This window comes from Oncorhynchus nerka, linkage group LG4 (assembly GCF_034236695.1).
Source record: "Oncorhynchus nerka isolate Pitt River linkage group LG4, Oner_Uvic_2.0, whole genome shotgun sequence".
NCBI lineage: Eukaryota > Metazoa > Chordata > Actinopteri > Salmoniformes > Salmonidae > Oncorhynchus > Oncorhynchus nerka.
Window position 1 is genome coordinate 56914351 of NC_088399.1, and position 70875 is coordinate 56985225.

General features: G+C 42.4%; 5 protein-coding genes and 3 non-coding genes across 10 annotated transcripts; 5 read left to right on the forward strand and 3 right to left on the reverse strand.

The window, feature by feature from the left end:
* The first annotated feature begins 5618 nt into the window (after positions 1-5618).
* LOC115125594 (small ribosomal subunit protein uS7) lies at positions 5619-9105 on the forward strand. The gene is made up of 6 exons (XM_029655112.2): positions 5619-5724; positions 6775-6884; positions 7167-7376; positions 8274-8402; positions 8756-8854; positions 8999-9105. Coding segments are annotated over exons 1-6 (618 nt in total). The 5' UTR covers positions 5619-5723; the 3' UTR covers positions 9068-9105.
* On the forward strand, positions 6948-7079 carry LOC115125597 (small nucleolar RNA SNORA3/SNORA45 family). The gene has a single exon (XR_003863003.1). It is a non-coding gene; the product is annotated as a small nucleolar RNA SNORA3/SNORA45 family (small nucleolar RNA).
* Positions 7534-7660, forward strand: LOC115125595 (small nucleolar RNA SNORA65). Its single transcript, XR_003863001.1, has one exon. It is a non-coding gene; the product is annotated as a small nucleolar RNA SNORA65 (small nucleolar RNA).
* LOC115125596 (small nucleolar RNA SNORA3/SNORA45 family) lies at positions 8533-8663 on the forward strand. Its single transcript, XR_003863002.1, has one exon. It is a non-coding gene; the product is annotated as a small nucleolar RNA SNORA3/SNORA45 family (small nucleolar RNA).
* Positions 9106-24140: 15035 nt separating the features above from the next.
* Positions 24141-48608, reverse strand: LOC115128241 (putative hydrolase DDAH2). Of its 2 annotated transcripts, none has more exons than XM_029657920.2 (6): positions 46309-48608; positions 29462-30116; positions 29031-29219; positions 28097-28216; positions 25335-25478; positions 24141-24992 (listed from the first exon to the last, which is right to left on the reverse strand). In XM_029657920.2, exons 2-6 carry the CDS (start codon positions 29768-29770, stop codon positions 24876-24878), a joined length of 879 nt encoding a protein of 292 aa, XP_029513780.1. In that variant the 5' UTR covers positions 29771-30116; positions 46309-48608; the 3' UTR covers positions 24141-24875. The 2 variants fall into 2 exon arrangements, with proteins under 2 accessions (XP_029513780.1, XP_029513779.1); XM_029657919.2 differs by lacking the exon at positions 46309-48608 and adding an exon at positions 31359-31636.
* Positions 33180-35428, forward strand: LOC115128242 (prostate stem cell antigen-like). Its single transcript, XM_029657921.2, has 3 exons — positions 33180-33569; positions 33864-33983; positions 34842-35428. Exons 1-3 carry the CDS (start codon positions 33518-33520, stop codon positions 35051-35053), a joined length of 384 nt encoding a protein of 127 aa, XP_029513781.1. The 5' UTR covers positions 33180-33517; the 3' UTR covers positions 35054-35428.
* LOC115128243 (chloride intracellular channel protein 1-like) lies at positions 46305-55288 on the reverse strand. Of its 2 annotated transcripts, none has more exons than XM_029657923.2 (7): positions 54912-55288; positions 54525-54603; positions 53456-53565; positions 52440-52565; positions 52014-52120; positions 49414-49595; positions 46305-48779 (listed from the first exon to the last, which is right to left on the reverse strand). In XM_029657923.2, exons 2-7 carry the CDS (start codon positions 54564-54566, stop codon positions 48618-48620), a joined length of 729 nt encoding a protein of 242 aa, XP_029513783.1. In that variant the 5' UTR covers positions 54567-54603; positions 54912-55288; the 3' UTR covers positions 46305-48617. The 2 variants fall into 2 exon arrangements, with proteins under 2 accessions (XP_029513783.1, XP_029513784.1); XM_029657924.2 differs by lacking the exon at positions 54912-55288 and adding an exon at positions 54820-54891 and having other exon boundaries at positions 46309-48779.
* Positions 55289-56333: 1045 nt separating this feature from the next.
* LOC115128244 (ly-6/neurotoxin-like protein 1) lies at positions 56334-58471 on the reverse strand. The gene is made up of 3 exons (XM_029657925.2): positions 58288-58471; positions 57431-57541; positions 56334-56848 (listed from the first exon to the last, which is right to left on the reverse strand). The coding sequence occupies exons 1-3, from the start codon at positions 58340-58342 to the stop codon at positions 56640-56642; spliced, it is 375 nt and encodes a 124-aa protein (XP_029513785.1). The 5' UTR covers positions 58343-58471; the 3' UTR covers positions 56334-56639.
* Positions 58472-70875: the final 12404 nt, after the last annotated feature.

Consider the following 70875-nt stretch of genomic DNA (forward strand, 5'->3'; position numbering starts at 1 on the left):
TCACCTCTACCCAGTGGAACATTAATATCAATTATATCTTGTTTCAAAGCTCTTTTACATAACTGGTCTACAATTTAATTCCCTTCCAAAGCCCGAATGTGCTGGGACCCAGCAGAATCTCACTACTACGCCCATTCTCTCAATTCTCCATAATAACATGAATACCTCCAATAGTAGGTCACTCCTATTAGATTTACCCGTTGAAAAACTATTCAATACAGACAGAGAATCTGAGCATACTATAATTCTAACAGGTTGTACATCCTCCACCCACTGGAGGGCAACTATTATCGCCAACATTTCAACTGAGTATACTGACAGTTCATCTGTTAGTCTTCTACATATCTGCACATCAGATTCGGGAATGTAAACACCTGCTCCTGTGCGCCCACTATCCGGGTCCTTGGATCCATCTGTGAAAAGCAGTCAAAAAGCATAAAAATTTCTACCGATGTAATTGTCAACCAGTTTCTCTATATCACTGACATCTGATCAATCTTTCCTTTTCTCTACCAAGGTTAGATCAACAACAGGATCTGGGAGTAACCATGGAGGAACATCTCCTATCACCACAGAAGGGCCAACCTCCAACTCCCTAAAACCATTCTCATCAGCAAGCTTCCCAACTGTCCAACCAAAACCACTGCCTTGTCTACTAGTATATTCCCAATAGTAATCTAGAACAGTAGCAGTGGGATGCTCAACCTCACAGCCTTTCAACTAGAGGTCGACTGATTATGATTTTTCAACGCCGATACCGATACCGATTATTGGAGGGCCAAAAAGGCTGGTACCGATTAATCAGCCGATTAAAAAAAAATCTATTTGTAATAATGACAATTACAACAATACTGAATTAACACTTATTTTAACTTAATATAATACACAAATTAAATCAATTTAACCTCAAGTAGATAATGAAACATGTTCAATTTGGTTTAAATAATGCAAAAACAAAGTGTTGGAGAAGAACGTAAAAGTGCAATATGTGCTATGTGAGAAAGCTAATGTTTCAGTTCCTTGCTCAGAACATGAGAACATATGAAAGCTGGTGGTTCCTTTTAACATGAGTCTTCAATATTCCCAGGTAAGAAGTTTTAGGTTGTAGTTATTATAGGACTATTTCCCTCTATACCATTTATATTTCATTAACCTTTGACTATTGGATGTTCTTATAGGTGTAACGGATGTGAAATAGCTAGCTAGTTAGCGGTGGTGCGCGCTAAATAGCGTTTCAATCGGTGACGTCACTTGCTCTAAGACCTTGAAGTAGTGGTTCCCCTTGCTCTGCAAGAGCCGCAGCTTTTGTGGAGCGATGGGTAACGATGCTTTGTGGGTGACTGTTGTTGATGTGTGCAGAGAGTCCCTGGTTCGCGCCCAGGTATGGGCGAGGGGGACGGTCTAACGTTATACTGTGACATAGGCACTTTAGTATTGCCACTGTAACAGTATAGCTTCCGTCCCTCTCCTCGCTCCTCCCTGGGCTCGAACCAGCAACACAAAGACAACAGCCACCACATCGAAGCAGCGTTACCCATGCAAAGCAAGGGAAACAACCACCCCAAGGCTCAGAGCAAGTGAAGTTTGAAACGCTAACTAGCCAGCCATTTCACTTCGGTCACACCAGCCTCATCTCGGGAGTTGATGGGTTTGAAGTCATAAACAGCGCAATGCTTGACGCACAACGAAAAGCTGCTGGCAAAACGCAGGAAAGTGCTGTTTGAATGAATGTTTACGCGCCTTTTACGCGCCTGCTTCTGCCGACCACCGCTCAGTAATATCATCAAGCATGTGTAGTTAACTAGTGATTATGATTGATTGTTTTTTTATAAGATAAGTTTAATGCTAGCTAGCAACTTACCTTGGCTTACTGCATTCGCGTAACAGGCAGCCTCCTTGTGGAGTGCAATGAGAGAGAGGCAGGTCGTTATTGTGTTGGACTAGTTAACTGTAACGTTGCAAGATTGGATCCCCCCAGCTGACAAGGTGAAAATCTGTCTTTCTGCCCCTGAACAAGGTAGTTAACCCACCGTTCCTAGGCCGTCATTGAAAATAAGCATGTGTTCTTAACTGACTTGCCTAGTTAAATAAAGATTAAATAAAGGTGTAAAAAAAAATAATAATAATAAATCGGCAAATCGACGCCCAAAAATACCGATTTCCGATTGTTATGAAAACTTGAAATCGGCCCTAATTAATCGACCGACCTCTACTTTCAACCCAATAAGCTAATGACCATTTTTTTTACGCCGTATATCCAAAAGCATCTCACCTGCCTCCACTAGTAAGGCACATACAGATGTTAATTTAAATGCACCAATACACATCCTTAAAGCTATATACTGGTTTCTGTCCAGCTTCTGAAGCCAAGTCTTCGCCACTGTTCCATAAACTATACACCTGTAATCAATTGTTGTCCTGATCAGAGCTCTACAAATATCCATCAACGATTGTCTGTCAGCACGCCATTCATAACCAGAGACTGAGCGCATACACTTTGTTTCAGCATTCATGACATGATCTTTCCGTGTACGGTACCAGTCAAAGACAAACCTACTCATTCAAGAGTGTGCAAAGCTGTCATCAACGCAAAGGATGGCTACTTAGAAGAATCTCAAATATATTTTTGATTTGTTTAACACTTATTTGGTTACTACATGATTCCATATGTGTTATTTCATAGTTTCTGTCTTCACGATTATTCTACAATGTAGAAAATAGTAAAAATAAAGAAAACCTTTGAATGAGTGTTCCAACTTTTGACTGGTACTGTATTTCTTAAACTCCTGACCGTTAGCAATAACGTTTCTGGTATTCCTCTGAACGATAACATAAAACCTTAACTCTAATTATCATCATACGGAGACATTCCATCATTAGTATTATTAGGAGTCAACATATCAACAATCATGAAGAGAGTAACATCTTTCACTCCTAAAAACTTTTCTGCTTCCACAATTATCTTCAATTAACAATTAACTTGGCAGTTCTTTCTACAAACGCAGTCATGTTGATAACCTTTCCAATTAAGGGTATAAAGTCAATCTGATGAACTATTAAGGTGTCCTTTTAAGCATTTGTGAGAGCAAGATTTCTGAACAGGTCTCGTATCCGTATCTGGACCAACTTAAGCAACATTTCCTACAGTAGGTCCCGTTATTCCAGGACTGACCCTATTATCTCCATCATTCTGCATAATAGTTCCACCAATCTGCTTAATAGTTCCACCCATCTGCCTAATAGTTCCACCCACCTGCTTAATAGTTCCACCAATCTGCTTAATAGTTCCACCCATCTGACTAATAGTTCCACCAATCTGCTTAATAGTTCCACCCATCTGCTTAATAGTTTTACCAATCTGCTTAATAGTTCCACCCATCTGCTTAATAGTTCCACCATCTGCTTAATTGTTCCACCCATCTGCTTAATAGTTTCACCCATCTGCTTAATAGTTCCACCCATCTGCTTAATAGTCCCACCCATCTGCTTAATAGTTCCTCCAATCTGCTTAATAGTTTCACCCATCTGCTTAATAGTTCCACCCTTCTGCCTTGCAGCCTCTGCATAAGAGACATTATGAGTGATTTTTTATATCTTTGGGTCTCTCTAAGCCTCTTTCTGAACCTGGCATCCACCAAATGCTGCACTGTGTTCCCCCCCACAATTACAACATTTAACCTTGACATTGTTCCCACATTCCCCATAATCATGTTCCACTCCACACTTGGCACATCTTTCTTTCCTTTGCACAGAACCACATGTCCCATTATTTGGTATTTAAAACACCTTAATGGAGGTGGAACAAACTCTAACAGTGAAAGCCAGGAAGCCCATTTGTACTTTCTTAAGTAAAACCTCCTCAAACATTAATAGTGACAGGCTTTCACTTCTCTGTCCCTCTTTCTTACTGAACAGCCTTTTGGCTTCAACCAATATGCCCCCTCTACATTTTATATCATCTATGGACATACAGTGCATTTAGAAAGTTGTCAGACCCCTTGACTTTTTCCACATTTTGTTACATTACAGCCTTACTCCAAAATAGATTAAATAGTTTAAAAAAACTTTTTTCCCCACATCAATTTAGACATAATACCCCATAATGACCTAGCAAAAACAGGTTTAAGTAATTTTTTTGCAAATTTATAAAACACAAAAATTGAAATATAACATTTACATAAGTATTCAGACCCTTTACTTAGTAATTTGTTGAAGCACCTTTAGCAGCAATTATAGCCCCGAGTCTAATTGGTTATGACACTACAAGCTTGGCACACCAGTATTTGGGGAGTTTCTCCCATTCTTATCTTCAGATCCTTTCAAGCTCTGTCAGGTTGGATGGTGACCGTTGCTGCACAGCTATTTTCAGGTCCAGGCTCTGGCGGGGCCACTCAAGAACATTCAGACTTGTCCCGAAGCCACCCCTGCATTGTCTTGGCTGTGTGCTTACGGTTGTTGTTCTGCTGGAAGGTGAACCTTCGCCCCAGTCTGAGGTCATGAGCGCTCTGGAGCAGGTTTTCACGAAGGATCTCTCTGTACTTTGCTCCGTTCAGCTTTCCCTCGATCCTGACTAGTCTCCCAGTCCCTGCCGCTGAAAAACATCCCCACACCATGACGCTTCCACCACTATGCTTCCCTGTAGGGATGATGCCAGGTTTTCTGCAGACGTGACGCTTGGTATTCAGGCCAAAGAGTTCAATCTTGGTTTCATCAGACCAGAGGATCTTGTTTCTCATGGTCTGAAGGACCTTTAGGTGCCTTTTGTAAAACTCCAAGCTGGCTGTCATTTCCCTTTTACTGAGGAGGAGCTTCCGTCTGGCCACTCTACCATAAAGGCCTGATTGGTGGAGTGCTGCAGAGATGGTTGTCCTTCTGGAAGGTTCTCCCATCTCCACAGAGGAACTCTGGAGTTCTTTCAGAGTGACCATCTGGTTCTTGGTCACCTCCCTGATCAAGGTCCTTCTGCCCCGATTGCTCAGTTTGGCCAGGTGGCCAGCTCAAGGAAGAGTCTTGGTTGTTCCAAACTTCTTCTATTTAAGAATGATGTGTTCACCACTGTGTTCTTGGGGACCGTCAATGCTGCAGAAACTTTTTGATACCCTTCCCCAGATCTGTGTCTCGACACAATCCTGTCGCTGAGCTCTACGGACAATTCCTTCAACTTCATCGCTTGGTTTTTGCTTTGACATGCACTATCAACTGTGGGACTTTATATAGACAGGTGTGTGCCTTTCCAAATCATGTCCAATCAATTGAATTTACCACAGGTGGACTCCAATCAAGTTGAAGAAACATCTCAAGGATGATCAATGGAAACAGGATGCACCTGAGCTCCATTTCGAGTCTCATACCAAAGGGTCTGAATACTTATGCAAATAAGCTATTTCGGTTTCTTTATTTTTAATAAATTAGCAGAAATGTATTAAAACCTGTTTTCGACTAGTCATTATGTGGTATTGTGTGTAGATTGATGAGGGAAAAATGTAATTTAATAAATGTTTTAATATGGTGTAACGTAACAAAATATGGAAAAAGTAGATGGGTCAGAATGCTTTCCGAATGCACTGTACATATCGGAGATGGGATTTCTGCCATTGAACTACAACTCCATAAAAGCAGTGCAATCCAGTTACCTCATTTCCGCCTCCCGGTATATCTGTTTGATGCGCCCTGAATAGGCCCTTTTCCGGCTTTGAGAAGTGTGGTGCAGAACGGCAAACACAAGTGAGTGGAAAAATGTTACAATTTTCAAGGCCAAAATTGCATGAAAACGCACAATGTCCAACTATCGTACGTGTAACATTGCTTGTTTGACTTTGAGTCGGAAGTAAATCAGTTTATAGTCCGAAGTCGATTTTAAATCACTCGAGTGTTTTTACCGGCCTTCAGCCGGGGCAGATGAACTTCATGCTTACACGTGCGACACTGCTAGTTGGCTTCCTATTTAGCGTCCTCCCGGGACCACTCGGAACATTGTTGCTATGCAAGATGTTCAGTTTGTTGTTAAACACATGTTTATCTCATGTTTAGCTCATAATGCCATTAGCCATAAATCGTTCGATAGTAGACTCGGGCTGACTTTAGCCTTTTGGGCCTACTGTCGTGTCTGCTCTTATTCACATTGCCTTTAAGTTTTTATCCCGACTATTTAATATAATTTAACTACTTACACCAATATTTGTGCTGTCCATGTGTAGCCCAGCCCACGTTGCTATCACTAACGTTGACTGTATAATGGATAACGTTGGCTAGCAGGTTAGCTAGCTCTTCGTGTGTTACTAACAGTGGCAGCCATTCCTTCCTGATGTTGATGGCTTTATCATGAATCATTTTCTCATGTCACCTAGCATTATGCTAACTAGTTGAGCCGTAATGTGGTAGTATCAATATCGTGATGTGGTTATTTTTACTGTTTTTGATTTCACCTTTATTTAACCAGGTAGACTAGTTGAGAACAAGTTCTCATTTACAACTGCGACCTGGTCAAGATAAAGCAAAGCAGTTCGACACAGAGTTACACAATGGAATAAACAAACATACAGTGAATAATACAAAGTCTATATACAGTGTGTACAAATAAGGTATGATAAGGGAGGAGGCAATAAATGGGGCATAGTGTCGAAGTAATTACAATTTTGTAATATCATTGATTAGTGTGGCATACCATTTTTACAAGGCCTTTGCCATGGAACCTGGGGTCAGACATTGTGGTACCATGACTCTCGTAATTAAATCCATCAATATTACCTGACTAAATCTTCTGTTTTTCATCAGTGACTTCAGAGTCGTGGGAGACTGCCCCTGCAGTGGCTGAAACGCCAGAAATCAAGCTCTTCGGGAAATGGAGCACAGACGATGTTCAGATCAATGACATCTCCCTGCAGGTAGGGCATTTCAATGTTTGATTTGTGACTAGGCACTATAAAACACAATTGTTTGTTTGTGTAAGCGAGGCTAGAGTCACGCCTTTACGACCCTCATTGTCCTGGTGTGCTAGAGTGCTCGCAGAGTAAACTTCTTTGCATATTCATTGGCTGTAGTCTCATGTGGCCCAGTCAATCACCAGCTCAGAAACATGAACATCGATGTATTCCCTGTTAACCTGGACATTGAAATGTAAGTTATTGGGAAGGGAACTAGTATTGATGCCTTTTCCGTCAACTCAGGATTACATTGCTGTGAAGGAGAAGTACGCTAAGTACCTGCCACACTCTGGAGGCCGTTATGCTGCCAAGCGTTTCCGCAAGGCCCAGTGCCCCATTGTGGAACGTCTCACCAACTCTATGATGATGCATGGCCGCAACAACGGCAAGAAGCTGATGACCTGTCGCATTGTGAAGCACGCCTTCGAGATCATCCACTTGCTGACCGGGGAGGTACGTACCTTATTCAAAAATGTTTTTGTCCCAAATATCACCGCATCCCCCTTCATAGTGCACTGCTATGGTCCTTGGTCAAAAGTAGTGCACTAAATGTGGAATAGGGTCCAATTTGAAATGCGGACTTAGCCTTGAACTCCATGCCTGTCAGCTTCCCGCCACTATGCTGGTCTGTTTCAGTGACTGAGTATAATCCAGTGGAGGCTCAGATAGACCCAGCTCTAGGAAGCAGGGCTGCCTAAACAAATGGGCAACTCTGTGCCGAAAGGCCTGGAACAAACACCACGTGAAAATTGTTCTGCTTTCTTACGTCCATGCCTACGTTACTGTTATCACCCCAATTTTACTGGTCACCTCTATGTCCCATATGTCCTGTTAGGTTCTTATTTTTCAGCGTAAATAACCCACGGACTCTAGTGAAGCTTTAACCAAGTTTAATTCTGCCCAAGGTCCTGTACAGCTGTAATCAGACAACCCAACATTTATCCCATCCAGATTTTATCTCACTTAAGACTCTCCTTCTCTCCAATCCTTACATATTCCAGGCTCTACAGCAAGATAATAGAGGGTAACCGGATACCAAACGTTTATTACTCAAGAGAATCTGTCCTCGCCACCTGACCTCAACCCCTCCATCTAATCCAGATGTCCATCTGTCTCCCCTCTATCAATATGTTGCTCTCTTGTCACAACACATTCCACAGCTTTGTCTTTCTACAGAGACCCAGTCTCTTTCACTCCTTAATATACTATGCGCCTGATCTATCATGTCTTTAATATCTCAATGTTGAATCCAAACGTACGCTCGGGGTGTCTTTGCCTGTGAGATTTGTACCCCTGGATTCCAGTACGGTTGTGGTGGTTGACTTTGTCTCCTCTGCCTTGTCCTCTCAGAACCCCCTGCAGGTGCTGGTCAATGCCATCATAAACAGCGGACCTCGTGAGGACTCCACCCGTATTGGTCGTGCTGGTACCGTTAGGAGGCAAGCTGTGGACGTGTCCCCTCTGCGTAGAGTCAACCAGGTAAAAGAGACTGCTGCCACATTCTCCTCCAACTCTGCCTGTTGCCACTTGGTTCACTGCCAAATCTAGGCTACATCACAAGTGAAGTTACAGGAATATAAAACTTGTTTGTACATTTCTCTTTTGTGCACACGAGGCTAGAGTCACGCCATTACAAACTCATTGTCCTGGTGTGCTAGAGTGCTCGTAGAGTAAACATCTTTGCCTATTCATTGGCTGTAGTCTCTTGTGGCCCAGTCAATCACCAGCTCAGATACAGAACCTCCATTTTGACTTGTTTTGGTGTAAAGATTCACAACATAGTTTATTTATATTCTGTTTATGGCTGCTCACTGTCTTGTCTCCTGTCTCAGGCGATCTGGCTACTTTGCACTGGAGCAAGAGAAGCTGCTTTCAGGAACATCAAGACTATCGCAGAGTGCCTTGCCGATGAGCTGATCAATGCAGCTAAGGTGAGACTGTTTGTTGAAGGTGTAGTCTCAATTGTGATTTCAGTACCATACAGATTTGGTTTTGTTAATCAGATTTTTCACATCTGCTGTTATGTTGGGAGGGTTTGTTCACCAGTGTTCATCAGTGTGTTTGTGTTTTGTCAGGGTTCTTCTAACTCCTACGCCATCAAGAAGAAGGACGAGTTGGAGAGGGTCGCCAAGTCCAACCGTTAAAATTGTTCCTTTCTAAAAAAATAAAATGAGGAAATACATTTGAGGACTTCCATTGTTTTTTAAAAGTTGAATGTGGTATGGTGTTTAGTAACACTTATAAAGGCCTGAATACAGGACATTTGAGGAATGAGTCAAATGTTTAAAATTCATTTATTTGATAATCTACTAAATTACTTGAATATAAATTAATGCAGCATCTTAGGTGCCTACTATTGACTGGACTACTAAAAGGTAAATGTCAGTGCTTTATCGCTAATGAGGACTTTGCAACAACACCTAAGTACTGTGACAAACGATGCCAGTTTATTTTGAGGTACTGCACTAAATATACAGTGGGGCAAAAAGTATTTAGTCAGCCACCAATTGTGCAAGTTCTCCCACTTAAAAAGATGAGGCCTGTATAATCTTCATCATAGGTACACTTGGACTATGACAGACAAAATGAGAAATCCAGAAAATCACATTTTAGGATTTATAATGAATTTATTTGCAAATTATGGTGGAAAAAAAGTATTTGGTCAATAACAAAAGTTTATCTCAATAGTTTGTCATTGCCAACAAAGGGTATATAACGGGTCAAACGTTTTCTGTAAGTCTTCACAAGGTTTTCACACACTTGCTGGTATTTTGGCCCATTCCTCCATGCAGATCTCCTCTAGAGCAGTGATGTTTTGGGGCTGTTGCTGGGGAACACGGACTTTCAACTCCCAAAGATTTTCTATGGGTTTGAGATCTGGAGACTGGCTAGGCCACTCCAGGACCTTGAAATGCTTCTTACGAAGCCACTCCTTCGTTGCCCAGGCGGTGTGTTTGGAATCATTGTCATGCTGAAAGACCCAGCCACGTTTCATCTTCAATGCCCTTGCTGATGGTAGGCTTTGGTACTTTGGTCCCAGCTCTCTGCAGGTCATTCACTAGGTCCCCCCGTGTGGTTCTGGGATTTTTGCTCACCGTTCTTGTGATCATTTTGACCCCACGGGGTGAGATCTTGCGTGGAGCCCCAGATCGAGGGAGATTATCAGTGGTCTTGTATGTCTTCCATTTCCTAATAATTGCTCCCACAGTTGATTTCTTCAGACCAAGCTGCTTACCTATTGCAGATTCAGTCTTCCCAGCCTGGTGCAGGTCTACAATTTTGTTTCTGGTGTCCTTTGACAGCTGGTCTTGGCCATAGTGGAGTTTGGAGTGTGACTGTTTGAGGTTGTGGACAGGTGTCTTTTATACAGGTAATGAGTGGAGGACAGAGGAGCCTACTAAAGAAGTTACAGGTCTGTGAGAGCCAGAAATCTTGCTTGTTTGTAGGTGACCAAATACTTATCACCATAATTTGCAAATAAATTCATGAAAAATCGTACGTCATTTTCTGGATTTTTTTTCTATTTTGTCTCATAGTTGAAGTGTACCTATGATACATTACAGGCCTCATATTTTTAAGTGTGAGAACTTGCACAATTGGTGGCTGCCTAAATACTTCTTGCCCCACAGTACAAAAGTATGTGGACACCCCTTCTGGGGCGGCAGGGTAGCCTAGTGGTTAGAGCGTTGGACTAGTAACCGGAAGGGTACAAATCTGTCGTTCTGCCCCTGAACAGGCAGTTACCCACTGTTCCTAGGCTGTCATTGAAAATAAGAATTTGTTAACTGACTTGCCTGGTTAAATAAAGGTAAAAAAAAAAAATTGGTTCAGCCATACCGGTAGCTGGCGGTGTATAAAATCGCGTGCAAGGCCACGCAATCTCCCTAGACAAACATTTGCAGTAGAATGGCCTTACTGACGCGCTCAGTGGCTTATGTGGCGCTGTCATGGGATGCCACCTTTCCAACAAGTCAGTTCATGTTTCTGCCTTGCTAGAGCTTCCCTGGTCAACTGGTGTGGTTACTGTGAAGTAGAAATGTCTGGGAGCAACAATGGCTCAGCCGTGAAGTGGTAGGCCACACAAGCTCATAGAACGGGACTGCAGAGTGTTTAAAAAAAAAATCTGTCTGTTGCAACACTCGAGAGCCTTAGATCTGCCCATTTGCCATCTGCGATGGATACTACAGCTGGCTCGGAGCCCTTCGGTCCTCGGGGTTTGCAAAACCCCTCGAGGCGACAGACCGTCTGGACCTCAGTTGTTGTCATCGGCAGCTCTATTGTAAGCAACATCTTGGTTCCCAGGGCTAAACCCCTGTTCTACCACAGGAGCACGAGAACAGGACATAACAAGGCTGCTTCTTACTGTTCTACCCAGGAACACGAGTACAGGACATAACAAGGCTGCTTCAGACTGTTACCCAGGAGAACAGGACATAACAAGGCTGCTTCTGACTGTTCTACCCAGGAGCATGAGTACAGGGACTTAAGACTGCTTCTGACTGTTCTGCGACACGCTGGTAGCTGACGCTGTCATAGTCCATGTGGGGTCAAATGACAGAAGGGCTAGCTCTGAACTTATTAAAATAGATTTAAAGAACTAATTCTAGCACTGAAAGATTTTTAAATTGTCCAATTTCAGGTCAGGTCATAAGGCTGATTCTGACTTATACTACAGGACATAACAAGGCTGCTTCTGACTGTTACCCAGGAGCACGAGTACTGGACATAACAAGGCTGATTCTGACTGTTATACCACAGGAGCACGAGTACAGGACATAACAAGGCTGCTTCTGACTGTTATACCACAGGAGCACGAGTACAGGACATAACAAGGCCGCTTCTGACTGTTACCCAGGAGCACGAGTACAGGACATAACAAGGCTGCTTCTGACTGTGTTACCCAGGAGCACGAGTACAGGACATAACAAGGCTGCTTCTGACTGTTATACCACAGGAGCACGAGTACAGGACATAACAAGGCTGCTTCTGACTGTTATACCACATGAGCACGAGTACAGGACATAACAAGGCTGATTCTGACTGTTATACCACAGGAGCACGAGTACAGGACATAACAAGGCTGCTTCTGACTGTTCTACCACATGAGCACGAGTACAGGACATAACAAGGCTGCTTCTGACTGTTACCCAGGAGCACGAGTACAGGACATAACAAGGCTGCTTCTGACTGTTATACCACAGGAGCACGAGTACAGGACATAACAAGGCTGCTTCTGACTGTTCTACCACATGAGCACGAGTACAGGACATAACAAGGCTGCTTCTGACTGTTACCCAGGAGCACGAGTACAGGACATAACAAGGCTGCTTCTGACTGTTATACCACAGGAGCACGAGTATAGGACATAACAAGGCTGATTCTGACTGTTATACCACAGGAGCACGAGTACAGGACATAAGGCTGCTTCAGACTGTTCTACACAGGAGCACGAGAACAGGACATAACAAGGCTGCTTCAGACTGTTCTACCACAGGAGCACGAGTACAGGACATAACAAGGCCGCTTCTGACTGTTCTACCACAGGAGCACGAGTACAGGACATAACAAGGCCGCTTCAGACTGTTCTACCACAGGAGCACGAGTACAGGACATAACAAGGCCGCTTCAGACTGTTCTACCACAGGAGCACGAGTACAGGACATAACAAGGCTGCTTCAGACTGTTCTACCCAGGAACACGAGTACAGGACATAACAAGGCTGCTTCTGACTGTTACCCAGGAGCACGAGTACTGGACATAACAAGGCTGATTCTGACTGTTATACCACAGGAGCACGAGTACAGGACATAACAAGGCTGCTTCAGACTGTTCTACCCAGGAACATGAGTACAGGACATAACAAGGCTGCTTCTGACTGTTCTACCACATGAGCACGAGTACAGGACATAACAAGGCTGCTTCTGACTGTTACCCAGGAGCACGAGTACAGGACATAACAAGGCTGCTTCTGACTGTTATACCACAGGAGCACGAGTATAGGACATAACAAGGCTGATTCTGACTGTTATACCACAGGAGCACGAGTACAGGACATTGCTTCAGACTGTTCTACCACAGGAGCACGAGAACAGGACATAACAAGGCTGCTTCAGACTGTTCTACCACAGGAGCACGAGTACAGGACATAACAAGGCCGCTTCAGACTGTTCTACCACAGGAGCACGAGTACAGGACATAACAAGGCTGCTTCAGACTGTTCTACAGACTGTTCTATAACAAGGCTGCACTGTTAGCACAGAGCACAGGACATAACAAGGCTGCTTCTGACTGTTATACCACAGGAGCACGAGTACAGGACATAACAAGGCCGCTTCTGACTGTTCTACCACAGGAGCACGAGTACAGGACATAACAAGGCCGCTTCAGACTGTTCTACCACAGGAGCACGAGTACAGGACATAACAAGGCTGCTTCTGACTGTTCTACCACATGAGCACGAGTACAGGACATAACAAGGCTGCTTCTGACTGTTATACCACAGGAGCACGAGTACAGGACATAAGGCTGCTTCAGACTGTTCTACCACAGGAGCACGAGTACAGGACATAACAAGGCTGCTTCAGACTGTTCTACCACAGGAGCACGAGAACAGGACATAACAAGGCACGAGTACAGGACATAACAAGGCTTTCAGACTGTTCTACCACAGGAGCACACTGACCACAGGACACGAGTACAGGACATAACAAGGCTGCTTCAGACTGTTCTACCACAGGAGCACGAGTACAGGACATAACAAGGCTGCTTCAGACTGTTCTACCACAGGAACATGAGTACAGGACATAACAAGGCTGCTTCTGACTGTTCTACCACAGAGCACGAGTACAGGACATAACAAGGCTGCTTCAGACTGTTCTACCACAGGAGCACATAACAAGAGTACAGGACATAACAAGGCTGCTTCTGACTGTTATACCACAGGAGCACGAGTATAGGACATAACAAGGCTGATTCTGACTGTTATACCACAGGAGCACGAGTACAGGACATAAGGCTGCTTCAGACTGTTCTACACAGGAGCACGAGAACAGGACATAACAAGGCTGCTTCAGACTGTTCTACCACAGGAGCACGAGTACAGGACATAACAAGGCTGCTTCTGACTGTTATACCACAGGAGCACGAGTATAGGACATAACAAGGCTGATTCTGACTGTTATACCACAGGAGCACGAGTACAGGACATAAGGCTGCTTCAGACTGTTCTACACAGGAGCACGAGAACAGGACATAACAAGGCCGCTTCAGACTGTTCTACCACAGGAGCACGAGTACAGGACATAACAAGGCCGCTTCTGACTGTTCTACCACAGGAGCAGGACATAACAAGGCCGCTTCAGACTGTTCTACCACAGGAGCAGGACATAACAAGGCCGCTTCAGACTGTTCTACCACAGGAGCACGAGTACAGGACATAACAAGGCCGACTTCAGACTGTTCTAACCACAGGAGCACGAGTACAGGACATAACAAGGCCGCTTCAGACTGTTCTACCACAGGAGCACGAGTACAGGACATAACAAGGCTGCTTCAGACTGTTCTACCCAGGAACACGAGTACAGGACATAACAAGGCTGCTTCTGACTGTTACCCAGGAGCACGAGTACTGGACATAACAAGGCTGATTCTGACTGTTATACCACAGGAGCACGAGTACAGGACATAACAGGACACTAACAAGGCTGGACTTGCTTCAGACTGTTCTACCCAGGAACATGAGTACAGGACATAACAAGGCTGCTTCTGACTGTTCTACCACAGGAGCACGAGTACAGGAACATACTGTTCTACAAGGCACGAGTACAGGACATTCTGACTGTTATACCCAGGAGCACGAGTACAGGACATAACAAGGCTGCTTCTGACTGTTATACCACAGGAGCACGAGTATAGGACATAACAAGGCTGATTCTGACTGTTATACCACAGGAGCACGAGTACAGGACATAAGGCTGCTTCAGACTGTTCTACACAGGAGCACGAGAACAGGACATAACAAGGCTGCTTCAGACTGTTCTACCACAGGAGCACGACAGGACATAACAAGGCCGCTTCAGACTGTTCTACCACATGAGCACGAGTACAGGACATAACAAGGCTGCTTCTGACTGTTACCCAGGAGCACGAGTACAGGACATAACAAGGCTGCTTCTGACTGTTATACCACAGGAGCACATAACAAGGCTGATTCTGACTGTTATACCACAGGAGCACGAGTACAGGACATAAGGCTGCTTCTGACTGTTATACCACAGGAGCACGAGTACAGGACATAACAAGGCTGCTTCAGACTGTTCTACCACAGGAGCACGAGTACAGGACATAACAAGGCTGCTTCTGTTCTACTGTAACAAGGCTGATTCTGACTGTTACCACAGGAGCACGAGTACAGGACATAACAAGGCTTCTGTTCTACCAGGAGCACGAGAGGACATAACAAGGCTGATTCAGACTGTTCTACCACAGGACAGGACATAACAAGGCCGCTTCAGACTGTTCTACCACAGGAGCACGAGTACAGGACATAACAAGGCCGCTTCAGACTGTTCTACCACAGGAGCACGAGTACAGGACATAACAAGGCTGCTTCAGACTGTTCTACCCAGGAGCACTTCAGACTGTTCTACCCAGGAACACGAGAACAGGCTGCTTCTGACTGTTCTACCCAGGAACACGAGTACAGGACACAAGGCTGCTTCTGACTGTTATACCACAGGAGCACGAGTACAGGACATAACAAGGCTGCTTCAGACTGTTCTACCCAGGAACATGAGTACAGGACATAACAAGGCTGCTTCTGACTGTTCTACCACATGAGCACGAGTACAGGACATAACAAGGCTGCTTCTGACTGTTACCCAGGAGCACGAGTACAGGACATAACAAGGCTGCTTCTGACTGTTATACCACAGGAGCACGAGTATAGGACATAACAAGGCTGATTCTGACTGTTATACCACAGGAGCACGAGTACAGGACATAAGGCTGCTTCAGACTGTTCTACACAGGAGCACGAGAACAGGACATAACAAGGCTGCTTCAGACTGTTCTACCACAGGAGCACGAGTACAGGACATAACAAGGCCGCTTCAGACTGTTCTACCACATGAGCACGAGTACAGGACATAACAAGGCTGCTTCTGACTGTTACCCAGGAGCACGAGTACAGGACATAACAAGGCTGCTTCTGACTGTTATACCACAGGAGCACGAGTATAGGACATAACAAGGCTGATTCTGACTGTTATACCACAGGAGCACGAGTACAGGACATAAGGCTGCTTCAGACTGTTCTACACAGGAGCACGAGAACAGGACATAACAAGGCTGCTTCAGACTGTTCTACCACAGGAGCACGAGTACAGGACATAACAAGGCCGCTTCTGACTGTTCTACCACAGGAGCACGAGTACAGGACATAACAAGGCCGCTTCAGACTGTTCTACCACAGGAGCACGAGTACAGGACATAACAAGGCCGCTTCAGACTGTTCTACCACAGGAGCACGAGTACAGGACATAACAAGGCCGCTTCAGACTGTTCTACCACAGGAGCACGAGTACAGGACATAACAAGGCTGCTTCAGACTGTTCTACTACCCAGGAGGAACACGAGTACAGGACACACAACAAGGCTGCTTCAGACTGTTTCTGACTGTTCTACCACATGAGCACAGGACATAACAAGGCTGCTTCTGACTGTTACCCAGGAGCACGAGTACAGGACATAACAAGGCTGCTTCTGACTGTTATACCACAGGAGCACGAGTATAGGACATAACAAGGCTGATTCTGACTGTTATACCACAGGAGCACGAGTATAGGACATAACAAGGCTGATTCTGACTGTTATACCACAGGAGCACGAGTACAGGACATAAGGCTGCTTCAGACTGTTCTACACAGGAGCACGAGAACAGGACATAACAAGGCCGCTTCTGACTGTTCTACCACAGGAGCACGAGTACAGGACATAACAAGGCCGCTTCAGACTGTTCTACCACAGGAGCACGAGTACAGGACATAACAAGGCCGCTTCAGACTGTTCTACCACAGGAGCACGAGTACAGGACATAACAAGGCTGCTTCTGACTGTGTTACCCAGGAGCACGAGTACAGGACATAACAAGGCTGCTTCTGACTGTTATACCACAGGAGCACGAGTACAGGACATAACAAGGCTGCTTCTGACTGTTATACCACATGAGCACGAGTACAGGACATAACAAGGCTGATTCTGACTGTTATACCACAGGAGCACGAGTACAGGACATAACAAGGCTGCTTCTGACTGTTCTACCACATGAGCACGAGTACAGGACATAACAAGGCTGCTTCTGACTGTTACCCAGGAGCACGAGTACAGGACATAACAAGGCTGCTTCTGACTGTTATACCACAGGAGCACGAGTACAGGACATAACAAGGCTGCTTCTGACTGTTCTACCACATGAGCACGAGTACAGGACATAACAAGGCTGCTTCTGACTGGAGCACGAGTTAACAAGGCTGCTTCTGACTGTTCTACCACAGGAGCACGAGTACAGGACATAACAAGGCTGCTTCTGACTGTTATACCACAGGAGCACGAGTATAGGACATAACAAGGCTGATTCTGACTGTTATACCACAGGAGCACGAGTACAGGACATAAGGCTGCTTCAGACTGTTCTACACAGGAGCACGAGAACAGGACATAACAAGGCCGCTTCTGACTGTTCTACCACAGGAGCACGAGTACAGGACATAACAAGGCCGCTTCAGACTGTTCTACCACAGGAGCACGAGTACAGGACATAACAAGGCCGCTTCAGACTGTTCTACCACAGGAGCACGAGTACAGGACATAACAAGGCCGCTTCAGACTGTTCTACCACAGGAGCACGAGTACAGGACATAACAAGGCTGCTTCAGACTGTTCTACCCAGGAACACGAGTACAGGACATAACAAGGCTGCTTCTGACTGTTACCCAGGAGCACGAGTACTGGACATAACAAGGCTGATTCTGACTGTTATACCACAGGAGCACGAGTACAGGACATAACAAGGCTGCTTCAGACTGTTCTACCCAGGAACATGAGTACAGGACATAACAATGCTGCTTCTGACTGTTATACCACAGGAGCACGAGTACAGGACATAAGGCTGCTTCAGACTGTTCTACACAGGAGCACGAGAACAGGACATAACAAGGCTGCTTCAGACTGTTCTACCACAGGAGCACGAGTACAGGACATAACAAGGCCGCTTCAGACTGTTCTACCACATGAGCACGAGTACAGGACATAACAAGGCTGCTTCTGACATGTTAACAAGGCTGCTTCTGACTGCCCAGGAGCACGAGTACAGGACATAACAAGGCTGCTTCTGACTGTTATACCACAGGAGCACGAGTATAGGACATAACAAGGCTGATTCTGACTGTTATACCACACAGAGCACGGAGTACAGGACATAAGGCTGCTTCAGACTGTTCTACACAGGAGCACGAGAACAGGACATAACAAGGCTGCTTCAGACTGTTCTACCACAGGAGCACGAGTACAGGACATAACAAGGCCGCTTCTGACTGTTCTACCACAGGAGCACGAGTACAGGACATAACAAGGCCGCTTCAGACTGTTCTACCACAGGAGCACGAGTACAGGACATAACAAGGCCGCTTCAGACTGTTCTACCACAGGAGCACGAGTACAGGACATAACAAGGCCGCTTCAGACTGTTCTACCACAGGAGCACGAGTACAGGACATAACAAGGCCGCTTCAGACTGTTCTACCACAGGAGCACGAGTACAGGACATAACAAGGCTGCTTCAGACTGTTCTACCCAGGAACACGAGAACAGGACATAACAAGGCTGCTTCAGACTGTTATACCACAGGAGCACGAGTACAGGACATAAGGCTGCTTCAGACTGTTCTACACAGGAGCACGAGAACAGGACATAACAAGGCTGCTTCAGACTGTTCTACCACAGGAGCACGAGTACAGGACATAACAAGGCTGCTTCAGACTGTTCTACCCAGGAACACGAGTACAGGACATAACAAGGCTGCTTCTGACTGTTCTACCACATGAGCACGAGTACAGGACATAACAAGGCTGCTTCTGACTGTTACCCAGGAGCACGAGTACAGGACATAACAAGGCTGCTTCTGACTGTTATACCACAGGAGCACGAGTATAGGACATAACAAGGCTGATTCTGACTGTTATACCACAGGAGCACGAGTATAGGACATAACAAGGCTGATTCTGACTGTTATACCACAGGAGCACGAGTACAGGACATAAGGCTGCTTCAGACTGTTCTACACAGGAGCACGAGAACAGGACATAACAAGGCTGCTTCAGACTGTTCTACCACAGGAGCACGAGTACAGGACATAACAAGGCCGCTTCTGACTGTTCTACCACAGGAGCACGAGTACAGGACATAACAAGGCTTCTTCAGACTGTTCTACCCAGGAGCACGAAAACAGGACAAAACAAAGCTGCTTCTGACTGTGTTACCCAGGAGAATGAGAACAGGACATAACAAGGCTGCTTCAGACTGTTCTACCCAGGAACACGAGTACAGGACATAACAAGGCTGCTTCAGACTGTTCTACCCAGGAGCACGAGTACAGGACATAACAAGGCTGAACTAATTCTAGCACTGAAAGATTTTTAAAAAATTGTCCAATTTCAGGTCAGGTCCATCTTTGGGCTGCGGGTGTGAAAGATTCAGCAGGCTACTGGCATTACACGCGTGGCAAAACTACTTTTATAGATAACTTTGACACCTTCTGGAAACAGACGATACTCTACAGGAATGACGGTATCCATCCAAATCATATTGGCTCCTAGACTGTCCATGAATTTCAAGGCTCAGTTAATCCCTACCGTTGTGCTGCAGTTGTCATAATGCTGCATCAAATGTACATTATCCCAGGGGTGTTGGCAGACACAATGTAAGTAACTTAATTTATGTCTCCCTAACTGCCCTGAATACCTCTGATCCTACAGCTATTGTATGCAGTAATCATGTGCCTATGAACCAGCGTCACGGCTAGCACTGAGGCGGTGCCTGATTTCCTTTCCCTAGTAGGAAGTCCACTGTGAGCAGCACACCGTGCACTATCAGCTCAAATATAAATAACATGAACAAGTCTACTTCTGATAAGCTTCCCAGTAAAGCATAAAAAACAATCAACCAACCCAGAAAAGTGTTTAAAAAATAGCCCAGAGTAACATACAAGTTAATAACTTTATGAACCTTGTTTCATTGTAACAGATGACACTCATTCTGACGATCTCTTTAAATAACTCACTTAGATCATACCTTTGATAGTGGCAGCAATACATGGTTATAACATCTACCGAAAAGATATGCCAATGGGGGCGGTGTTGCGGCCTAATATTCAGAACCACATTCCTGTAAAGCTTAGAGAGGATCTCATATTAAATACTGTTGAAATAATATGGCATCTGCCTCATCTCAAGCCTATTCTTATGGGAAGCTGCTATAGACCAAGTGCTAACAGTCAGTATCTGGATAATATGTGTGAAATGCTTGATAATGTATGTGATATCAACAACAGAGGTAAAGTGGCAAGAAAAAGTATGTGAACCCTTTGGAAATACCTGGATTTCTGCATATATTGGTCATAAAATTTGATCTGATCATCTAGGTCACAACAATAGACAAACGCAGTCTGCTTAAACGAATAACACACAAACAATTATACGCTTTCATGTCTTTATTGAACACACCGTGTAAACATTCACAGTGCAGGGTGGAAAAGTATGTGAACCCTTGGATTTAATAACTGGTTGACCCTCCTTTGGCAGCAATAACCTCAACCAAACGTTTTCTGTAGTTGCGGATCAGACCTGCACAACTGTCAGGAGGATTTTCTTTTACCATTCCTCTTTACAAAACTGTTTCAGTTCAGCAATATTCTTGGGATGTCTGGTGCACACTGCTGTCTTGAGGTCATGCCACAGCATCTCAATCGGGTTGAGGTCAGGACTCCCTGTCTTAGGTCAGTTAGGATCACCACTTTTAAGAATGTGAAATGACTGGGCCACTCCAGAAGGCTTATTTTCTTCTGTTGAAGCTATTCTATTGTTGATTTACTTCTGTGTTTTGGGTCGTTGTCCTGTTGCATCACCCAACTTCTGTTGAGCTTCAATTGGCGGACAGATAGACTAACATTCTCCTGCAAAATATCTTGATAAACTTGGGAAATCAAGGCCTGGGCCCTGAGGCAGCAAAGCAGCCCCAAACCATGATGCTCCCTCCACCATACTTTATAGTTGGGATGAGGTTTTGATGTTGGTGTGCTGTGCCTTTTTTTCTCCACACATAGTGGTGTGTTCCTTCCAAACAACTAAACTGTAGTTTCATCTGTCCACAGAATATTTTGCCAGTAGAGCTGTGGAACATCCAGGTGCATTTTTGCAAACTTCAGACGTGCAGCAATGGGTTTTTTTGGACAGCAGTGGCTTCTTCCTTGGTGTCCTCCCATGAACACCATTCTTGTTTAGTGTTATACGTATTGTAGACTCGTCAACAGATATGTTAGCATGTTCAAGAGATTTCTGTAAGTCTTTAGCTGACACTCTAGGATTCTTCTTAACCTCATTGAGCATTATGCACTGTGCTCTTGCAGTCATCTTTGCAGGACGGCCACTCCTAGGGAGTGTAGCAACAGTGCTGAACCTTCTCCATTTATAGACAATCTGTCTTACCGTGGACTGATGAACATCAAGGCTTTTAGAGATACTTTTGTAACCCTTTCCAGCTTTATGCAAGTCTACAATTCTTAATCTTAGGTCTTCTGAGATCTCTTGTTTGAGGCATGGTTCACATCAGGCAATGCTTCTTGTGAATAGCAATCTCAGATTTTGTGAGTGTTTTTTATAGGGCAAGGCAGCTCTAACCAACATCTCTAATCTCGTCTCATTGATATGAATCCAGGTTAGCTGACTCCAATTAGCCTTTGGAGAAGTCATTAGCCTAGGGGTTCGCATACTTTTTCAAACCTACAATGTGAATGTTTAAAGGATGTATTCAATATAGACAACACAAATACAATCATTTGTGTTATTAGTTTAAGCACACTGTTTGTCTATTGTTGTGAAATCCAGGTAATTCCGAAGGGTTCACATACTTTTTCATGCAACAGAGAGGTATAATTTCTGGGTGATTTAAATATTGACTGGCTTTCATCAAGCTGCCCACTCAAGAAAAAACATCAAACTGTAACCAGTGCCTGGTTCAGGTTATCAGTCAACCTAAGAGGGTACTTACAAACAGCACAGGAATTAAATCATCAACATCTATTGATCAGATCTTTACTAAGGCTGCAGAAATGTGCTTTAAAGCAGTAGCCAAATCCATAGGATGATCACAATATAGTAGCCATATCTAGGAAAACCTAAGTTCCAAAGGCTGGGCCTAATATAGTGTATAAGAGGTCATACAATAAGTTTTGTAGTGATTCTTCTGTTGTGTGTAACGAGGAGCAACCAAACGCTGCACTTGACACATGAAATTGCTTATTCCAGTTACTAATAAGCATGCACCCATTTAAAAACTGTTAAATACCCTTGGATTGATGAGGAACTGAAGAATTGTATGTTTCAGAGGGATGCTGCAAAAGGTATGGCAAAGAAGTCTGGTAGTACAACTGATTAGCAAACGTACCGCAAATTGAGAAATCATGTGACTAGACTAAATAAAAATGTTCTATGAAACAAAAATAAATGAGAAAAGGCTAACTCTGCTCCATCATTCATTAAATCAGATGGCCCATTCATCACAAAACCCACTGATATTGCCAACCACTTTAATGATTTTTCATTGGCAAGATTAGCAAACTTAGGGATGACATGCCAGCAACAAACACTGACACTGCACATCCAAGTATATCTGACCAAATTATGAAAGACAAGCACGGTATTTTTGAATTCCATGAAGTAAGTGTGGAAGAGGTGAAAAGATTATTGTTGTCTATCAACAATGACAATTCACTGGGGTTTGACAACCTGGATGGAACATTAATGAGGATAATAGCGGACACATTACATCATTTATGCAGCAGCATACAATACATTTTTGGACTCACCGTTGTGCTGTGCTCACTTGAACAGGAAGGTGGCGCGGCAGTCCCTCAGGGGAAATTGTGTCTTAACTTTTTCATTAAAGTCTGATATTCTCTGGATTCATGGCGCTTTCAAGACAACTGGGAACTCAGAAAAAATACAAGTTTTTTTCATGGCGCTCGGTGGAGGGGGGGGCTTCCAAGTCAGGAACTCGGGCCTCTTTCTAGAGCTCTGACCTGAAGATCACTGGTGTCATGATTAGACCAAAGTCTAAGATTTCCCAGTTTCCTTGAACGCAGCAGAAGTCATGCTGGATTGACAGCATAGCAAATGTATTCTACTTTTTCTGGCCCATGGTGTTGCGTGTGAATGTCTCCTTTTAAGCTTGGTAAGGAGACCCTTAAACCCAGACCACACACCCTCTCAACAGAATAGCAGGCAGGGGAGGCAAAATAGTGATTGCTTTGCAACGCTTTGCGTTTAGCTACGGATTCCTTCCAAACCCTTCAATGTTGAATTTTCGATTTCCAACTTGTGTAATGTTTTTGTCCAATGGCCGATGAGCACCGATACATTTTATCTATAATTTCTCTTCATCCTTTTCAAGGATTAAAAAGGATTTGCCAGTAGATTGTCGACATGTTTCATGATGACTGCTCGTCTAACTTGCTAGCCAAGATTTTGAAAGTATGATGTTGACATGATCAGTCCAATCAAAGCTATGGTAGATGTAACGTGATTTGACGTAATTTTATCTGTGGCCAATTACCTTGAGCCTACTAATGGGCACTTCTAATGTAAATCTATGGCAGCGCCCAAGAGGGCTTGAACTTCCTAGCTCTCCCTGTAGATTGTGGTGCCATACTGTCCCCATGAGTGACAGAACACTGAACCAATCACGGCGCAACTAGAAGATTACCAACCCCTAAGCTCTGTATTTGCCACATGCTGTCCCTACACAACAGAAAGTACTGAGAGGTCCAAAATGCAGGTGTTTCAGCCTGCCTTACTCAAGAAAGCAAAAAAAGAGACCATGTTTGTAATGCAGCTTTATTAACTCAATACATTTTGATAACTGATAACATGCAAAACAACAAAAAAAAGTGCTCTGCCCCACCTGCCCTGAAATTTGCAAAAGGCCTATACAACCATAGACAGAATCCATAGAATCTATACAATGGATGTGCCAATTTAAGTCAGTACTGGCAGCCACTGTGAGTGTACCCATGTGTTTACCAGTCAAATTGACATGGTTAGCGGTGGCAAGTCCCTTCTATGGATTATATTTCTATGGCCGCAACGTAACAACAGCCTAGTTACTCTGATCGCAGAGAGTGTGGTTCGGAGGATGGATCAGACATTTTGGATAATGGCAGCAAGTCTTGTTATATAATATAGGGACATAAAACTGATTTGGCTATGCTTTTGTCTCCAGAGAGCATCTCCAGAGAGCATCTCTGTAGAGTCAGGCCCGTATACAGTACGCCTACATTTAAAATCTAGAGCCTATTAAAGATCCTCAAGCCACACTGCACTCTTTCCACAGAAGGGGAACCCTCTTTAGCTCCAGTTAGTGCTATCCGGGATGCTTGAGACATCCCTACCTACCCTAAACTTAACCCTAAACCATACCCTCTAACCTTATCCCTTACCGTAACAGTTTTAAAATGTCAACTTCAATGGGGTGACGTCAGAGTTGCGATGTCCCAAGGATACAGTTTATACTTTTCCCTTTAGCCCCTGGCCCAACAGCTGGCCATTTTCTTTATGTTCACATTTGTATTTTCCTATAGCCAATGAAGGTCTATGTGTTTACTATGGGAGAAGGGCAGGGTACTCAGAAGTATGGCTTCCTATTGATAAGTAGGCAGAATGAAGACAGATGGCCTCCGAGCTTGGAGGCCTCGCTGCACGCTGTAGGGAGGAGGGTGTAGTCTGTCAGCTTCTGGAAGGCCTGTGGGGTGGGGGTGGAGAGAATACCGTTTTATTACAGCCACATTTATGGGGAGAAGCTTCAGCCGATGTCCTTGACAGCTGGCTGACAAGCTTTTGTGTTTAACCTACTGTTCATCTTGCGTTCCTTGATCTAACGTGCACTTCATGAGATTATTTCATGGTGTATTGCAGCAGGGTGGAAAATTAATGCCTATATCATGGCACATTTGGGATTGAGTCGAGAGGGATTTTGCATTGAAAATAAAATAGTCTCTCTCTTATATGCCAAAGACCCAATACGGTGGATATATAAAAAAAAGTATAGCTTAGTAAAGTAGCCTAAAGACAGATATTCACTCACAGGGACACTGTCAGGACACTCCTCAGTGGGCGGGTGAAGCAGGTAGTCCACTTTGGAGGGGCCCCTGACATAGACACAGTTAGCTGCTGCGCCCTCCGGGACCGTGAGCACTTCGTAGTGGTGATCAGTCAGCTGCTCCATCATCTACACAGAGGCAGTGCTAACAAAATTAGCATGACAGCAGCGGCCAGGGTCTGTTCACACATTTGAGTAGCCCACACAGGGAGAAGCTGAACTGGGCAAGATCCAAACATCTCTGGATGGGGACCAAATGGATCACATACACTTGGGTAATGTGAGCAAATAGGGCTCTAAACAACACAATGACATTTTAAAAACAGCCCAACAAAGCTTGCTTTATCATTTACATTTTCATCTGAGCAGAGACAAATACTGGGCTGGAGAATTTTCAGTCGATCACTTTGCATGTCTGAATGGCAGTTTGTTGTGGCAAGCAGAATGTACAGTTGAAGTTAGAAGTTTACATACACCTTACCCAACTACATTTATAATCCGTTTTTCACAATTCCTGACATTTAATCCTAGTAAACATTCCCTGTCTCAGGTCAGTTAGGATCACCACTTTATTTTAAGAATGTTAAATGTCAGAATAATAGTAGAGGATGATTTATTTCAGCTTTTATTTCTTTCATCACATTCCCAGTAGGTCAGAGGTTTACATACACTCAATTAGTATTTAGTAGCATTGCCTTTAAATTGTTTAACTTGGGTCAAACATTTTGGGTAGCCTTCCACAAGCTTCCCACAATAAGTTGGGTGAATTTTGGCCCATTCCTCCTGACAGAGCTGGTGTAACTGAGTCAGGTTTGTAGGTCTCCTTGCTCACACACGCTTTTTCAGCTCTGCCCACAACTTTCCTATAGGATTGAGGTCAGGGCTTTGTGATGGCCACTCCAATACCTTGACTTTGTTGTCCCTAAGCCATTTTGCCACAACTTTGCAAGTATGCTTGGGGTCATTATCCATTTGGAAGACCCATTTGCAACCAAGCTTTAACTTCCAGACTGATGTCTTGAGATGCTGCTTCAATATATCCACATACTTTTCCTCCTCATGATGCCATCTATTTTGTGAAGTGCACCAGTCCCTCCTGCAGCAAAGCACCCCCACAACAAGATGCTGCCACCCCTGTGCTTCATGGTTGGGATGGGGTTATTTGGCTGGCAAGACTCCCCCTTTTTCCTCCAAACATAACGATGGTCATTATGGCCAAACATCAGACCAGAGGACATTCCTCCAAAAAGTTGCAAACCGTAGTCTGGCTTTTTTATGGCGGTTTTGGAGGACTGGCTTCTTCCATGCGGAGTGGCCTTTCAGGTTATGACTCGTTTTACTGTGGAAATAGATACTTTTGTACCCGTTTCCTCCAGCATCTTCACAGGGTCCTTTGCGGTTGTTCAGGGATTGATTCACACTTTTCGCACCAAAGTACATTCATCTCTAGGAGACAGAACGCTTCTCCTTCCTGAGCGGTATGACAGCTGCATGGTCCCATGGTTTCATACTATTGTTTGTACAGACGAACGTGGTACCTTCAGGCGTTTGGAAATTGCTCTCAATGATGAACCAGACTTGGAGGTCTACAATTTTTTTTCCTAAGGTCTTTTGCTGATTTCTTTTGATTTTCCCATGATGTCAAGCAAAGAGGCACTGAGTTTGAATGTAGACCTTGAAATACATCCACAGGTACACCTCCAATTGACTCAGATGATGTCAATTAGCCTATCAGAAGCTTCTAAAGCCATGATGTAATTTTCTGAAATGTTCCAAGCTGTTTAAAGGCACAGTCAACTTACATGGAACCCAAACCGGCTGCGCATGTGCACCATCGTGCATACATTTATTTTGTCCCCCCACACCAAACGCGATCATGACACGCAGGTTAAAATATCAAAACAAACTCTGAACCAATTACATTAATTTGGGGACAGGTTGAAAAGCATTAAATATTTATGGCAATTTAGCTAGCTAGCTTGCACTTGCTAACTAATTTGTCCTATTTAGCTAGCTTGCTGTTGCTAGCTAATTTGTCCTGGGACAAAACATTGAGTTGTTATTTTACCTGAAATGCACAAGGTCCTGTACTCCACCAATTAATCCACACATAAAATGGTCAACCAAATAGTTTCTAGTCAACTCTCCTCCTTCTTGGCCTTTTCTTCTCTTGACTTTATATTGTGATTGGCAACTTTCTAAATTAGGTGCATTACCGCCACTGACCTATTTCGTCTTTCAGTCAACCACGTGGGTATATACATTGAGTAGATGGCACGTGGGTACCTGCTTCTATAAACCAATGAGGAGATGGGAGAGGCAGGACTTGCAGCGCGATCAGCGTCACAAATAGAACTGACTTCTATTTTAACCTTGGCAACGCAGACGCTCGTTGGCGCAATAATTTAATATAGATTTCTACATTTATTTTTGCAACGCGAGCGGTGTAGTCAGCCTGTTAGTGTATGTAATCTTCTGACCCACTGGAATTGTGATACAGTGAATTATAAGTGAAATAATCTGTCTGTAAACAATTGTTGGAAAAATTACTTGTGTCATCATGCAAAGTAGATGTCCTAACCGACTTGCAAAAAACTATAGTTTGTTAACAAGAAACGTGTGGAGTGGTTGAAAAACGAGTTTTAATGACTTCAACCTAAGTGTATGTAAACTTCCGACTTCAACAGTACATGGATAGAGAGCTACTGGATATTAGTTCACCATCTTTCTCTCGGACACACACTCACCCGGAGGGTCTTCTTGGCCCCATCACTGTTGCTGATGATGATAGTATCAGGACCTCCCATAGAGCAGATGTTCTTTAGACGAGTTCCCTCACACACTGGCACCGTGGACACAGTGAAGTCCTACAACGAGGACAGAGATGGTAAGAACATTAAGTGGCCTATATTATTCTTATTGTGCACACAGGGACCCCAAAAAAAGATTTATCTTTGAATTACTTTTTTCCTTTTTAACATGATCATGTACTTGGACATCAAATCAAGTAATTCATCAGATAGATTAGATAGTACTCTGTAAATATTGCATGCAAAGCAACACCAGGAAAGCAGACAGACAATGGTGTAGTTTGCATGCCCCACCCGGAGTGATATTGAATATCGAAATTCAACAGGTTATGGTATTGACTACTGTTATAAGTCCATTAAAATAAACAGACCTGACTGTGAACATTTAATTTTGTCTAGTTTACGGGAGCATGGTAGAGAATTAAGAAGTATGCATTTTCTTTGTACATTCATACATTCCCATCCATCTCTTTCTACCCTCACACAAGTTGACTCACACGTGGACAGATATACACACACATAACTGCCATAAATGCACTTAGCAAGAGGAAGCCATCAATACTAATGGCGCTACTGTGGACCATGTCAAATCACAAGGGGCTTCCTGGTATGATCACCACCATCCCTGACCAATGGGACATAGCTTGCTCTTCCATCATTTGTCTTTGAGCCATGCATCTCATAATACAATAGAACAATGGCCACCTGCTCATCTCTGCTGCAACACATGGGCTCTGTCCCAATTAGTCTTTCCTATATTCTTTATGTCCTCTTTGCTTGCCTCCTCAGAACACATTGGAGGAGAAGGTTTGGAGGGTCTTTGGATCTTGTCCTCACATGTGGTTTGAGAAAGGAATCAAGCTATACTCACTCTGAAAGTGTCAGCCAGAACCTCAGCTCCTCTGTGGTTGGTGTGGGAGGAGATGCCCACAAAGAACTCCCTGCCAGTGAAGAGCACGTCGCTGCCCTCCAGCGTGGCCTCTACGGCGCCTCCCTCCTCTGCCCCCAACTCCACCACTGTCAGGTTCAGCTCCGACATCACCCTCCTCACCGCTTCAGCCTGAGGAAGAGAGGAGAAAGGGACAGGGAGGGAGAGAAAGAGAGGAGAGGTCAAACTGACTACTGCAACATTAATCTATCATTAAAACATAAATAACAACAATATAAATCAATAGTTGAGACAGAACTACAACACGTTTAATGGAATGATTCGCAAAACACACACAAATCTCATTCATTTAGGTTAAAAAAAGTCAGCGATACAGAGAAGTATTTTTCTCAGTGGTTGTGGTCAGTGTTTACCTCTCTGCGTCTCTGCTGTTTGAATGGCCTGGTGATGAGTGCCGTGTCTCCCTGTATCACAGCTACATCCTCTATCCTCCAACTCTCTGGTAGCTCCGGGTCTGCAGGGATCTCTATGAGCTGCAGCCCCACCTTCTGTCTCAGCGCCCCCGTCAGTACCCCAAACTGACGCTGTGCCTTGGCCAAGTCCGTCGTGGTTTCCCCATTTTCGACCTTGTCGTTTTCCTCATTATCAACCTTCCCAAAGGTCTCTGGGATGCCCCGCACCACTGCGTGGGTGAAGCAGCCGTACGGCAACACGCTCGCCATGATGTGTGTGTGTGACAAAGAGAGGGTGTGTGTGTGTGAAGGCGTGGGAGTACCCTGGCTTTGGGCTAGTATTGGTGTTCTGCCACTACAAGGCAGAACAGAAGTGTGTTTGCCACTAGATGAGTGGGTGATAATTGTTGTCAGAGTGTTTTCCCAACTGTTTGAGAAGCTGTGAGGTGTGATGGCAAGACCAGCTGGACACTAAAGGGATGTGATAGAGCGAATCAGCAGCTCTATGGGGAGTCTGTCATCCAGGCAGGAAAACACACAGGAGAAAGTCTTCATCCCTGTTCTTCCACTCCAATACCAACTGCAAAGTTCCAGGGAGGTAAATATGAGTTTCAGTCTGAAAGAAAAGAGGGAGACATTATTTAGGGCTTTTGATGAGAAGGATAAAGCAAGTTAGTACATGCTCAGTGACTCATTAGATGAAAGTTCCTGTGATCACTTGTGTCTGCTCTACTGCACGCATTTCACTCTCTTCAACTGTAGGACATATAGTAGGCTACCCTCAGAAAGACAATGGTCTGTTTTGTGGTGCTGCTGGCATTGGACAGTTGGCATGAAAAAAAAAAACGGTATAATCTCAAGTGTTCAGTGTCCACCATTTGCCATTGAATACTTGATTTAGTCCAACTAAATAATAATTATTCAATCATTTGTAATGTAACTTCTCTAACTTATTTCATAGAGACACTAGTATACAGATAACAGAGTGGACTGGAGAATGCTGACAAGAGCTGCATTGTTCAAGGGCAGATTATTTGAGCTCAACATTCTACAATGGTATTGCAATGGCAAATCAATCAGCTCGTTGGCTACAGTTTAGAGACACTCACTGCTTTATTTTCATCCTGTTGTGAATCCCAGCGTCAATATTATATTTGCTTAAACGACTGCTCTCTCCCTGCTAGGCACACGAGTTTACTAAACCAGAATGTTGAGCAATTTCAGGTTGACCCCTCTTAACATTTTGACGCAACAAGTGTTTGCAGGATTGCGCCTATATGTTCAGATGCTACCTACATTTATGGTATTCTGGATAATTAATAGAAAATAGCCATTCACGGCAGAATTTGAGTAATTATCAGACAATAACAAACAAAGTGATGTCTCTCAATATTGATTTTTAGGAATGTAACCTACCTAAACCTCAAATCAAATGAATACAACTAGATTTAGGACCATTTCTCAAATGTATTTCATTTTGTTATGCCTTTTTATCATCCCGTGCCGGCTATCTGCAGAGTAGCCAAACAAGTTCTTCAAAACGCATCTAACATGTTTGGCTGCAAGAGCTCATCACGCCCAGTGCAATGTTAAGATGTCTACTTTATTATTACTTTTACAGAGGTTAATCAAATTCAGTTATTCCGCCATGTCTTTAATCGTATGTATATTTTCTCTGTTTTTTCTTTCAATTTCCAAACCTATCCCGTTATTATCTTCTCTTCTATATTTCCCTTTACCCGTTTTACCCTGCGCCCTGTTCACCCCTTCATCCCCCACTTCCCCTCCCCCATCCGTCCGAATTCCCTCCGCTCAAGGAGAAAAGTAGGATATTAATCACGATAGATTTGCTTCTTACCTTGTATGAAAGTGCAGATCGAATAGAATTCAGCAACCAAAGTGCAACTCGCAACTGATTCGGACTTCTGTCACTTTAAGAAAGTACGTTTGACAGCTAATCTTCTCGTAAAATGTTGCCCAAACAAGTTGAAATGTTGCTGTAACGTAAACTCGTTCAATGCAGAACGCAGATTGATTTCAAGTGGTTTTCGGAGAGATTATTGCACCGGATTCATATTTTCTCCCTGATTCATTGTTTCCAAGTGTGCCACACCCCCGCTCCCTCGCCAATTTTGTATCCGCCCATTCTACAGATTAACGTCAACAGTTCTATCAATTCGCAATGTTAAATTGTATACAGTCACATTATCACTTCGCACGCTTTCGGAGCTTTTTTATAGACGCAATACGATTGACTATTCAATTTTGTGTCTTTGTGTCTGTGTCTTGTTGGAGTCTAGTCTTTGTCTGCGAAAAATAATCCATTTTTTTCTGCAATATTGGTCATATACTTAACCGCGCAGTGGGTCCAAGAGAAAGATATGATGGAGTTACACAACATAGTCTGTCAACATGTATATTTGTCTTGGAGAATTAAGGACAAGTTTCTAATTTATTACCAATGCTAGTGGTTTATCATACTTCCCCATGTTTGGCCTCAGATTGATAAACATGACTCTGTCTCAAATTTGAGATAATCATCTCTGGTTAAATGGTAAACACTCAAACAGACCCGCTAGTGACAGATGGACTGTGACCTGCAGACAGGACAGTGCAATGTTCGTCTAGCGACGGGCATATGTTACTGAAATCAAAACGGTCAAAACAGTCAACTGCAGACTTGATTGGGAGTCAGAAGAAAATTATAATTTGATGACAAGAGAGAGAGAGACACACACAAAGACAGAGAGCAATAGAGATCACACACACACACACACACACACAGAGGTCATAGACAGGATTAAGGAAGAACACCATCTGTCAGCCCATCTCCAGGCCTCACAAAACATCCCGTTGAAATACAGTGGAGGAGGATCAGTATTCTACGCATCAGCACTAGCATGAGCCAACTAGTTCAACCCTGTAACCTCCCTTCCGATAGCAAAGCATTTTCCAAAGGAAAACTAAAAAACAAGCAGTTCTTATTGGACAAGTTCATGTAGTGCCTCCCTGTTTCACACTGTTTTCTCACATTTTGTGCTTAATGAACATGACCCTAGCCTATCTAATATGTATCCACAGTGGAGTGGGTTTCAGGAAGGCTGGCTGTACATGGTGTGTTTAATGAGTGGTAAACAATTTATCCGGCCTTAGCCCGCCCCTATCACAAGACTCCTGTCACTTGACTATCCTCCCTGCTCACCTCACGGCACTCATTAGGGAGTTATGGATAACGCAGTTACTTCCTCTGTCTGTCTGTCTGTCTGTCTGTCTGTCTGTCTCTTAGTTACTCTTTTTCTTTCTTAGTCATTCCCTGTCTGTCTGTCTCTTTATTATCTCATGCATAAATTGAATGCAAAAGCTTCTCAGCAAGAAATACTCTTGTGTAAAATGCATAATGTTATATTGTAGGTTTCACATACAGTGCATCCCCTCCACTCTTTTTACTGTGCCTTCTGTATCCACATCTGTGGGTGTAGACTTCATTATGGACATGATGTATAACTTCCCTTGCTGTTTTTGATTCAGTACAATATAAATCACCGCCACATTTGGTTGTTTTCTTAAAGGCAGGACCTCTGTAAATCCCCCTTTTAGACCGATTTTGACAAATTGTTAGCACACCACACGGTTACCATCCAAATTCAATTAGGAGAGTTTTGGGTGGAGACCTTGACTCCCAATGTGTCTGGTTGGTCAGAAATAAAGAGGACCAGACATGGGGAGGTAGATTGAGGGAATTTACAACTGACCATTTGAGGACAATACAACTGACATCTGGTCACTTATTGCGTTATCAGAGAGGGAAATATCACAGTAGGAAAATACATGTAGTTGACTGGGAGAGAAAGACTGAGAGTTGGATGGATTTGATACTGACTTGGAAGGAAGGAAAGGGAAATTCAATTTGGGAGTAGAGCGAGGCTGAAGATATTAGGCAGGGGCGTTGACCAAAACAACAGAAGAGTTTGTAATATCTTCCAAAGTGCCAAAGGATCAACTTCTAGGACTTCTGCGATGTCTCATCCACAACTGTTTCTTCTTTTCCTGTGCTGTCTTCCTCTGGCAGGTATGTAAGAAAAGGAGGATCATGCCTAGGAATACTCAATTCAATATGACAAAGTATTTTTGTTTAACAAGGACAATTGTCTTTTTTAGATTCGACCCATATCGCGATAGCAGGAGATAATGATACATTAGCCAGTCAGCCAAAAAGTTCAGGAGAAAAGCAACACCTCTAGTGCTGAGTTGTCTTTTTTCCCTCCACCTTAAGTACAATGTTAGTGTTATACCCCCATTAGTATGATGTATATCTTATAATTGATACATAACCTTAATGTATGTTGGTCCCCTTCCTTCTTAGCACCTCTGTGTTGTTACACATGTGTGTTTCCTGCCATCTCTCCCATGGACTGCCTCAAGTTCCCCCAGGAATGTCCTGCTGGACAGCGCTGCCTAGCTAGCACTGCAGTGGGGACGCGAGGTGAGTGCAGACTGTGGGTGTTTGTGTGTGTATATACATTCTTGCATGCGTGTGCGTGCATGTGTGGGCATTGGGGACAGTATTGGGTTTCTGGTGGAGGTGGCATGACATATTGTGTTAATGACAAATACAATGAAGCCTATGGTCCGTGATTGTGCGTTGGATTGAATAACAAACTTGAGTGGCACAGCAATTGTGTTGTGTCAACTGAAGTTGAAGAGTTAAGTGTGGGAGATATTTTATGGTCCACTATGCCTGCCTAGACTTGCCTTGCCTTTCTACCAGGTATTCAAAAGACTAGCTAAAAATGTCAACTGTCACCACTATCTCTTGTTAGCTCCCTAATTCCTGTGATGCCAGAAAATTATCAAAAAAAAATAGCCCGTGCGCTCAGTGGGTGGGATACAGGATTCTGTGTGCCTCTGAGGATATGAGGAGGATAAGAGGAAAGGGAATGCTCTGAAAACACAGACAATGTCTTTCTTGTTAAAGAGTTTTTGTAACATAACTCAATGGAGGTCAGTAATTTGCAGTGGTTGAATGTATTGTGTTTAACACCTTTCTAAATGCAGAGCCGGTGTGGCCTATCCGCTGACTCCTGGTGGGCCAATTGTTTTAGCCTCTTAGGACGACAGTAGAGCGTCACAATGCCTGTCAGTCTAGCATTTACACTGTCATCTCCTCTTGCCTCTATTTCAGTCAGTGCACTGACAAATAGGCCTACACGTACTGAAGTGAAATAAAGTATACTGTACTGTATGGATCCAACTCCAAGTCTGGGTTAACTGACTATTAGTAGTGCTAAACTCATTCTGTGTTTTGAGTACTATTGGTATTACCCTTGTCTCCCATCTGCAGGCTCCCTGCGTCTGGTCCTGTATGAGAAGAGCTGTGCCATTCCCTCCCAATGTGGTCTGTCTGGGGAGAAACATACTGCAGGCCTGAACTTCACCTACCACAACAACTGCTGTGACACTGACCTGTGCAACGGGGCTATGGCCCATGCTGCCCCCATCTGGAGGGGAGGTGCACTGTGCATCCTGCCTATTCTCTCTCTCATACAGGGCTGATATACTGATTTATTGCATGTTATATGAAAATGCACAATCGTACAATAACATGCACAACCTATATATGTCATGGTGTGAATCCCACTAACCAAAACAATCTTAGTATAGACATACACAGTGTGACAAACTGACAGTACCTCATTTACATGAGCTGCTTACAGACAATAGACACACACACACACACACACACATCACACTATTTTAATGACAACGTAACTAGAGACAAAACATAATGTTGATGAAAATGGTACTTTGTTAAGAACCTTTGTTTAAATAAGGGTTAGCTTTCTAATGTTTAGACTTTTCAACTGTGCTATATTTAACATTACCTTGTTGGAAAATGACTGGCAGCAATTAATAAACAGACAAACAAAACAAAACAATTGTGTTTTTAATGCCGATCTCTTTATGTGACTTAAGAAATGACTGTGTCTTTTCAGGGTGATTGAAACATACAAAATAAGTTAAAAACAAATGTCAGTCTCATACTAAGTTGATTGACATCCTCTGTAGAGATCTAATGAAATGTCATTGATTCAATGTCCACAACGTGATCTAGGTTAAATGCAACTGCCTTTGATTGAAATGGAAGGTGAAGATAAGGGAGGAAACATGTCGAAGAAAGAATACATTAAAAGTAGGAAGAAAATTTAAAAAACATTTAAAATATGTTTTCAAATGACGATGCGTTTGAGTAGGAGGAAAGACAACATTAAAGAAGAATAGGACTGCGTTCCTGCACACGGTTCCAACACCATCCTCAAGACACCACGGTGGTAGGCCTGATCAGTGACAATGACAAGTCAGCCTACAGGAAGGTAAAGCACCTGGCTGCATGGTACGCTGACAACAACCTGGCCCTCAATGCAAAGAAAACCAAGGAGCTCATTGTGGATTACAGGAAGTCTAAAAGCTGCAGCCACGCCCCAGTTCTCATTGATGGCACTGAGGTGGAGCGTGTGCCCAGCTTCAAATGCCTGGGTGTCTACATCTCCGAGGACCTCTCCTGGACCCTCAACACCTCAACCCTGGTCAAAAAGGCGCAGCAGCGCCTGTACTTTTTGAGGAGGCTGAAGAAGTCCCACCTGTCTCCCAAGATCCTGGTGAACTTTTACCGCTGCACGGTCGAGAGCATTCTGACTAACTGCGCCACAGTGTGGTTTGGCGGATGCTCCGTGGCTGACCGGAAGGCCCTGCAACGGGTGGTGAAAACCGCCCAGCACATCACTGGTGCCCAGCTCCCTGCCGTCGTAGACCTCCAGCGCAAGCGGTGTCTGTGTAGGGCGCGCGACATCATCAGGTCCCTTCACATCCATGCCACAAACTGTTTGCCCTCCTACCATCAGGCAGGCGGTGCAGGTCTCTACGCTGCCGCACCTAGCAGGCTCAAGAACAGTTTCTTTCCAGCTACTGTAACCCTGATGAACTCTGTGGCACGGCACTAGCCATATCCACCCGTCCACATCTTAGTACTGCCTCTCAGGGACCTTGTTGCACTACTCTCTTTGCACTCTTCACGGTCCTACTGGACTCTGACATTGCTGACATCTGATTAAGGACATATTTCAGTTGTACATGAACATGTCTACCTCGGTAACCTCATTGCTGCTCTCACTACATTTCAGTTGCATGGCTCCTTGCACTTTCAAGTTGCCTTCATTGCACATTTATACATCCCACTTAATGACATACATTGTACTTAAATGTTTCACTTGTACATTTTTTGCAATCTTTTATTTGCACTTCTGGTCAGATGATAACTGCAATTCGTTGTTGTGTACTTGTACTTGTTCAATGACAATCAAGTTTAATCTAATCTAAATCTAATCTAATTTTACAATAAAAGGTCATAGTTGTTACAAGCTTCAGTAAAGGAAAATACTAGAATCCAACAAGCTGCATTGAAATGAAGACTTGGTCCCTTTTGAAAAATATTTTCCGGCACTGAGCCAACTTGAAAAATGGTGAAAATTCTTTGCAACTTCCAGTGCCTGTTTACTGTGAACACCGAGTCTGTACCGGCTTTACAGTTTTAACATTGGTCATGTGGGCTACTGTGGCTATTCAATCAAAATGTAGGCCTACCAGAGTGGCCTACCACCAAAAACAATGCATCCCATAACAGTTTAACACGAAAATAGCTGTTATATCATTAATCTTACAGTAGCAACAAATTTATACATTCCATGAGACTTTTGAAAAAACAAAACATGCAACCTGTTCATCCACTTGTGCTTCTGAAAATGTTGTTGTGTTGTTTGATGCAAGAAACCACTTTACAGAATAAAATGCATTATTATTCTCATACCATTATTACAGAGAATCAGACACATTATGCTACCATCTGCCTATTTGCTACGTAGTTTATTCAAGCCTGTCTCAAAATACAACACTGCCCCTTTAAGACAAAAAAAGCTCTAAATGACTCGCTTTTCAAACACCTCTAGAAATGTACACGTTTTGCGCTTTTGCAGGAAGTAATCAATCTCCTATTGCTGACTACAGATGATCTATAACTGGGCAAATAACGTCTCACTAACTAGCAAAGGATATGAACAAAATGTGCACACGTTGCTACATGCAGCTGTCGCTTTGATCTCAAAACAAGCAAATCTCACGACCGCTCATTCTGTAAACACATTCCATTTCAAAGTGAATGGCAATGGTCTATTTGCATATAGGTCTACACCAGCTCTGATTGTTTATGCCGCGCCGGTCTGTGTAGAGTAGGGGCTGAGAAGTTCGTGTCAATGCCATGTACTCCTATTTCGATGCATTCTGCCTACAACAAAATCTATTGGATACTGTAGTTCCGTTTTGTTTGGGTATGTTGCATTGAAAGTGGCTAATATTGTATTTATTCGATCACAATTGCCACAGTAAAGGGAAACGTTGATAGTGTGAACAGGAATAACTCTCGAACAGTGGTCACCGACCTTTTCTGAGTCAAGATCACTTTGAGTCAAAATGCAAGCCGAGATCTACCACTCTCATTTGTTTTTTGTATGACTTAAAAAACGTAAGCCTATGTAACATTAACCAATTAAAAACAGTACCGTAGCAATGAGGTGTTTGCAGTAAAATATAGGATCAATACATCATCACTGCATATTGGCTTTGCCCATTGTTGTTCGGGCCATTTTTTAAAATTATATTTAAAAATTTGAGGTAGGCTATTTGATTACTCCAGTAATAGATCCGTTGTTGTATTGCTTGTGAGGAATAACTGAGTGAGCATACTTTTAAATAATTCGCTTTTTATCTTTATTTTACTGGGCTGACGGTGCCTGCGTCTGATGGTCAGTCTCAACGCAGGGAGAGAGCAGCAGACAGGGTCCGCGTCTCAATATCTCCCCGCTCACCCTTTCTCCAACTGACACCGACCAAAAACGGACAGTCTCCCTCCACTTGATGGCGAAACTCGAGTCGCAACGCATTCTTCCTGGCTCATGCACAAATTCATGTTGTTACTCCTATAAACAGAGAACGTGAAATATTAATTGATATTCAAAAATACCCCAAAAGAAAGGCTGTCTCTCTCTACTCATGGTTTTAAATGGTTTGAAATCTCACAGTATCAAATTTGCTATATCTTTATTGTATGCCTGCTACGTTAACTGCGGACACTGTAATCTGAGCCATCCGATTGGCGAGCGGTAAACAAAGTGTGCACTTGATTTGCTCTCTGGGGCCGCCGGGAAGGCAGAGTTTGTAGCTTCAAACACACGAAACGCTTAAAAATGGCAACAGTTCGCATTCCGGCGCGCAGAGCAGCTGAATTGGGTGCACCTACCATCAACAGCCGGAGACGAATACGATAAAATAGGAACACAAGGCTTTATCTTTGTTTTTTTTACAGAAATGTTTGGCGATCGACTAGAAATGCCTGGGCGATCGACCAATCGATTGCGATCGACCGGTTGGTGACCAATGCTTTAGAAAGTTGAGTGAAGTTCAATCTCATGCTTCTCTCTGTGGGCTGATATTTAAATGCGGCAGTCCCTGGGGAGCTGATGGGTAGCGGTCTCAGGGCTACAAGGAACATTGGCCATGACAGCAGGACTATAGACAATTGTCTGGTACAAGTTGGTCCATGGAAACCAAATAACACCAATAACATAAAGGATGTAAAAATAATAATGGATTTTATTAATGATTTTAAACTACAGACTCCCCATTGGGAACACACTGGTTGAATCAACGTTGTTTCAATGTAATTTGTCAGTGTATTGTGACTTGGAATCTGATATTTGTCACTGACTACTACCAATGTGCTATTTTAAGAGATTATTGAGAGATCTCATAACTAAGTAGATTCACTGCAAGACGGTTAACCCATTGTTCCTAGGCCGTCATTGAAAATAAGAATTTGATCTTAACTGACTTGCCTGGTTAAATAAAGGTAAAATAAATAAACAAATAAATAAAATTGAAGTCATTCCAAAGGGTAGTTTAACAGAGCAAATTAAATGTAACTAACTTTTCAAAGTCAAATATCATCAATCATACTAGGCCTATATAGTATTTGTGAAATCATTAACAGCTATTCTTTCAATTCAACCCAGCGTTCAACTAAAAATAGACAATATAGGCTAGGGTTGAATAGAGGGAACCGGGTTACCAAGATTTACCAATATTTCCTGCCCAAACCCAATCCCTTTTCCAGGAATAAATAACTAAGAGAAACTGGTAAATTATTTCAATGAACAGCATGACCTTAAATGTAACTGTTAAACTGCAATCTGGTTTCTAGGAGTGCAGTTCACAATACATGTATCATCTCATCGTGTAGGCCTAATCCTATTCAAGAATGATGTACAGTGCATTCGGAAAGTATTCAGACCCTTTCACTTTTTCCACATTTTGTTACGTTACAGCCTTATTCTAAAATGGATTACATATTTTTTCAATCTACACAATACCCCATAATGAGAAAACGAAAACAGTTTTTTTTTAAATGTTTGCAAATATATTTAAAAAAACTGAAATTCCTTATTTACATAAGTATCCAGACCCTTTGCTTATTAGACGCGAAATTGAGCTAAGGTGCATCCTGTTTCCAATGATCATCCTTGAGATATTTCTATAACTTGATTGGAGTCCACCTGTGGTAAATTCAATTGATAGGACATGATTTGTAAAGGCACACACCTGTCTATAAGGTCCCACATTTGACAGTGCATGTCAGAGCAAAAACAAAGCTATAAGGTCGAAGGAATTGTCCGTAAAGCTCTGAGACATGATTGTGTCGAGGCACAGATCTGGGGAAGGATCCCAAGAACAGTGGCCTCCATCATTCTTAAATGGAAGAAGTTTGGAACCACCAAGACTTTTCCTAGAGCTGGCCACTCGGCCAAACTGAGCAATCGGGGGAGAAGGGCCTTGGTCAGGGAGGTGATCAACAATCCGATGGTCACTCTGACAGAGCTTTAGAGTTCCTCTGTGGAGTTGGGAGAACCTTCCAGAAGGACAACCATCTCTGCAGCACTCCACAAATCAGGCCTTTATGGTAGAGTGGCCAGACGGAAGCCCACTCCTCAGTAAAAGGCACGACAGCACACTTGGAGTTTGCCAAAAGGCCCATAAAGGACTCTCAGACCATGAGAAACAAGATTCTCTGGTCTGACAAAACCAAGATTGAACTCTTGGGCCTTAATGCCAAGCGTCACGTCTGGAGGAAACCCTGCACCATTCATCACTTAGCCAATACCATCCCTACGGTGAAGCATAGTGGTGGCAGGACCATGCTGTCGGGATGTTTTTCAGTGACAGGGACTGGGAGACTAGTCAGGATTGAGGGAAAGATGAACAGAGCAAAGTACAGATAGATCTTTGATGAAAACCTGCTCCAGACCTCTCATACCTCAGACTGGGGCGAAGGTTCACCTTACAACAGGACAACAACCATTGCGACACAGCCAAGACAACGCAGGAGTGGCTTCGCAACAAGTCTCTGAATGTCCTTGAGTGGCTCAGTCAGAGCCCGGACTTAGACACGATCGAACATCTCTGGAGATTTCTGAAAATAGCTGAGCAGCGATGCACCCCATCCAACATGACAGAGCTTGAGAGGATCTGAAGAGAAGAATGGGAGAAACTCCCCAAATACTGGTGTGCCAAGCCTGTAGCGTCATACCCAAGAAGACTCCAGGCTGTAATCATTGCCAAAGGTACTTTCACTACAGAGTGAAGGGTCTGAAAACGTATGTAAATACGATATTTCAGTTTTTTATCTTTAGTACATTTGCAAAAATGTCTATAAACCTGTTTTCAATTTGTCATTATTGGTTATTGTGTGTAGATTGATGAGGAGGAAAAAACGAATTAATCAATTTTAGAATAAGGATGTAACGTAACAAAATGTGAAAAAATGTCAAGGGGTCTGACTACTTTTGGAATGCACTGTATATGCCTGATATGCCTTAGAATAACATGGGTTTGGAGGGAAATACCGGGTTACCCTGGAGAAAAGTAATTTATTCTAGGGATGGAACATTTGTAAAATACAGGGAAATATTCATAAGATAAGCCTAGGGTTTTAAGTTTGGTTGATTTCAAATGTAATTTTTAAGTTAATAATTAATATTTTGGATTCATTGCAACATTTACCTGGAGCTAACTCTGCAAATAGCACTCCTGGGTGATTTCAAAAGTCATCGTCAATTGATCAATAATATAACAATATTTTTAGCAAATAATGTATCTTTCATTTACAATCTGTAGAAACTATGAGAATAGAAAGGTTCAGAACTTTTGTGAAACATCACAGCACAGTTGAAAAAGATATGGCACATAGAAATAGAAAATGGATGGTGTTCAGAGATAGATAGGAGGGGTTGAGTGGAGATGAAGTGTTGGGACTAAAAACAACAAGATAACTAATGTCAAATTTACTGTGTCTGTAAAATGTTTACAGATTCAGAACTTTTGTGAAACAGCACAGTTAAAATTATATGGCAATCAGAAATCAGACTGGATGTTCTTCAAAGATAGATTCGAGGGTGTCTTGTTTTGCACACTTTGTACAAAATAATAAAATGCAGTACTACAGGATATTTCTGAACGTAGCTCTTTATTAGCTAGCTATAACTGGCATGTTCACGTATTGCCAACCAGGATCAAACTGTCTGTGACCTAACCGTTTGGGTGGTCTTAACCAATCATAGCACAGTATGACATGGCGGTAAAATGCATCCAATTACAATTCAGTGTGTTTACACATATGAATATTACAGAGGGGTTGATTGTAGCTGAATGGGATTAAAAACAAATGCCAAGAGTGTGCAAAGCTGTCATCATGACAAAGGTTGGCTACTTTGAAGAATCCGAAATATAAAATATATGGTTATATTGGTTACTACATGATTCCATGTGTTATTTTATAGTTTTGATGTCTTCATTATGTAGAACATAGTAATGTCTACAATGTAGAACATAGTAAAAATAAAGAACCCCTGGAATGAGTAGGTGTGTCCAAACTTTTGACTGGTACTGTATGTTTTTGATTTTTTTAAACAAATGTAATAATGTGTAATGTAAATGTAAAAAGATGAAATGTCTTGAGTCAATACGTTAAGCATTCAACCCCTTTGTTATTGGCATGCCTAAATAAATTCAGGATTAAAAATGAGCTTAATAAGTGGCACGTTGCATGAACTCACTCTGTGTGCAATAATAGTGTTTAAAATGATTTTTGAATGACTACCTCATCTCTGTACCCCAAACATACAATTATCTATAAAGACCCTCAGTCAAGGAGTGATTTTCAAACACAGATTCAACCACAAAGACCAGGAGGTTTTCCAACGCCTCGCAAAGGGAAACTATTGGTAGATGGGTAAAAAAAAAATTGACATTGAATATCCCTTTGAGAATGGTGAAGTTATTAATTACACGTTAGATGGTGTATCAATACACTCAATGGTTGTCTATCTATGATCAACCATCAATTTGACAGAGCTTGAAGAATTTTGAAAAGAATAATGGGCAAATGTTGCACAACCCAGGTATGGAAATCTCTTAGAGACTTACCCAGAAAGAGCCACAGTTGTAATCGCTGCCAAAGGTGATTCTAACATGTATTGACTCAGTAGGTTGAATCTAATCAAGATACATTTGATACAAATGTTAGAATTTTCTTCCACTTTTACAACAGAGTTTTTGTGTAGTTTGTTGACAAAGAAAATACAATTAAATCCATTTTAATCCCACTTTGTAACATAAATACTTGTGAATACTTTCTGAAAGCACTGTATCAATTATTAATGTGTAGACAAACTGGATATTGAATTGTTTTTGGTTGTCAACCAAATATCAGCATTTGAAGGAGATGTATCTTCTGCTTGGATAGTACCATCAATGCCACTGACCTAGTCTGGCTTTAATTCCAGTTTAACTACAAATTAATCATTGATATGTTAGATTCACGTCTCCATCTCAACCAAAAACCAAAGAAAAGAATAGGACTAAATCAAATCAAACTTTAAATGCACTTCAAATAATGTTTGATTCAGTCCTATTCTTTAAAATGTGATATTTGGTTGTGTTGTCAAGCAAGCACAATTCTTTATTACTTTTGTAATACAGTAAATCGCCTACATTTAAGGCCATATTGCAAACTGTAACAGTATTTCTTCAACCTCAAAATGAGTAACAAATCCATGGCCACATTTGGAAGTTACTGTAACTATAAATGACTTTTTATGTAATCATGAATATATGCAAAGGTCACAGGTTTGTGGAGATCTTCACAATTGCTATAATATTCAGTGCAGAATCTCGAACAGCATTGATCACTTGCACTATGTGCTTATACTGTAATCTCAACTGCAATCCAGGTCATTTGGTTGTGCTATTAGATGAAGCACAGTGATAACACATTAAGTTGTTGTATACACACCAAATATCTGACATTGTATTCCCATTTTCATTTTGTTGTGCTTTTAAATGGTTAAAAGTACAGTGATCGATTCAGATGACAACTAAACCAAAAATCAGACAGTCTTTCTGTTGGAATTTGGTTGTTTTTAGATGGTTGAAAGCATAGTGATAACACACTGGGAATTCAACAAACTTATTTTTAAGTGCGTACATAAAGGTTGAAACGAATTGATCATTGTCATAACCAAATATTACCCAAATGTGCCCAGTGGGTCATCCCACATGTTGAGGAAACGAAAGTATAAAATAGCTGACATAACAACGCCACCTCCGATGCTAAATATGTTGCAAATGACATCCTCATGGCTGTACTATTCAATAACGTGAATGGCACTTAGGTGATAGTCTTACAAAACCTTACCCTGGAAGACATACAAAATACACGGAATGTACAAAACATTAGGAACACCTTAATATTGAGTCGCTCCCCCTTTTGCCCTCAGAACAGCCTCAATTTGTCGGCGCATGGACTCTACAATGTGTCGAAAGCCGTTCCACAGGGATGCTGGCCCATGTTGACTCTAATGCTTCTCACAATTGTTTCAAGATGGCTGGTTGTCCTTTGGATGGTGGACCATTCTTGATACACACGGGAAAGTGGTGAGCATGAAAAACCCAGCAGCTTTGCAGTTCTTACATGCATTGAACCATTTTTGTTGTTGTCATTTAGCAGACTCCAGAGCGACTTACAGTTAGTGCATTCATCTTAATAAGATAGCTAGGTGGGACAACCAAATATCTCAGTCATAGTAAGTACTGTACATTTTCCCTCTAAAGTACACTGTAAAACTTGATTGTTGTTTTGACAGTATTATACAATAAAGCTAACAGTAAAATACAGTTATTTACAGTAAATTGCTACAAATGGCAATGCACTCTAGGTGATATTACGCGTAAACAGTAAATGACACCGTCAATTCCAAAGAAACTTTGGCTTAAAGGTCTGAGCAGCCATTCTGATTCCCATGTAAAATAAGCCTTTTGAATGACTAAAACATCACCCAAAATATGCTCAAAATCAGACAAAAATGACTTTTTCTCTCATGTCAAACTACCAGTAAGTCTGAAAAGATACACTGAGTGGACGGGGAGCTAGTAGGCTGAGTGGGCGGGGAACTAGTAGGCTGAGTGGGCGGGGAGCTAGTAGGCTGAGTGGGCGGGGAGCTAGTAGGCTGAGTGGGAGGGGAGCTAGTAGGCTGAGTGGGAGGGGAGCTAGTAGGCTGAGTGGGCGGGGAGCTAGTAGGCTGAGTGGGAGGGGAGCTAGTAGGCTGAGTGGGCGGGGAGCTAGTAGGCTGAGTGGGCGGGGAGCTAGTAGGCTGAATTGGCGGGGAGCTAGTAGGCTGAGTGGGCGGGGAACTAGTAGGCTGAGTGGGCGGGGAACTAGTAGACTGAGTGGGCGGGGAACTAGTAGGCTGAGTGGGCGGGGAACTAGTAGGCTGAGTGGGCGGGGAACTAGTAGGCTGAGTGGGCGGGGAACTAGTAGACTGAGTGGACGGGGAGCTAGTAGGCTGAGTGGACGGGGAGCTAGTAGACTGAGTGGACGGGGAACTAGTAGGCAGCGTGGGCGGGGAACTAGTAGGCTGAGTGGACGGGGAACTAGTAGACTGAGTGGACGGGGAGCTAGTAGACTGAGTGGACGGGGAACTAGTAGACTGAGTGGACGGGGAGCTAGTAGACTGAGTGGACGGGGAGCTAGTAGACTGAGTGGACGGGGAACTAGTAGACTGAGTGGACGGGGAACTAGTAGACTGAGTGGACGGGGAGCTAGTAGGCTGAGTGGACGGGGAACTAGTAGGCTGAGTGGACGGGGAGCTAGTAGGCTGAGTGGACGTGGAACTAGTAGGCTGAGTGGGCGGGGAGCTAGTAGGCTGAGTGGACGGGTAACTTACCGTGACACACTTCAAACAGGTCCGCCAGGAACCTACTACCATACCCGTTCAAAGGCACTTACATCTTTTGTCTTGCCCATTCACCCTCTAACCATTCGATATTAAACTGATTATGGCAGAAGGCCACGTATGGCATTAGTCATGTAAACCCCTTACTCTGGTTATCCTAATCGGTGTAAGGTCAAAATCAAAGTAAGCATACGGCGATTAAAACAACTGGTTTTCTGAGCAATCTTTCAAATTATTAGCGGTGTATTTGATCTGAGCATGTGCCAGCACCGGTAGCGCAAGCCTCCATCTTAAACGCGAGTGAAGTGAGTTGTTAAAAACGGAAAGTATGCATCTTATAAATAGCTTTCACACACAAACTTTATGTGTCCGAACTCAGAATATAATAGTCTTCTCAAAAATAACATGGTTACTTACTGTGGTAGAATGTTTATTTTGATTGGCTATTTTCTGCATTCATCAAAAGTCCCATCAGGTAGCCTGACTTCAGATGTGTCCATGTAAACAGGATCATTAGGGAAATTGGTATTCTTGCAAAGCACGTAAACGTTTTAAGCAAACTACTACATTAACCTGACTATCCACAATAATCATATTATTTTGTGCATGTCACCGCACTTCATGTCTCAATTGTCTCCAATCCTTCTTTAACCCGTCTCCTCCCCTTCATCTACACTGATTTGAAGTGGATTTAACTGGTGACATCAATAAGGGATCATGGCTTTCACCTGGATTCACCTGGTCAGTCTATGTCATGGAAAGAGCATGTGTTCCTAATGTTTTGTACACAAAGGTTTTGTACACTCAAATTGGATCAGCTTAAAACAAGGCTGTTTTTAAGTCAGTGCCATGAGACTGCACCATCTATGAGTCAGTCTGAGCGCTCTATTCAATCTGTTTCGCTGAAGATTGCACTATAGAAAGCTCATTTCCGATTGAGCGGCATAGCGTGAATACAATCTCCTTTAAAGCCGGAACATTGCCTTTAAATGTCAATCACGCTGTAACGCTGAACTTGATACGCTGATATGGATTGTATAGAACCCAAACAAATATTTCCAGTTCTTTCCCAGGGGACTGAATTTCAAGTCACTGTAAAATGGAAGACTTCAAAGTGTGCACTACAAAGCACAGGACGGTAGTAGGTTCAAAGGTGTTGTCGATTTAAACAACCTAAACAACACCCACCTCAATAGGCCTCAAGTAAAACCCTTCCTTTGGCTCACTAAAGGTTCAAACTCTTTTCTTTTTTCAAGTTGAATTGAGTCTTCCATTGTCATTAACCATATCAAAGAGTACAAACTCACAATCCCGTAGCATTCTCCCCTTGGAGATGTCAGTTTCAGTTATCTATGCAAAGAACATCTCAAATTTGTATGAAGGTGACGTTTATGGTTTAGTCATGTGTGCACGTCTGCATTACATCCTGTAGTTTTCCCTCAGATTTACAGTGAAACATGACTGAACTGGCTTGGTGCCTCAAGGCCATACAGAGTCAAGTACTTCCTCAATAACCTAAAGTTCACATAAAGCAGCGAAAATAGCCATATTACTTTGTCTGGAGTAACTCAACTGCTCTGCAATATGAGCCTCTCACAGTTTTTTTTTTTTATTGTATCAAAAATATCCTTCACTTTAAATTACCCCCCTGTATATAGCCTCGCCATTGTTTTTTTTACTGCCACTCTTGAATGATTTGTTACTTTATTCTCTTGACTTTTTTTTAAAAGGTATTTTCTTAAAACTGCATTGTTGGTGAAGGGCGTGTAAGTAAGCATTTCACTGTAAGGTCTACAGACCTGTTGTATTCAGCCCATGTGACAAATACAATTTGAGTTGATTCACGAGCAAAAGAGCCTTACAATGGGGACATAAGCTTGATAAACCCTTCACAGCGCTACAAGCCGGAGAAAGGAGAAGCCGAGATCTGTTGAAATCGTTTTCTGTGTGGATAAATGTGTGCTGAGAAACACCTCTGTATAGTGTGCCCCAATGTACTGCAATTGGCCCAAGACCTGCTTTCCCGTTCCCTGAGCCTAACTTCTGACCATTTAGCATGTATAAAATGACTGGTTCAAACTGACCATGTCATCCACCCTGTTAACGGCTGTTTGCCCTGAACAATATATCAACACTGTAATAATATGTCGGTAATAATGTATAATTGTAGACACGCCTATAACTAACCTCTCTCTTTCAGCTGCAGGTAGCAGTTAAACTGGTCTAGGTATGCGTATCTGTGTGTGATCACAACAGGAACAGTTTTTTTTATGGCTTGGCCGAGAGATGGAAACTAATAGGGGGTAATGTGGCAATGTATGCAGTGCAGAATTAATCATAGAGACTGAACAGACCACTATACGTTCAGTTGGATGCAACCATATGTAACCTACTGCCCGTGTATACAACTTTAACTGTGTGTAACTGCCCCTGATTACACAGTATAAAGAGTTTATGTGCCACGTGACAAAAAGGGAACCATAAACTATACGCCTCAGAGAGTTTCACAAACTCTTAAGTGGCCAATGAAAAATGTTCAACTTGATCTTACAGTGATATTGATTTCCTGTTCTCAAGAAAGACTGTTGGAATGGTGTGCGTGTGTCTGAGGGAGTGCCTGTATGTGTGAGTGCATTGGTGAGTGTGTCTAGGATATCTGATCAGGTGTGTGTGTGTGTATGTGTGTATTTGCTGGTGTGTGTGACTGATGTGATCCCCTTGTCCTCCTACTTAAGTGCTTTAGCCACGGCTGAGTAGGCGATGTGTATCTCTGTGTCATTGGGGCAGGTAGAGGAGAACTCCTCGTGGGCGTACGCAGCATCCAGGTACCGCCACAGGTTGGAGAGAGACTTGGGGATGGAGAAAGTGCGATACTTCAGACACACCACCTTCGGGTTGGACAGAGAGACAGGGAAAAAGAGAAGAAGAAAGGGAGAGTTATTTCCTCCATTGCATATCATCCTGTAAAAATAGTTTTTAATTCATACATCTCTACATGCATAGTTCTAATGGTGCTTATAGTGTTCATAGTGTAATCTGTACTTTCTGGCTTTTAGCTTCAGTGTGTAAATTCTGCGTCAATATATTTAGTCTGTATATTCTGCTTATTGTCCGTCTGTATATTCTGTTTATTGTGGCAGTACCATTTCACTGAGTCAATTCTTGTACATGCAAATGTATTTGGTGAATAAAAGTGATTCTGAATACACGTGGCCACTGAATAACCAAACAAAAAGTAACATACAAAAAAGCTAAGACAAGAAAGGTAACCGTTATAGCCAATAAATATAATTGTGCGTTTGTAGTCCAAACAATAATGATCAAAAGAGCCCATTGGATCTGCCTGAACACTAATGCTAATATGTGAATATGTCCTTGTGATCATACTTTGCAGTTTTCACTGAAGTTATTACTGTACATGTGGGAACATTTAGCAAACAAGTGGTCCACCAACCTCAATTAATACTGATTTGATTATAGACCTCACGCTAGGCCACAAGCAGGGCTTAAACAAAGGATTACCTTGACAATGTTCAGCTTGGGAAGCAAGTTGCAGTCGGCCAGAGTGAGGACCTGCCCATCCAGGAAGGGACGGGAGGAGGAAGTGACATCATCAGCGCTATTCTCGTCAATCTCGTCAGGAAGTGGGGAGCCAAGGTATTCGTCTAGCTTATTCAGGGCCTTGAGCAAGCCTTTCTCTAGGTCTGACCATGCAGAGAACACACAAAGTACAACACATGGATTAAGACTGAAACGCATACATAAACTGTAGTACGAGCAAAGGTAAAGCTCCTCAGTAGTATCAAGCAAGCAAAGCCTTCATTGAGCTCCCTGTGATTAGACTGAAACAAACCTCTGAAAGAAGGAATTGAATGTGCTGCACCATGAAACAATTTGACTCATAGAAATATAATTACTATTCTATATATATGGTGCATCCGGAAAGTATTCAGACATACCCGTGGTATACGGCCTGATATACCACGGCTGTCAGCCAATCAGCATTCGTGGGTGAACAACCCAGTTTATAAATAAAAAATATTCCTCATCAATCTAAAAACAATACCCCATAATGACCAAGCAAAAACAGGAGGTTTATATAAATATTTGCAAATGTATTAAAAATAAAAAACAGAAATACCTTATTTACGTAAGTATTCAGACCCTTTTCTATGAGACTCAAAATTGAGCTCAGGTGCATCCTGTTTCCAATTATCATCCTTGAGATGGTTCTACAACTTGATTGGCGTCCACCTGTGGGAAATTCAATTTTTTGGACATGATTTGGAAAGGCACACACCTGTCTTTATGAGGTCCCACAGCTGACAGTGCATGTCAGAACAAAAACCAAGTCATGAGGTCGAAGGAATTGTCCATAGAGCTCCGAGACAAGATTATGTCGAGGCACAGATCTGGGGAAGGGTACCAAATAATTTCTGCAGCATTGAAAGTCCCAAGAACACAGTGGCCTCCATCATTCTTAAATGGAAGACGTTTTGAACCACCAAGACTCTTTCTAGAGCTGGCTGCCCAGCCAAACTGAACAATCGGGGGAGAAAGGCTTTGGTCAGGAACCCGATGGTCACTCTGACAGAGATCCAGAGTTCCTCTGTGGAGATGGGAGAACCTTCCAGAAGGACAACCATCCCTGCAGCACTACACAAATCAGAACTTTATGGTAGAGTGGTCAGACGGATGCCACTCCTCAGTAAAAGGCACATGACAGCCCACTTGGAGATTCTCTGGTCTGATGAAACCAAGATTGAACTCTTTGGCCTGAATGCCAAGCATCACATCTGGAGGAAACATGGGACCATACCTGCGGTGAAGCATGCTGTGGGATGTTTACCAGCGGCAGGGACTGGGAGACTAGTCAGGATTGAAGTAAAGATGAACGAGCAAAGTACAGGGAGAACATTGATGAAAACCTGCTCCAGAGCGCTCAGGACCTCAGACTGGGGCAAAGGTTCACCTTACAACAGGACAATGACCCTAAGCACACAGCCAAGACAACGCAGGAGTGGCTTCGGGACAAGTCTCTGCATGTCCTTGAGTGACCCAGCCAGAGTCCGGACATGAACCCAATCGAACATGTCTGGAGAGACCTGAAAATAGCTGTGCAGCAACGCTTACCATTCAACCTCACAGTTTTGAGAGGATATGCAGATAAGAATGGGAGAAACTCCCCAAATACAGGTGTGCCAAGCTTGTAGCGTCATACCCAAGAAGACTTGAGGCTGATATTGCTGCCAAAGGTGCTTCAACAAAGTCCTGAGTAAAGAGTCTGAATACTTATGTGAATGGAATACTTAAATTTTTCACGTTTCTAAAAACATGTGTTTGCTTTGTCATTATGGGGTATTGTGCGTAGATTGATGAGGGGGAAAAAACAATTGGATACATTTTAGAAGAAGGCAGTAACGTAACAAAATGTGGAAAAAGTCAAGGGGTCTGAATACTGTCCAAATGCCCTGTATGCTAATATCATTACAACATTATTTGAATCAAAACAAAATACATAGTTTAAAGGATTTGAGGCACAGTTGTAAATTGTTTAAAATGTCTTTTGAATCTTTGCACATGACAATTGCTTATCTGAGTAGAGCGTGAAAGAGCTGCTAAAAATACAAGACAACATGCGACCGCTTTGTGAAGAGACGCCAATCTCAGAGACGCCAAGCTCAGAGACGCCAAGCTCAGAGACGCCAAGCTCAGAGCATAATGCCATTAACAAAGACATTCCCTGCTGTTTTGGAAAACAGAGACAGATTGTGGGAGCTTCTTGCAGGTGCTTGTGACGACACCAGTATTGCAATATTTTTTCCATGGAAAAAATGAAAACACGAAGTAGGCTAAACTCTTTGGTCATTTAAAAACCTGATGTACAGTATATAAAATATTGTATGCTATAGCTTGGAAAACAAATCAGTGTGTCTCTCGATGACAACATAATGATGTTTGTTTACAATATTAGGGTTCCGAAAGAAGTTACATCTGTTTTGTTTCCTTGCCACAATCGTGGTACTGGTATCGTCCCGGCCCTAGTGCTTGCTAGCATGCAACAATGTTGTTGTACATGAAGGGTCGGGCTCAGTTCATCCTGATTTGTCATTGTCACTCACTGTCATTGAGCTGGGGGTTTGAATTCTTGATGTAGGCTGAGAACTTGGAGAACACGTCCAGGCCGGCTGTGTTAGACTCAGGGTTCCTGGAAGCCAGGCGGGGGTATCTGTGGGAGGGGTTGGGAGGCATAAAACATGTCAGTCAGTGAGGTATCATGAGGAAAACATATTGTCTTCCCGAGAGGAACATAAATACAAATGTTAAAAATATAAAGTAGCAAAAGCCTTCATGCATGTACATAAACGATCAACATACTCTACAGAGGCAAACAACAGATAGAAATGATTCTTCAAACACAACAACGGCACATGTAACATAGACCTGGAAGGGTATGAAACTTTGCTTGATACAAAGTAGCAACGTAACTGTCTGATGGTATGATCAGAGGATGGATAGAAGGATAAAATGATGGAAAGAGTGATTACTTTGGAGGGGACAGGTTCTCCTCCAGGAACTCTTCTATCTTGTTGGTGTCGGTTTTCACCTCCGTCCCGTAGAGCAGGAAGGGGGGCTGAGCACCAGGGGCCAGGTCCTTAAGGATCTCTGGTTTCCTATCAAGAGACAGAAAATGACAGAGGAACAAACAGGAATGCTCTTTAATTATTTGTTACTTTTGTTTCTTATTTTCTTGTATTTTTCTTAAAACTGCATTGTCGGTTAAGGTCTTGTAAGTAAGCATTTCACTGTAAGGTCTACTACACCTGTTGTATTCGGCGTTTGTGACAAATCAAATTTGATTAGCAACAATGACAGAATTACAGGGAGTGAGAAAGAGGTAGAAGGTAGAGACATATGAGTGTATGTGAATGTGAAAAATGAATATGTTTGTGACAAAAAAAATGAGTTAAGTCTTACTATGCTGAACAAAAATATAAAACACAACATGCAACAATGACAAAGATTTTACTGAGTTACAGTTCATATAAGGAAATCAGTCAAATGAAATAAATTCATTAGGCCCTAATTTATGGATTTCACATGACTGGGCAACCCCCCCTGGGGAGCCAAGCCCATCCAATCAGAATGAGTTTTTCCCCACAAAAGGGTTTTTATTGCAGTCAGAAATACTCCTCAGCCCCCCGTCACAAGGTGCACCTGTGTAATGATCATGTTGTTTAATCAGCTTCTTGATATGCCACACCAGTCAGGTGGATGGATTATATCGGCAAAGGAGAAATGCTCATTAATAGGGATTTAAACAAATTTGTGCATAAAATGTTAAAGAAAATGAGCTTTTTGTGCGTATGGAACATTCCCCGATTTTTTATTTCAGCTCATGAAACATGGGACCAACATGTTAAATGTTGCGTTTATACTTCTGTTCAGTGTACAATGGGTACAAGGGTACAAGACGGTGTATAAAGACAGATAGTAGCTTAGACATGTGCAAATGTAATATCAATGTATATGTAATATAAATACAGATTGATAGGCATTAGACCTCTTCATGTCCACGGTGGTGACGTTGAAAGTGACTCCTTTGAGCCACAGCACCATGAAGAGGCGCTGGGAGAATGGACAGTTGCCAATGCTCTGGCCATCACTGCCTGCCTAGAATGGGGTAGAAGTCCTTATATTATGGTCATTCTTCCAAACAAGAAGATAATATAATACAGAAGATCGATAGGGGAAGTCAAATAGGGAACACATGGTTTTAGATGAATTCTAAACAGAAATATTCAAAAAAAAATTGAAATGTACTTGGCTTAGATGTAACATGTAAGGTGAGTGAGAATGGAATTGACAATAATGTGTGTAGTTCAAATGTTTTCATAGAAGGAATTAAACGGTTTTACTCAAATATACAATGCAATGTGTGAAAGAGTAGGGACTGTGGGTCTCTTGAAATTAAAATGGTGGGGAAATGGACAAGTCGGCATTTTAAGCTGCTACCAGAAGAACATCTTTTATACATGAACAAAAAAAGGTTACACATCTACATATTCACACAGAGAAATCATTATAGGCCATGAAGGACCATGAGACCAGGAAAAAACATTTTTATATTGGATCATTTCCTCCGAATGACCACACCCCTGGGCTGCTCTGGCCAGTTGACTAAATATAGATTAAGGAGCCTATATGGCATATGTATTATATTAATGTACATTTAATAAGATTAGTACATTTTCGGGCCATTCAACTGAAGTGCCAAATGGAGTGCAGCAATAGGCATAGCTTCTGTTAATAAATAGCCTAATGTAATTCCATCTTATTAAATATAGGCTATTGCCTACTATGAAAGCCATTAGACCTTCTCTAGGCATTCAGTATTTGAACAAATTCCGCGAAGGATCAGTGACAACAGTTGACTTTACTCACCGATAGGTAATCTTGTTTTAGAAATGCTTGGGCCATTTTATGATGTTTCAGTACAATAGATGACACTGTAGGCTACCACATAGTGGCATGTTGATAGCGTAATGTAAATGCCGCATTGTTTACAAAGTAACTTGTCCAAGATATGATTATGCATGTCAGAGCAGAATGGATTTGATGATGTCGCTTACCTTCACAAAAAGTTCAACTTTAAGTCTATTTTCGTCACTCATCTTTTTGTTTCAAGTGTTGCCGCTGGAACTGGGAGACCTAAAGGTGACACAAGGCAGTTTAGTTTTGGGTGGGGAAACAACTGTCAATGTGCAGTATTACACACATTTTTTGATAGGCCTATTAGGTTCATTTCAATAATACACAGAAACCCGATGTCGACCAAGGGCTTGACCGCACCATCTGCTATGACAAGACATATTCTGTAGTTTATATACACGAATACAAAACAAACATCAGAAAATAAGGTCTTACTGTAAACCGTTATGACTTTAATAGCAACCTTCCAAGAGATTTGGTTGAGTGAGAATGTAGTCTAAATTGTAACAAATGTATGATTTCCTTACCTTGCTCACGTTCTGTGTGGGACTTGCAGTAAACGTCTTGTCAGTTTCCCCTCCCTCTGTGTCGCTCGCTACACACTCATTCCTCCATTTCCTGATGGTGGAAACCAACACTCAACTAGCAACGAGTGATGTTAACCTAGCCGACTCAACTCCACCGATTGTGTGTGTACGTGAGAGATATGTGGAAAAGAGAGGGGCGAAGAAGGGAAGGTGTAATTACATGTTCCCAACTATTCCGTTAGTCTATAGTAGGTCATCGATGCAATTTGGGTTATGAAATAAAAAAGAAGCCTACACAACGTGGAAGGAATTGCACCTGTACTAGTCCAAAGACCGGCAGACCGCGATATTGAGTGGTTTCATCTTGTTAATGCAGCCTACTGTACATGAATATATTTAAATGTCGGTTGTCTGCTCATCGGGTCAGGCACTCAAGCGTCAGTGATAAGCTTATGTAACAGACCTTTGAAGGTGTTGTGTGACACTTAATCAGGTGTTCTGGTGTATTATTTTTATGAAATGTGTCATTATGTAGGTAGACAATTATCTATATATTTTAATATTTGACTAATTCCATTTCCTGGAATATTGTGATATCATGACAATTAGGTGGGTTTATTCATGTTTATATGCTCTGCGCCAGAAGGGTATAAAACACAAGCTACTATAAATAATACAATTGTTATTATATGATGTGTACATAAAATTACATTCATCAGGGGAAACAGATGCTGTGTTTAAATCTTGCCTTTGGGATCAATGAGAGGTGCTTATATATATTGACGTGCTTATATTGAAATATGCATATTTAGGTGTTTGGTGTGGTAGAACCACACTGAATCTGAAATCAAACCCACCAGTCATCTAATTTAAGTACTATTTTCTGGACATTTGACAGCATCGGGCCGAGTCGTCGATTCACCAATGTGCTGTCGTCTCTCTCATGCACTTGATGGCGCTATTGGTTTGAAAGTGAGTTGCTGGGAAACCGGGTGGAGAACGATTCCATCAGCCTGTCTGCCATCTGAGTTCGGCTGCCTATGGTGTCAGGGTGGAATCTCCTACTGTAGAAGACACATTAACGTAGGCTAATGTGAATAGACACCCAAATGATGCACACTGACCCTAGCTTGATGTCCACACACTGGCTCAACCCTTACCTGAGCCATAGCCTAACCCTAACCCTAGATGTTTAAGTTTGTCTTGAATTTATTTGACCATTTACTCAGTTACAGTTTCTTATGTTTGACAGATTGGCAGCCTCCTAACTAAAGCAGTATTTGTTCAACTTATTATCATGCAAACATCCATTATTGTTTCAGAATTTTGTCCAAACAGTACATTCTCAATTAAAATGTCTGAATATAAAAGTGTAGAGGACATTATTGTGTCAACAATGAAAAACAGCACCTTTTTTCCCCCGTTTTGTGACACAACTTAATTCCTTTATTATTCAGAATAATATTACAGCATTGGTATGTGTGTTCAGTAGAGTAGTGTAAGTAGAGTAGTGCACTTCAAGTTGTTGCGTATCATAGTTGCAAGTATTATTCAGTTGATAAATGTTATTAAAGTAGATGAGGAGTTTAAGAAAAATTCTGAGCTCACTGTGCCAAACCTAGTTAATAGAGGATGGAGACAAAGTAGTCTGAAACCTGTTTAAACAGTGTGAACAGAAGTGTAACAGGTTTAAACAATACTGTGAACAGAAGCCATTGTTTGTCCAGTCTAAACACCCCAGGCCATCAGGGCGGCGCTGAGTGCCACAGTCACAGAGACCTGGACGGAGCTGGCCCCGTTACACAGGTCTGTCTGGCAGCATGAGGAGCTGCTCGTGACACCAGCACTAAAGATGGTTGCAGTGATGGTCTTGCCACACAGGTCTGAGTCCAGACAACCACGGGTGTGGAGTGTCAGAAACCCAGTGGAATTGAATTCTAGATGGAATGAGATTTAGAACAAAACATTAGGAAAACATGCTCTTTCCATGACACAGACTGACCTGGTGAATCCAGATGAAGGCTATGATCCCTTATTCAGGTCATTTGTTAAATCCACTTCAATCAGTATAGATGAAGGGGAGGACTCAATTGCACTGATACAATTGAGACATGGATTGCGTATGTGTGCCATTTAGAGGGCAAGACAAAATATTTAAGTGCCGTTTAACAAGGTATGATAGTAGGTGCCAGGCACGCTAGTTTGAGTGTGTCAAGAAGTGCAACGCTGCTGGATTTTTCATGCTCAACAGTTTCCTGTGTGTATCAAGAATGATCTACCACCCAAAGGACATCCAGCCAACTTGTCACAATTGTGGGAAGCATTAGAGTCAACATGGGCCAGCATCCCTTTGGAAAGCTTTCGACACCTTATAGAGTCCATGCCCGGAAGAATTGAGGCTGTCCTGAGGGTAAAAGTGGGTGCAACTCAATATTATGAAGGTGTCCCTAATGTTTTGTACACTCAGTGAATGCTCATTCATTGCATATTCACAAGTCTTTGTGTACAGGTTTCCTTACTTGCTTCTCCGGTGAAGCAGTTGAGAGTGGAGTTGTCACACACCATGTTTTGGGGAAAGAAACATGTCCCAAAGATCCCCACACTGCACTGCTTACAGGTCAAGGACTGGGCTGTGGAACATGGGAGGAGAGGCAAGAGAAGTGGATGAATCATGTGCAGTTCAACACAATTACAATACGACACAAACAATGATACAGTAGGTAGATAGGAGCACCTGACTGAACGTCATGAGTGGCATCAGGTGGAAGAATGAAAGGAGACAGATTGATGTCATACCTATAACTCAGCAATTCACAATAAAAAGCTGAAACGTACATGTTTAGAAATTCACAGTATGTATTGGTATCAGGTATATATATATATATATATATGAAAATTAATGGTTGATTGTATACTGTGTAAATTGATGTTGTACACACAATGCAGCCCTGAAACTAGAAGTGTGTTTAGTGGCTTCTCTTATCTACAAGTTTGCCAGTAAAATGTGGTTCAGTCATTACAATAGAGTCAATATCCTCTTATTATTGAAGGTACTGCTACCACAGGAGACTAAACTTGTCATACAGTATAAGAATGGCCTCGGTACCCATGGAAAATACACATCATTATTACTGGTAATCAGACTAAAACAATAGAAAGCACTCTCAGGTTCTTCAAACTCCTTTGTTGTGTACAGAATATGTGACATGCATCCCACGGATGTCTACCATCATATCATATTACAATTTTATAGCCTTAGAAAATTAAAGCACCTAGTACAGGATTTGCGAAAAACCTGAACTAATCAAATCACAACCTATTACTGTATCTGTCTTTGAATATTGCCATAGGAACAGAAGAAGCTGATATGACTTACCCACTGCTATGAAGACCACCAGGACAGTCAGCACAATCAAAATATTACTCTTCATCTTCTTGCAGGAGGGTAGTGTTTGTTGTTGTCAATAGGAGGCCTATTCGCAGAATCTATTCACTTTATAGAGATGGGAAAGAACACTAATCAAATGAATGGGGAAACATCCAGTTTCCTGCTAAAGGTATGATGCAGATGGAGACTAGAATGAAGTATAGCAGGTTTTATTGTCTTCCATGAGGGTGCTGAGAGGACATTTGTCTGAAAAGAAGTCTGGAATGCAGATGGTATCTTATCATTTACATCACATTGAAATGCTCAGTCAAAATGTTAAGTTGGCGTCTTGATTCTAATTATTTGTTCCAGCCTTTCACACACACAAAAATACACCATGTAGTGTCTCGTAGTAGCAAATATTTTCGAACGTGTATTCAGTATGATTATTTGTTGCACATAGAATACATAGAAAGGTTATCTCTATAAAAGAGCAACATGCTCAATGGGGAAACTCACTACATATGATAATGGTCAGTAATAGTGACATGGTTGAGTTATTCCATTAAAAAGTGAATAGTGACTCTGACGTGTTCCAAATGTGAATGCAGTAAAGTACATACATTGATTAACTGTTCATACAGATGCTGCAGTAGGATGTTGAGTATTCTAGGCCCTAGAAGTAAAACCAGTTTGAATTGGTACTTGGAACTAAAGCTTAGAGTGAAACTAGCCTGAATAAACATTGTAGTCTTTTCCAGAATAAACCATTTTCAATGCGTTGTGTATCTAAGAACTACAACCGACAATAACATCATTCAATGGAAACCTATGGCGGAGGTGTCCTTATTGTGAATAGTTTGTCGAGGCGAAGGCCAGATGGCCACCAGGGTGGCACCAGGGGCCACGGTGAGAGTTAGTTGGATGGCTCCGGCAGCCTGCCACGTTGCTCGGGTTGGTGCTGCAGCAGGTTTGTGAGATGGTGTAGCCGGCTCCTAGATGCTAGCAGTGAATGTGGTGTTACAGGAAGCTGTGGCCATGCAGCCCTTGCACGTGATGTTCAGGATGCCACTGATGTTGAACAATAAATGAAGAAGGAATAAAGCAGGAGCAATTGTAAATACAGGTATTTTTTGTTTGGCTAGCACTTTGTTTAACAGTACACAAAATGCTAGGTTAACTGAGAAATGACACAGTAATTATCAGAAAATTACACTTAAATAAGCTAAGAATTACTTTTCTTATTTTTATTGTAGCTTTCTACTTGGATGAAACCACAGGGTCAGTACCTGCTTGTCCGCTCTAGCAGTTGGGCTCTGAGGTGCTACATGTTGTATTTGTACCAAACTGACAAAGACTGGTGATCCCCATAGAACATGTGTTACGATGCAGAGACTCTGCTGTGAGATGGGATGGAGAGAAAGATGGTGAGAAGGAGAACAAAAGGAGAGAAACAAATAAGATTGCTGTCATCATGACGCTATTATAGTAACGGTAATCCAAAATTGCTAAAAGGTTTTTAAAACAATTCTAATGAATCCAACAGCTGGACAATGGATGAAGATACTCCAAACTGTATATATATATTTTTTAATCAGATATTGACTGAATTATAGCACATAAAAAATTTGACTGGCACAGACAAAATAATGGAGTTCAGGGATTTGGGTTTATTGTCAAATTGAACTTTTTTTCTTTCTTAGAATGCACTCATACATACATTTTCTAACGGTATCATGTATTTTATTTTGTGTTAAAATAAAGTTAGATGTGCCTCATTTGCATAAATACACAGGGTTATTTTGCATATATTAATACATATTAATACATAAAGGGGTGGAACAGGGCTGCAACCACCAAAAACTATCTCATTGTAATGGCTGGAATGGAATGAATGGAACGCTATCAAACAAATAAGGAAACCATGTTTGACACCGTTCCAATAATTCCATTCCAGCCATTACAATGAGCCTGTCCTCCTATTGCTCCTCCCACCATCTCCACTAATCTATGCCTACCTGCACTCACCAGCGCTGTCTAGTCTGCCTCATTAATTACTGTTGTTGTCACGTTCTGTCGCATAATTCAACAGGTGTGTCAATAGCAGGATAGTTTCAGATTAAAAATCAATAGACTTGGCTCTAAATAACACCTAACATACTTTACATTGTTTGCGAGATCAGACATAGTATTACTATCATCCGAATGTTCATTTTCGGAAGTTGCTTTCATTTCAGAGCATAATTTGTAAACATTTAAACTGCATTCAATTATTACTTTTTTTCAATTCTACAAAAAATGCACACCCATCAAAATGATGTCTTTCTTCTCTTTCTTGTGATGTACAGTGCCCTCGGAAAGTATTCAGACCCCTTTACCCTTTCCACAGTTTGTTACATTACAGCCTTTTTCTAAAATGGATTACATATTTTTTTTAATCAGCAATCTATACACAATTCCCCAAAATGACAAATCGAAAAACAGGTTTTAAAAAATTGTTGCATATTTAGTAAAAATTAATAACCGAAATACTTTATTAACATAAGTATTCAGACCCTTTGCTATGAGACTCGAAATTGAGCTCAGGTGCATCCTGTTTCCATTGATCATCCTTGAGATATTTCTACAACTTGATTGGAGTCCACCTGTGGTAAATTCAATTGATTGGACATGATTTGGAAAGGCACACACCTGTCTATATAAGGTCCCACAGTTGACTGTGCATGTCAGAGCAAAAACCAAGCCATGAGGTCAAAGGAATTGTCCGCAGAGCTCTGAGACAGAATTGTGTTGATGCACATATCTGGGGAAGGTTACCAAAACGTATCGGCAGCATTGAAGGTCCCCAAGAACACAGTGGCCTCCATCATTCTTAAATTAAAGAAGTTTCCAACCACCAAGACTCTTCCTAGAGCTGGCCGCCAGGCCAAACTGACCATTCTGGGGGGAAGGGCCTTGGTCAGGGAGGTGATCCTGATGGTCACTCTGACAGAGCTCTAGAGTTCCTCTGTGGAGATGGGAGAACCTTCCAGCAGGACAATTACCTCTGCAGCACTCCACCGATCAGGCCTTTATGGTAGAGTGGTCAGACGGTAGAGTGGCCACTCCTCAATACAAGGCACATGACAGCCCGCTTGGAGTATGCCAAAAGGCACCTAAAGACTCTCAGAAACAAGATTCTCTGGTTTGATGAGACCAAGATGGAACTTTTTGGCCTGAATTCCAAGCGTCACGTCTGAAGGAAACCTGGCACCATCCCTATGGTGAAGCATTGTGGTGGCAGCATCATGCTGTGGGGATGTTTTTCAGTGGCAGGGACTGGGAGACTAGTCAGGACAGAGGCAAATATGAACGGAGCAAAGTACAGAGAGATCCTTGAAGAAAACCTGCTCCAGAGTGCTCAGGACCTCAGACTGGGGCGAAGGTTCACCTGGCTTCGTGACAATGCTCTGAATGTCCTTGAGTGTCCCAGACAGAGCCTGGACTTGAACCCGATCTAACATCTCTGGAGAGACCTGAAAATAGCTGTGCGGCGACATTCCCCGTCCAACCTGATAGAGGTTGAGAGGATCTGCAAAGAAGAATGGGAGAAACTCCCCAAATGCAGGTGTGCCAAGCTTCTAGCATCATACCCAAGAGGACTCAATGCTGTAATCACTGCCAAAGGTGCTTCAAATAGGTACTGAGCAAAGGGTCTGAATACTTATGTAAATGCAATATTTACGTTTTTTATTTGTAAAAATTAGCAAACATTTCTAAGAACCTGTTTTTGCTTCGTCATTATGGGGTATTGTGTGTAGATTGATGAGGGGAAAAAACTATTTTAATCCATTTTAGAATAAGGCTGTAACTGTAACGTAACTAAAAGGTCAAGGGGTCTAAATACTTTCCGAAGACACTGTAAGTGTCAAGACGATGCGTTTAGTCCGAGACAAAGTTTTAGCGTTCTTATAGATGCCACGGAAAGACAATGCACTCAATTGAGCCCATTTCAGCCATTAATCCGGGGTGTGATACAAGCATTTCCATAGTCGTAACGTTAACAAGAAAAAAACGTCAGGCCCAACAGACCCGGCTCCAGGATGACATGCGTGAGGGGACCTTTCAAATCCATGGGGGGGCACAACTAGTCTCGCTTTAAAGCTTTAATAATGTAAGGTAGATTGGTCCTACTACTGTGTGTCAATTTGCTAAATTTCCACACACTATTCATTACAAAACTTTACAAAAATGTATCTGAAATTTAGCTGTACACATCAACAACCATGGCTTTATATAATAATATAAATATATACACCCCACTACAACATGTGTATCCAAAATGCAGCCTGTAGCCATAGCTGCCATTGGTCTATTTTTTTATTTCACCTATACTTAACCAGGTTGACCAGTTGAGAACAAGTTCTCATTTACAACTGCGACCTGATAAAGCTAAGCAGTGCGACACACACAACACAGAGTTGCACATGGAATAAACAAATGTACAGTCAACAACACAATAGAAAAGTCTATATACAGCGTTTGTGCAAATGAAGTAAGATTAGGGAGGTAAGGCAATAAATAGGCCATAGTGGCAAAATAATGACAATTTCACTGGAGTGGTAGATGTGCAGAAGATGAATGTGCAAGTAGAGATACTTGGGGTGCAAAGGAGCAAAAAAAAAAAGAAGCAATATGGGGTTGAGGTAGTTGGATGGGCTATATACAGATGGGCTATATACAGATGGGCTATGTACAGGTGCAATGATCTGTAAGCTGCTCTGACAGCTGGTGCTTAAAGTTAGTGAGGGAGATATGAGTCTCCAGCTTCAGTGATTTTTGCAATTTGCCCCAGTCATTGGCAGCAGAGAACTGGAAGGAAAGGCGGCCAAAGGATGAGATGGCTTTGGGGGTGACCAGCGAAATATACATGCTGGAGCACGTGCTACGGGTGGGTGCTGCTATGGTAACCAGTGAGCTGAGATAAGGCGGGGCTTTACCTTGCAAAGACTTATAGATGACCTGGGGCCAGTGGGTTTGGCGACGAATATGTAGCGAGGGCCAGCCAACGAGAGCATACAGGTCGCAGTGGTGGGAAGTATATGGGGCTTTGGTGTCAAAACGGATGGCACTGTGATAGACTGCATCCAATTTTCTGAGTAGAGTGTCAGGGGCTATTTTGTAAATGACACCGCCGAAGTCAAGGATTGGTAGGATAGTCAGTTTTACGAGGGTATGTTTGGCAGCATGAGTGAAGGAGGCTTTGTTGCGAAATAGGAAGCTCATTTTAGATTTAATTTAGGATTGAAGATGCTTAATGTGAGTCTGGAAGGACACCTAGGTATTTGTAGTTGTCCACATATTCTAAATCAGAACCGTCCAGAGTAGTGATGCTAGATGTGCGGGCAGCTGCGGGCAGCGATCGGTTGAAGAGCATGCATTTAGTTTTACTTGCATTTGCACGGAAGGAGAGTTGTATGGCATTGAAGCTCGTCTGGAGGTTTGTTAACACAGTGTCCAGAGAAGGGCCAGAAGTACACAGAATGGTGTCATCTGCGTAGAAGTGGATCAGAGAATCACCAGCAGCAAGAGCGACATCATTGATGTATACAGAGAAAAGAGGCGGCCCAAGAATTGAACCCTGTGGCACCCCCATAGAGACTGCCAGAGGTCCGGACAACAGGCCCTCCAATTTGACACACTGAACTCTGTCTGAGAAGTAGTTGGTGAACCAGGCGAAGCAGTCATTTGAGAAACCAAGGCTGTTGAGTCTGCTGATAAGTATGCAGTGATTGACAGAGTCGAAAGCCTTGGCCAGGTCGATGAAGACGGCTGCACAGTATTGTCTTATATCAATGTCGGTCATGATATCGTTTAAGACCTTGAGCATGGCTGAGGTGCACCCGTGACCAGCTCGGAAATCAGATTGCATAGCGGAGAAGGTACGGTGGGATTCGAAATGGTCGGTGATCTGTTTGTTAACTTGGCTTTCAAAGACATTGGAAAGGAAGGGTAGGATAGATATAGGTCTGTAACAGTTTGGGTCTATAGTGTCTCCCCCTTTGAAGAGGGGAATGATCATGGCAGCTTTCCAATCTTTGGGGATCTCAGACGATACGAAAGAGCGGTTGAACAGGCTAGTAATAGGGGTTGCAACAATTGTGGAGGATCATTTTAGAAATAGAGGGTCCAGATTGTCTAGCCCGGCTGATTTGTAGGGGTCCAGATTTTGCAGCTCTTTCAGACCATCAGCTATGTGGATTTGGATGAAGGAGAAATGGAGGAGGCTTGGGCAAGTTGCTTTTGGTGGGTACAGAGCTGTTGACCGGGGTAGGGGTAGCCAGGTGGAAAGCATGGCCAGCCGTGGAAAGATGCTTATTGAAATTCTCGATTATCGTAGAGGGTATGGTAGAGGATATAGTCGAATGTGAGTACATTGGAGGTAAATCTATGCGTTGGGTGACGATGAGAGTGGTTCCATCTCTGGAGGCATCAGTTAACCTAGGCGAGGTCTCCACATGTGTGTAGGTTGGGACGAAAGAGCTATCTAATGCATTTTGAGCGGGACTGAGGGCTCTACAGTGAAATAAAACAATAACAACTAGCCAAGACAGCAGTAGACAAGACATATTGACATTAGAGAGAGGCATAAAGCAATCACAGGTGTTGATCAAGAGAGCTAAGACAACAACGGGTAAATGGCGATGAATGGGCAGAGAGGGTCAGTTAGGTACATACAGGACCTGAGGTCGAGGCTGGGGCCGGCAGGTAAACAAAATGAGGTACTGTGTTATTGAAACAGTCCAGGGGGCATCAGCTGTGTAGCCGAGTGATCATAGCCTGCACAAAGTGCGCCTACCAACACGCACAGATCAAGTGTACAGGATCAGCACCACTTGCTTATGAAAGATTCTTATTGGTTTCATAGCTTAAACTTCAATAATTAGGACTTTTAGGCTACATTTCTGTTGATTTTGTGACACTACGCAATGAGCGTAACCAAGCCGCCACTTTTACAGGTGCACAATATTTTCTGTGTGGGACAGTTTCAGAAAAGCAAACTAAATTTTTATTTATTTTACCAGGCAAGTCAGTTAAGAACAAATTCTTATTTTCAATGCCGGCCTAGGAACAGCGGGTTAACTGCCTGTTCAGGGGCAGAACGACAGATTTGTACCTTGTCAGCTCGGGGGTTTGAACTTGCAACCTTCTGGTTACTAGTCCAACGCTCTAACCACTAGGCTACCCTGCCGCCCCAACTAAGTGCATAGTCATAGCTGATTTTTATTTTTTTATTTACAAGGCTTTAGCTCATTTGAATCTGCCGCAAATAAGAGTAAAGGACCATTTCGAGAGCAACACACACTATAGCAAGAGAGCAGGGAGGGGCGAAAAAGTAGGCTGTGTCGTTTTGATAGTATTGTCATCATTTTAACAGTACCCTATCACACATTGTGTAAATGTAAATGAATGATAACTGAGTGAAAGTTTGCCTTCTTCTATAAGTAGGCTACACACAGTACGGTATTGGTCCAACATACAGCATTTACACAAATGTAGGCCTATCTGAAATGCAGGGAATATGAACGGAGCAAATTACAGAGAGATCCTTGATGAAAACCTACTCCAGAGCGCTCAGGTCCTCAGACTGGGGCAAATGTTTTTAACATGTGGAGCCGCACATTGCAGTTTACATGTGAGGTGAAAACATGTAAAAGGTGGTATTAAAGGTGGTGTTATGTGTGAACATGTGAACTCTAAATGTAATACATGTGAAAATATGGTTTTACATGTGAAATTTAAGTTCAACATGTGAAAACAGCTATTTCACATGTGAAAATGTGATTTTTCACATGAAACTGCAAATTTGACCTGTGTTTTATTGTAAGGGCAACTAGACCTCATAACTTGTCTTGTAATCAGTAGATAAGAGAACTAACGGGACTGCCCCAGTGGAGCTCACTTCAGACTGGTACTTTATGCATCTAAGTTTGACTGTGACCTCTCCAGCTTGCTGTTAATAAACAATGATTCATTTAAGATTGACTTCGAGTGTCCCTGTGTTGAATTTCCACGACAACATGTATCAAGAAATAATCTTCATTTGTATGCTAGCACTTAACAAATGTGCAGTGTTTAAATAACTCTTTTATAAGTCTCAGTCACAAATGACAGCTACAATTTTTTTTAACTAGGCAAGTCAGTTAACTCTTTCAGACCATCAGCTATGTGGATTTGGATGAAGGAGAAATGGAGTGTTTAAATATTTTGTGACACTCGCAATTTATAAGTCTTTTACAGGTCACAATATTTTCTGTGTGGGACAGTTTCAGAAAAATTTTTTATTTATTTTACCAGGCAAGTCAGTTAAGAACAAATTCTTATTTTCAATGCCGGCCTAGGAACAGCGGGTTAACTGCCTGTTCAGGGGCAGAACGACAGAGTCGTACCTTGTCAGCTCGGGGGTTTGAACTTGCAACATTCCGGTTACTAGTCCAACACTCTAACCACTAGGCTACCCTGCCACCCCGGCCGTAACAATAATGGTGAACAACGTGAAAGAGAGGCTTGTATAATCATGACTCTTTCGAGTTTACAGTTCATCGTTTGCCAGTATTGTGCAGAAAATCTCCCCCCAATTCTCCAGGGGAGAATTTTGGCAGGCAAGAAAATGCCACCCCCCCTTCTAATTTCCTTAATTTTGTGGCTAGAGTCAAATACTTTCTGTGGCACACATCAGAGTCAAATACATTCTATAGAACAAACTTCACATCACGATAGGCACCCAAAATTAATAGTTAATGTATGTGTGTTATATTAAACAGAGGAGGGAGTAAAATGTAGTCAAGATATAAACATTTCAGAACAACTACTAGTCGAATAAGACATGGGAGAGATGACAATGTTGGCAAAGAAATGTATTTATAGACTAATAGACTTGAAACAAATAGCCAAACCGAAAACTGAAGATATTACTAGTGCCTACCGTTTTCTTCTATGCTTGATTCCCCCCACTCTAAACAGAGTAAGGGAACAAATGTTATCCCTCACTTTGGTAGCCCCTCGATGACCAGAAGTTTTGGTTAGCGGAGATTCTTCTGCTGCTTTACAGGAGATTCTTCTCCCGCTTTACAACAAGCCCTGGCAACCACCGTTATGCAAGGATCTTTTGACCCAGGCGAACGGGGAGATTTCCCACCTTAACACAGGATCCATGGCCCCCTGGGCCTGGCCTGAGAGATGATAAATCTGAATGCGCGTTTGTGAGAAGTGGTGTGACCAGAAACCGTTCAATGTTAAGGTCTTTTCAGCTGCTATCTCTGCCTGTTATATAGGTAATCTTCGACAATAACACAGTAGCGAAACATCCTCTGTTATGTCGTTTCATGAAGGGAGAGCTTCGCTTACACCCAGTCTCCACGACTCTAGCTCCAATCTGGGACATGTCTATTGTGCTTGAGGTGAATTATCAGCAACCTTTTGAGCCGCTGGAAGGAGTTGAATATCTCTCCTTCAAGATGGCTTTGCTGATTGCCCTTACATCTGCAAAGCGACTGAGTGATCTGCACGTCCTGTCAGCCTACAACTCGTGCCTACAGTTTGTCAAGGTAACATGGTTTAACACAATCTCCCATTCAATTAGTGCATATATGTACATAATGCATTTCAGCTAATTTAGTGTGTTTTTGTGAGACTAATTGAATGTGAGGTTGGGCTGCGTGGTTACCTAACCCTCACCTTTATGCCTAACAGGCTGACTACACCGCTCGCGTCACGCATCACAAATGTAGAAATCTATATTATTCAATTATTGCACCCACACTGCTTGCGCGCGCCCACAAGCATCTGCGTTGCCAAGGGCTAAAATAGAAGTCAGTTCTATTTCTGACGCAGATCGCGCTGCAAGTCCTGCCTCTCCCATCTCTTCATTGGTTTATAGAAGCAGGTACCAACGTGCCATCTCCTCATTGGTTAAACCCACGTGGGTGACTGAAAGACTAAATAGGTCAGTGGCGGTAATGCACCTAATTTATGAAAGTTGCCAATCGCAATATAAAGTCAAGAGAAGAAAAATTTTGGAAGGAGGAGAGATGACTAGAAACGATTCGGTTGACCATTTTATGTGTGGATTAATTGGAGGAGTACAGGACCTTGTTATTTTACCTGAAATGCACAATTCAATGTTTATATCCCAGGACAAATTAGCTAGCAACAGCAAGCTAGCTAAATAGGACAAATTAGCTAGCATGTGCAAGCTACCTAGCTAAATTCCCATAAATGTTTAATGCTTTTCGACCTGTCCCAAAATTAATATAATTGGTTCAGAGTTTGTTTTGATATTTTAACCTGCGTGTCGTGATCGCGTTTGGTGTGGGGGGGCAAAATAAATGTATGCACGATGGCGCACGCGCGCAGCCGGTTTGGGTTCCGTGTTAGGTCAGCGGCAATTACGTTTGTTTCACCTTATGGCTTTCCACCCGCCGCCCTTCACTTCTAAGGAAGAAGGGTATCTCCACCATTTGTCCAGTACGCGATTCGCTCATTTACTTGGATCAGGGATGGGCAACTACCCCCTTTTGTAAGCCGCGGATCAATTTTCCCCAAAAAATTATAAATACAAAATTATTATCATTGTAACGGTTTTCTTCTGGTGAAAGAGAAGCGGACTAAAACACAGCGTGGTTAGGGTTAAACATCTTTAATCAAGACGAATACCGGGAAAACCACTACAAATATACAAAACAATACATGTGAAAACCGAAACAGTCCTGTGTGGTGAAACAAACACAGACACGGAAACAACCACCCACAAATCCCAACACAAAACAGGCTACCTAAATATGGTTCCCAATCAGAGACAATGACTAACACCTGCCTCTGATTGAGAACCATATCAGGCCAAACATAGAAATAGACAAACCAGACACACAACATAGAATGCCCACCCAGCTCACATCCTGACCAACACTAAAACAAGGAAAACACACAAGAACGATGGTCAGAATGTGACAATAATAATACTTTTGAAACTCAGTCGGGGTGTTGAGAGTTAGAATAGTAGAATACATGTAACCGATGTGAAATGGCTAGCTAGTTAGCGGGGTGCGTACATACACAAGGTGCAATTTCGAAATTTGCTTGTTCATCAGCAATTTTTCTCTTGTTATGTCAGTCAGTCAGTCACTCAATGAGCTCATATCAGTTACATTGTTTAAGATTGGTAAATTAGTCTATCCGGCTATCTAGGGCCCCCATTGATTTTGTTAGTCACTCTCATTAAGATATCATATTAAAAACTGCAAACATTTCCCTCCACCCTTTGTCAAAATGTGTTGAATTGAAGGAAATTATATGTAAAACTGCTAATTTTTCTCTCCTCCCCATGGCAAAACTGTTATAATTGCATGAAATTAGTTATAAAATTATAAAATGTTCTCTCCGTCAAAATGTGTTGAATTGCAGAAAACTTGCCTTAAAACTAAAATAATTTAGGCCCAACAAAATTTCACTTAGGCTATGGACTCCCTTTATTGAGGAGAGGGGCTCAACTCATTCACCACTCAACCTGGCTGTCTCCAAGAGACGCTGTGTGATTGGATACTTGTGACCCACTCATATTCTCATAGAACTAGGGTTACGCAACTTTGGTCCTTTTTCTTTGCCTCCCAAACCATCTTCCTCACTGTGCATGGGGACAACATATACCTGCATCCAATACCAGGCAAGTTTACCACTCTTAGGGACAGATCGAAATTTACTTGGGGGAGGGGTGGTCCAAAAAGAGGAGGGTTTCTTTTGCTCTGGGGAGGTTTTGTTGTTTTTGGGGAGGGGCACAGGGGAGGGTAGTGTGTTTTTTCTCTGGTTTACATTTCCTTTTCTGCTTGTATTTCCCTATAAACAATGGCTTGACTTACTTTTGATATTATCCTAAAACAGTTTAGAAACATTTGTGGAGGTTTAGTATGGTGTTGTTATTATTAAGCTTTAGCTACTGCAGGTCTATGATATAAAGGCAGTGCGCCCAGGCCTATCAGAGTTACTCCTATAGTTACTCCTAACAATATAATGCTTATCTTTAAGCAAATTTGGATTGAAAATTAACAAAGTACCCTCCTTCTGTACGTCTACAGTAAGCTGCATTAGCCAGTAGCTGCAGTAGCCATCTAACATAAAGACATTTTGGTGTCGTAACATGCCACCAGCATATCTCAATCTCTATCTCTATCTATCTCTATCTCGCTGGGGTTAGGCCTAAGCTTCTCTTCCTTTATATTGGCTATATGTCACGCCCTGACCATAGAGAGCCCTTGGTTCTCTATGGTGTAGTAGGTCAGGGTGTGACTAGGGGGTGTTCTAGTTCAATATTTCTATGTTGGTGTTTTGTATGGTTCCCAATTAGAGGCAGCTGGTAATCGTTGCCTCTAATTGGGGCTCAGATTTAGGTAGCCATTTCTCCCACTTGTGTTTGTGGGATATTGTTTGGTTTTGTGCTTGTTGCACCACGTAGTCACGTTTTGTTGCTGGTTTATTGGTTTGTTGAAGAAGTTTCACTGTAATTAAATATGTGGAACTCAACACACCTCAACAGGCCTTGGTCCGTTTCGTACAACAATCGTG

Excerpts from the sequence above, each read along its gene's own strand:
- LOC115125594 (XM_029655112.2), top strand. Across the intron at positions 7,377-8,273 it reads TCCACTTGCTGACCGGGGAG|AACCCCCTGCAGGTGCTGGT; the intron begins GTACGTACCTTA and ends TTGTCCTCTCAG. Across the intron at positions 8,403-8,755 it reads CTCTGCGTAGAGTCAACCAG|GCGATCTGGCTACTTTGCAC; the intron begins GTAAAAGAGACT and ends CTCCTGTCTCAG.
- LOC115128241 (XM_029657920.2), bottom strand. The coding sequence starts at position 29,770 with ATGGCGAGCGTGTTGCCGTACGGCTGCTTCACCCACGCAGTGGTGCGG. Across the intron at positions 28,217-29,030 it reads TTCTGGCTGACACTTTCAGA|GACTTCACTGTGTCCACGGT; the intron begins GTGAGTATAGCT and ends TCCTCGTTGTAG. Across the intron at positions 25,479-28,096 it reads GGGCCAAGAAGACCCTCCGG|ATGATGGAGCAGCTGACTGA; the intron begins GTGAGTGTGTGT and ends GCCTCTGTGTAG.
- LOC115128242 (XM_029657921.2), top strand. The coding sequence starts at position 33,518 with ATGTCTCATCCACAACTGTTTCTTCTTTTCCTGTGCTGTCTTCCTCTG. Across the intron at positions 33,570-33,863 it reads GTGCTGTCTTCCTCTGGCAG|CACCTCTGTGTTGTTACACA; the intron begins GTATGTAAGAAA and ends CTTCCTTCTTAG. Across the intron at positions 33,984-34,841 it reads CACTGCAGTGGGGACGCGAG|GCTCCCTGCGTCTGGTCCTG; the intron begins GTGAGTGCAGAC and ends TCCCATCTGCAG.
- LOC115128243 (XM_029657923.2), bottom strand. The coding sequence starts at position 54,566 with ATGAGTGACGAAAATAGACTTAAAGTTGAACTTTTTGTGAAG. Across the intron at positions 52,566-53,455 it reads ACCACCGTGGACATGAAGAG|GAAACCAGAGATCCTTAAGG; the intron begins GTCTAATGCCTA and ends GTCTCTTGATAG. Across the intron at positions 49,596-52,013 it reads AAACCCCCAGCTCAATGACA|ACCTAGAGAAAGGCTTGCTC; the intron begins GTGAGTGACAAT and ends CTGCATGGTCAG.
- LOC115128244 (XM_029657925.2), bottom strand. The coding sequence starts at position 58,342 with ATGAAGAGTAATATTTTGATTGTGCTGACTGTCCTGGTGGTCTTCATA. Across the intron at positions 57,542-58,287 it reads GGTGGTCTTCATAGCAGTGG|CCCAGTCCTTGACCTGTAAG; the intron begins GTAAGTCATATC and ends CATGTTCCACAG. Across the intron at positions 56,849-57,430 it reads CTGCTTCACCGGAGAAGCAA|AATTCAATTCCACTGGGTTT; the intron begins GTAAGGAAACCT and ends CATTCCATCTAG.